Source organism: Narcine bancroftii, chromosome 2 (assembly GCF_036971445.1).
Source record: "Narcine bancroftii isolate sNarBan1 chromosome 2, sNarBan1.hap1, whole genome shotgun sequence".
NCBI classification, from domain to species: Eukaryota; Metazoa; Chordata; class Chondrichthyes; order Torpediniformes; family Narcinidae; genus Narcine; species Narcine bancroftii.
In genome coordinates, this window is record NC_091470.1 from 346147218 (window position 1) to 346219306 (window position 72089).

General features: G+C 41.3%; 1 protein-coding gene across 1 annotated transcript; it reads right to left on the reverse strand.

The window, feature by feature from the left end:
• Positions 1 to 2489: 2489 nt before the first annotated feature.
• LOC138753126 (collagen alpha-1(XXII) chain-like) lies at positions 2490 to 59713 on the reverse strand. Its single transcript, XM_069915704.1, has 9 exons — positions 59590 to 59713; positions 29031 to 29105; positions 25106 to 25205; positions 16459 to 16582; positions 14488 to 14763; positions 9067 to 9147; positions 7012 to 7128; positions 4096 to 4140; positions 2490 to 2528 (listed from the first exon to the last, which is right to left on the reverse strand). Exons 1-9 carry the CDS (start codon positions 59711 to 59713, stop codon positions 2490 to 2492), a joined length of 981 nt encoding a protein of 326 aa, XP_069771805.1.
• Between the last annotated feature and the right edge of the window lie 12376 nt (positions 59714 to 72089).

Below are 72089 nucleotides of genomic sequence, written 5' to 3' on the forward strand. Positions count from 1 at the left end.
AGGTTTGCAACCAAAAATGATTTCTTCAGTTTACTATTGATGAAAAAAATTTTCATCAGTAAATGGCAGGGTAACGATTCACTGGATGAGATTTATCCTGGGGTGAAAGGGAAAGCAGTATTCCTCATTTTTAGTTGGATTTCAGTTGGAAGAGTTACTGAAACAATGCTACCAAAGGAGTAGCCAGTTTCCATAAGAAGAGTTCACATAGCACTGTTATCAGGAATTTAAGAATACGGTGTTCCACATGGACCTTAAGCTTATCTTATTATTAATTAATGATAGAATTGTCATTTGCCCACAAGTTTTAGTTTCTTGCCTGACTGTTGACTCTCTTAGATTGCAAATTCTACCTCTCAGTTTTGAATATATGTAGTGCATACAAGATTTCTGCAGAAGAGATTTCACAAGATTTGCAAACACCTGAAGGAAGAATGCCCTGTTCATTGCAACCTCACTTGCCACTGGACAATCTCACTCACTGAAATATCCTACCAACTACATCAGGCACTTGTCTAAAAAACAGAGAATAAACCCAATCTGCTCAAAATTTAAAGAACCTTCCCTCCCATCTTAGGAATCTATCCACTGAACCATGCCTAGGATAAGTGACCCATTTTATCACAGTTTATGCTTTCAATTGGCACTAAAAGTTGTCATGGCCAAATGGTGGTAGTGGGGTGAGCTCCCACTGTTAAATAAATGCTTTTCATGGATTGTGTCTCAAGCAGCCTCTGACAATCAGCTTCTCATGTGTGGCATAGTTCTGATGCCCAGTGGAGCTGTTCTCACTGACAGAAGGGGAAAAGGGCCACTTATGCCTTGAAACCAGTTGCTCCTGTCAGATGGGGCTTGTTAACCACAGATTGTAACTCATATATGAGAGGGAATACTCCGATTTCAAACCTCCACTGCCTTGTGGCTATACCTGCTCAAGGAAAACCCAGAGGAAAAATCTAAAGTCTGAGTCCTGAAGATGTCTGACTGCTGCACTCAGCACAGGTATAGCCACTCCTGCAATGCTGCTGGAACCAAACTGTATTGACTTTTGTCATTCTTTTGGACCTGTCATTAGCATGGGGGGTTGGGGGGGGGGGGCTCCACTGCATGGGCAACAGATGGATCTCCATATCAACTCTGCCCTGGCTTGTGCCCTGGAGAGGCCATTCCAGCTTCGCTCCACCCATGGTCGACCACGACCACAAATGCTTTCAATTGTGTCCTGAGTTTTTATCTGTTTCCTTATTTCATCTGAATTGAACCCAAGTAACTGCATTGATATTCAGGATGTATGCGGATGTCATGAAAATTCCAATACTCTTGAGGAATTTTCATCGTTTGGCTTTAATTTTGATTAATCATGGGGAATTTTGAGCTCAATGACTGAAGAATATAAAATCCTCACAATGTCTGACAGCCTCTTCAGTTCAAGAATGAGCTATGGTTTCATAATAACTTCCTGCCTTCTAATAAAGAGTGTTGCTTAATCACTGAAGTTAATTAGAAGGATGCTCAACACACTTGTGAAATTCTGTTACCAAATGTATATAATTATATATGTTGCTTAGATTGGTCTTTTTCACTGCTATAGTTTGTTAAGAATGTACAGATGCCTGGAGCGTGGAACTGCTAATTTAAAGAATGTGTATTCTCAACAAGCTTTCAGGGTCTTCCACATCCCTGTATGAACTTAAACGTAACATGCTCCATTCATGGAGTCATACAGTGCATAACAGTCTTTCAGCTGATGTCATCTATGCTCACCGTTTCCATTCTGGGCTCATTCTATTTGATTCATATCCTTCTAAGCCATTTATATCCATATTTCTCTCAAAATGCCTTTTGACAGTCAAAATTTTACCTGTTTCTATCATTTCCTCTGGTAGCTCATTCCAGATATGGACTACCCTCTGAGTGAAAACGTTGTCCCTCTGTTCTCACTTAAATCTCTTCCCTCTCTCTCCCGTCAAATCTATGCCATCTAGTTGTAGATCCAGGACCACCAAAGATCTATTTGCACTATTGTACCATCACTATTTGTCAATATTTATCTATCAATTAAAAAAAATCTCTTGTATGGCAACTTAAGTATATAAATTGTTTGTTAATGTATATCATTGCATGCAACTGCAGCATGCAAGAATTTCAGTAATTGGAATTATGTACATGGCAATAAACTTTAATCAGTATCAATCTATGACTGGTTTGAAAATAGGAGTGTACTTGAATGTTTGAGAATTTGAGCCAAATTGAAACCATTCAGGTTTCAACTATGATTTCAACAGAAACAAAATATGAACATTTTGAGACTAGTCCAGTGGTTCTCAACCTTTTTCTTTCCACTCATGTACCACTTTAAGTAATCCCCATGCCATCGGTGCTCTGTGATTAGTAAGGGATTGCTTAAGGTGGTACGTGAGTGGAAAGAAAAAGGTTGAGAACCTTTGCTCTCGACCCAATTACAGAAATATTTTGCTTATGAAAAATTGTCATTGGCCCATTTCCTCTGGAGTTATCAAATCATATACCTAATGAGTCAATTAGGTACAATTAAAACAGTGGTTTTCAAAATTTTCTGACCCCTGAAACATCACATTCGAAGCCCATGATCTTAATCAACTGAAAGGACAAGGGGACAAAAGCATGGGAACACCTCGTCTTGGAATTTTTCTTCCAACTCACACTGTCTGGAGAAACAGTAGGTGCTTTTAATCTGCAGCACCCAAGTAGATCCTCCTGGGACCCATGTGTGATTAGTGGGGCAAATATGCCTCCAGCTGAGGAGATTACCCCAGTAAATCACCAACCGGGTGATTTAAAGGGGATCCCACCCCTGCAATGGTGTGGTAAGTGATGAGTCACACAAACTAATCTCCCCCCGTCCCCCCCACCAGCTGTCAGTCTCCCACCCACAGTCAATCGCCCTTCCCCCCAACCCACAGCAGCTGACCACTCTGCCCCCATGGCAGCCGACCCCTCTCCCCCATGGCAGCCGACCCCTCTTCCCTCTCCCTCATGGGAGCTGACCCCTCTCCTCTCTCCCCTGCGGCAGTGATCGCTCTTTCCCCCCCATCACCGCAGACACTTCAGCTGGGGTTTCCCTGTGACAACCAGCATGTAAGCACTGACGTCACAGGAGTAATCGGGTTGGCCATTTTGTTGTTCAAGCCACCGGTCAATGTATCCTGGATAAGTTTAATTGGCTTCTCTGAATACCTCCGAGGTAGAGTAGGCAAATTGCCTGGTTAACCCCATTTTACAAGGCAGTGTGAAAGCACCTAGTAATATGTCTGGTTGTGTATATATATATATATATATATATATATACATTCACACCCACAAAATATTTTGGAGAAGATACACCAGCAATAGAGTGACTCATGTTAGGAATAACCTGGTTCAATTTCTGATGGGCTGAATTGCTGTAGAAGAAATGTTTTTGTTTCATGAAATTTGGATCAGATTCTTACTGTTAAGATGGTCATTGACTGTTGATTCTTATCTGTCCTTTAGAAGATGGACTGCTGCAGTCCTGTGAAGATACTCCCACAGTGTTATTTGGGATGTAGTTTGGTATTTTGACTGAATATCAATAATTACTGATTATATTTCTCTTTCACACACAAACACACACACACACACACACACACAGGATAGTAGTCTATTTGGTGGGGAACCTGTAAATGGCAGAAATGGGCATAAAAAATTTAAAAATATTTTAAAATGACTTTGTTTTACAGGATTCATGTTGTTTCAAATCCAATTTCTTTAAGTTCAGTAGGACCAATGAGCAATCACAAAAATAACACATTCATTATTACTATTGGTTCATAAATTATGTTATTTAATTTGTTAAAAAATGAATAATTTACATAAAGCATGCATTCTCTGCATCAGATTTTTAATCAGTGATTATTGTCAACATTTGTAATTAGTCAAACTCATTTCATGTGGGATTTGGATCAGCCCATGTAATATTGCAACATGGGAAATAGAAATGAAATGATTGTGGCTATCTTGAGGGGGAAAAAAACCTTTAAAGAAACATATTTGAGAAGGAATTATATTTCTGTATCCAACGAAAGCCAAACAAACCTTTGGGCCTCTGGGTCCTTGAAAACCAGGGATGCCATGATCACCCTGTTGAAATTATGATAGAAAAATCAGAAAAGCCACTCTTTCAGAGTAATTTACAACCATAGAACATTACAGCACCAAACAGACCCTTCAGCCCTTCTAGTTTGTACCAAACAATTATTCTGCCTCATCCCACTGGCCTACACCCAGTCCATAGTGCCCCCCATATACCTCCTATCCATATACCTGTCCAAATTCTACTTAAATGTTAAAATTGAGCCCGCATTCACCACTACAGATGGCAGCTGGTTCCACACTCCCACCACTCTCTGTGTGAAGACGTTTTCTCCTAAGCTTTTCACTCTTAACCCATGTCCTCTGGTTTGTATTTCACCTACCCTCAGAGGAAAAATCCTACCTACATTTACTCTTTGTGAACCCCCCATTAATTTGAAAAACCTCTATCAAATATCACCTAATTCTTTTATGCTCTGGGAAATAAAGTCCTAGCCTCTTTAACCTTTCCCTTAATCTCAGTTTATGAAAGTCCCAGCAACATCCCATTAAATCTTCTTTGGACACTTTCGATGTTAGGTGACCAAGACTGCACACAATAGTCCAAATTTGGCCTCATCAATGTCTTATATAACTTTAGCATAACATCCCAACTCCTATACTCAATATTTTGATTTATGAAGGCCAACATGCCAAAAGCCCTCTTTACAATCCTGTGATGCCACTTTCAGGGAATTATGCAACTGTATTCCTAGATCCCTCTGTTCCCCCGCACTCCTCAGTGCCCTACCATTTACAGTAAAATCCCCATTATCCAGCACCTACGGGGATCGCGGATGCCGAAAATGCAAATTTTCTGGTTGAGTAAGACGCACTCTTCCAATGCCTAACTAGTACACCTGCATTAAGAGTACAACATTTAAAATACAAAAGACAGAGCAAAATTTAAAGTTTTTTTTAAAAATTCTGTATTGTAGGCTTTAATCATGTCAGGTTTACTTTGATCAAGTAATTCCCATAACTTTAAATTCAAACCATTGGTCACAGGGTCTGTAACAGCGTTGCTCTAGCCACTACACTAACCATGCCACTGTCATAATTAACCTCCCTCCTCCAGGTTTACAGATAATGCCTTACTGTTATACTTAATACTAATAAAAATAAAGACACTCATCAGGTAAGGATATGGATAGGGAGACACTTTGGGTGAGTCACCCTAGCGGCAATGGCTGACTCTTCATCTTGGGCATCGCCATTTCATTCCAATGCAACTTTATTGAAACTTTATTCGCACAGCTGCTGCAGGCAAGGTTCTGATAGCTCTGCTGGCTGAATACTTGCTCCGATCTTCACCAAGGCAATTCAATTCACCTCCACACAAGTGTCCCGGACATTCCCTCGCTCTGACAACCTGAGCCCCCTCCAAATGTCCCGGTCAGGCTCTCTGCATACCTTGCTCATGCTGACAACCCACTCACCTCCATGCAAGTATCCTGGTCATTCCCTCGGTGCACCTTCCTCAAGCTGACAACCGGACTCACCTCCTTGCAAATGGCGACAGCGAAAAGAATGATTGCCCATTGAGGGGAGTTGCTAGTTCAGCACGGCAAACCTGCACGTGTCCGACGAAATCTCAGCATCTATTCACCCCAGTCTTAATAATTTGTATTTATTTATTTCATTCCTTTTTTTTTGCCAGTTGCTTGAGTTTCTGCTTGCTTGATTGAGGATTTTACTGTAGTGCGCATTTCTTTTCTTGGTTTGTTCTTCTAAAATGCAACACCTCACACTTGTCTGCATTGAATTTCCAGCTGGTCTAGATCCCTTTGCAAACTTTGAAAACTTTCCTCACTGTCTACAACACCTCCGATCTTTGTGCCATCTGCAAACTTTTTGATCCAATTTACCACATTATCATTCAGATTTTTGATGTAAATGACAAACAGCACTGATCCCTGAGGCACACCATTGGACATAAGCATCCATTTTGAGAAGCAATCATCCACCACTATTCTCTGGCTTCTCTTATCCAGCCATTGTCTAATCCAGTTCATTACTTCAGCATGACTACCTAGCACCTGAACCTTCCTAACTAACCTCCCATGTGGGACTTTGTCAAACACCTTACTAAAATCCATGTAGGTAACATCCACAGCCTTTCCTGGTAACCTCCTCATAAAATTCTATAAGATCACATAAACATGACCAGACATTCACAAAGCCTTGTTGACTATCCCTAATCAGTCCCTGGCTTTCCAAATAATTGTACATCTAATGGGACACCTTCCAATAATTTAACTACTACTGACATCAGGCTCACCACTCTATAATTTCCTGGGTTAAATTTTGGAGTCTTTTGTAAACAACAAAACAACATGAGCTACCCTCCAATCCTCTGGCACCACAGCTGTGGCTAAGGACATTTTAAATATTTTTGTCTGAGCCCCTGTAATTTCTTCATGGCCTGAGAGAATATATTGACAGGTCCTGGGGATTTATCCACCCTCATTTGCTTTAAGTCAGCAAGCACTTCTTTAATCTGTATATGATGCATGACTTCACTGCTTGTTTTCCTTACTTACCAAGACTCCGGTGGTTTCTGGACTAAATACTGGTGCAAAAAAAAAACAAGATCTCTCCCATCTCGTCTGGCTCCATACATAGCCAACTACTCTGATCCTCATGGGGACCAATTTTGTCCCTTACTATCCATTTGCTCTTAATAGATCTGTAGAAACTTGATAATTACCAGTCTATGGTTCATTGTGTTTTTATTGCAGGAAAAAAAAACCCACACATGAAGCAAAAGACTGCCTAATCTCAATAGTTTGTGGACATAGACTTAAGTTCAGCCCCATTCTACTCCTGTCTCTTGGTCAGCAGTGATTGCACACGCATTCAGTCAAATTATTCGAGTACCTTCTCTCCTTTATGACAGGAACAGTTGACAGTCTTTGCACTGTCCACCTCAGCAGGTGGTTGTGGTGTTGTTGAAATCTCCAATAAAGGATGTTGGGTGGCAAGTGTAATCTGACACTGAAACATGAGGAAAATAAATGGATATTATGAAATAGAGTGAGAGTTCAAACACTTAGATTTCAATATGTTTCTGAAACATATTTAGCAAACTACAGGGGTTGCTATCAAATAAATCACAAAGAAATAGAAATTTATGTTGCACAAAACATGTTACCCATTGAACACTGCTTGTTCAGACAAATTTTTGGGTGTGAACGACTACTCTACAGACTCAGCAATTTTTAAATGTTATTTTATTTTATTCCTATAATACTGCAGCCTTACCATTACACAGACAAAGAAGTTTGATATGACCTACAACTTGGTCGCATTGTATCAGAGATGTTCTCTTTGTTCAACACACATTTTGCTCCCCAACAACTCACTTATTTTTTTCCTTCTTTTCCCCCAAATTCAGATTAAATGTCTAGTTAATTCTGCTCCTCTTTCCACAGAGGCTGCATGGTCTGCTGAGTGTTTTAGCGTTTTATAGCATTTGCATTTTTTATTTTCATCTATGTGCTCTCTGCTTATTCAGTGCCATGATGTTAAATCCTAACTCACTTTATCTACTTATTCCATCCATGATTTAGCAAGTAAAAATTCAGAGAAAATAAACAGCATTACACTCCCCAATCTCCACTGGCCCTGAAACCTCGATCCACCATAAACTGTTTAACCTGCCTTCATTGCCCATTTATTTGGTTGTCATCTCAGACTGCCTCCAATGTTTTACCTCTTTGGCAATCTACTTGTGTTCAACCTTAACTTATAGAACATAGAACTGTCCAGCACAGGGACAGACCCTTCACAAGTGCCTAATGAAACTAAATCTCTTCTGCTTGTGGTTGATCCCTATCCTTCATTTCCTGCATATTTATCTCTCTATCTAGAAGCCTCTTGGAACATAGAACATTACAGCACAATACAGACTCTTCAGCCCACGATGTTATGCTGACCTGTGTAAACCAACTCCACCACAATCTTATTTGTTCCCAACTCACACCCATTTTTCTTCCATGTTGTGCCTATTATCTTTTAGATATACAGCACTGTAACAGGCCCTTTCAACCAAAGAGCCCGTGCCACCCAATTGACCTACAATTTCCACCCCCCCCCCCACTTAGGATTTGAACAGAGGGAGGATACTGGAATACCCAGAGGATTTCCAGGCCAAAATGGAGAGAATGCATAAACACCTTACAGTCGGCTCAGGATTCAAAATCCAGTCCCGGTTGCTGGCACAGTAACAGCGTGGTGCTAAGGCGACAATAACCTTGCTGCCCTATCTCAGAGCCTTTTGAACATCTTATGGTACCAGCCTCCAACATAGCCCCGGGCAATACATTCAACTCTCTTGAGTGAAATGCCTTTCTCTGACATCTCCATTAAACATTCCTCCATTCGCCTTAAACAGTTGTTCTCTGGTATTTGCTGATATTAAACTATACTTTTGTATCTGCTTGCACCAATATCTCTGGCAGCCTGTTCCAGCCACCTACCACACTCTGTCTAAGAGACTTCTCTCCCTCATGTGTCGTGGCCTCCATACTCTGATGACTTGGTTTCTCTCAACCTCAACTCTTCTGCTGCCCATCTCTACGTCTGTCACCTCCTGATTCCAACAGGTCAATGCTGTCTTGGCTGCCCAGAACCCTCCATAAACCAGCTCATCCTTACCTCTGCCAGCCCTTATCCAACCAAGGTCTCACTCACCTATCATCCTCCTGTCTCTTAAATTACTACAGAGTTAAAGATGGAAAGATGGTTTGGTGGGGAAAAAAAGGTGCTCTGGGGGACTTGGAATAAGGCAAAAAAACTTAGACATGGGGCAAAGCTGGGGCAATTAGCAAATTTTATTTTAAAAAGTGTTTGCTCAATGCATGCACAACTATAAAAGCTAGCTCCAAAACACTTCAATTGCTTGTCTCCTTGCACACTTCCCTTCTTACTCACTGGGTTGCTGGGAAGATCACAGCAGTTCTCCAGCTCCGCATCCTTACCATCACAATAAATCACGATCCGCTGAAGGTCAAACTAGAATAAGAAAAGGACACTCTCGATTATTTGAGAAGATGGTGAATGAGTATGTTACATTTATTTTGAATTCCATTTCTTTTCCAGTTTTCTCTCCTTCAGATTGTGAAAGAATAAGTTCAATGAACAAAGGCTGAATGAATTAGGTGAGGAAATGGTTGTCTTGTAACATGGTGGGAATGTAATTGCCTTCTAACGTGATCTTCTCTGTGCTGTAGTGAGACAGTACCTAACACCATAAAGAATGTAGTAAAAGTAAATAAACCAAGAGTAAGGAGACACTGTCATTTCCCAGCTATCTGTAGACACACACAAGGGAACATGTTATTGTATAAACAAGAATTACCAGTTGTGTGAAACTTGCTTGAAACGTGCAGGGTCTCACGCAGACCCCTGCGCAAAGGTGTATGAAAGTGGGGTGAACATTCTGCATGCTTTGAGTTAGGGCTCAATGTAGAGAATGAGTTACTGAACTCTTTCTTTGCACCCTCACTCCCGTTAGCATTATCAAGGTTGATTTTTTTTTTAAACTGTTGTATGCTTAATTGGTTCTGCTGTTTGTTTTATTACAGTGTGACTGACTTTCACAAAATTATCCATCAGCTCTGATATTCCTGGTCTGGGTTTGCAGGACAATTTGGCCATTTCCATACATATTAATCCAAGTCATTATAAGGCAATGGTATGATTCCATGCAGTAGATAAATAATAACACCCAACACTCATCTATTAGAAGAAAAAAATCTAATTTCATACATTTTTTTTTTATTGATTGTTCCCCAAGCAAGGCTCATTCACAAAGTAAGTAAGCATGAAATTGATTTGCCCAGAGATGGCATAGATGATTCTTATTCTGCATGGAGGTCAGTGACCAGTGAGGTACCAACCCAGAAATACTGGAGGAACTCAGCATGTCTTCACAGCATCCATAGGAGGTAAAGATATTTAACCAATGTTTGAAGCCTTGAAGAAGGGCTCAGGCCTGAAACATCAGTTATATATCTTTGCCTCCTATGGATGCTGTGAGACCTGATGAGTTTCTCCAGCGTCTCTGTGTTTTTACGACACCACAGCATCTGCAGATTTTTGTGTTGCGTACCAGTGGGGTACTGTCATGATCTGTTCTGGAATTCATTGTCTTGGTTATTTTTATAAATGACCTGGATGAGGAAGTGGAAAGGTGGTGAGTAAGTTTGTGGATGATACAAAGTGGATAGTCTGGAAGGTTGCCAGAGGTTGATGAGGGACATTGATAGGATGAAGAAGTGGCAGATGAAGTTTAGTCCAGAAAAGTGTAAAGGGCTTCATTTGGATTGTTCAAATTTGAAACCGGAATACAGTGTTGTTAAGAAGACCAATGGTGCACAGGCCTTCATTAACCGTGGGATCCAGCTCCAGGGTCATGAAGTAATGTTGCAGCTAATAAGGACCTTGGTTAGAACCCACTTAGATTATTGTTTTTGGTTCTGGCCACTTCATAAGAGGATATATATGAATGCTACAGAGAGGGTGCAGAAGAGCGGCATGGTTACTACAACACTATTACAGAGTCAGTGATTTGGGTTTGAATCCGATGCTGCCTGTAATGAGTTTGTACATTCTCCTCATGTCTACGTGGGTTTTCCCTGAGTGATCTGGTTTCCTTCCACTGCTCCCTCCAAAATGTACAGGGTTAAAGGTTAATTTGGGTGAAGCAGGAGTAATTAGAATCAGCTTCTATCATGTTGTGAATAGAATTTTTAAAATTTACGAATTTAACATTTAAAATTTAAATTTAAGATATTTTCAAGGACGTTTCCTGGATTGGAGAGCATGCCTTATGAGAACGCATTAAGTGAAGATGGTCTTTTTTCCTGGGAGCGACCGTCGATGAGAGCTGACCTGATGGAGGGATATGATATTAAGAGGTATTGATTGTGTGGATGGCTCGTAGCTTTTTCCCAGGGCTATCATAAGGGGGCATAGATTTAAGGTACTTGAGAGTCAGTACAGATGGGATGCAAGAGGTAAGTTTTTCCACACAGAGAATGGTGGGTGCATGGAATACACTGCCAGCAATGGTGGTAGGCAAGTACAATAGGATAATTTAAGAGACCAATAGGTAGGAACATGGAGCTGAGAAAAATGGAGGTTAATGCAGTACAGAAATTTTAGGCCGTTTTTAAGAATAGAGTATTAGGATGGCACGATCCTGTTTTTAGATTTCTATGTTCTGTATTACTTGTTCTTTAACAAGTAATGTCACTTTCCCTCTGAATTGTTTGGACAGAAATAAGAAAATGGACATTTCAAAGTCACTTTTCATGCAAGTTCCAAATGCGTCATTAATGATCCAGAGATCAGAGTACTTTACCATAATTTTAATTCTTCTTTCATTGACACTTGTACATTTTTGGGCAAATGGAACAAGAAGGAGGGGGATCTTCCATTGATGATTTTTGACAACCCAGGTGATCTAAGTAGATTTATGACCTTTTTAAATTATTTATTTTAGACGTACAGCATGGTAACAGGCCATTTTGGCCCTTGAGTTGTGCCGCCCAATTGCACCCAATTGACCTACACCCCTGGTATGTTGCAAATGGTGGGGGGAAACCGGAGCCCCTGGGGGAAACCTGCACAGACACGGTGAGAGCGTACCTTATAGACAGCATGGGATTCGAACCCCGGTCACAATCACTGGCGTTGTAAAGTGTTGCGCTAACTGCTACACCAGCCATGCCATGTCAGGGATCATAGGTGGAATCTTATTTTTAACCAGTGTTAGTGTGGTACTTACGCCATCAGTTCCACGTGAAGATCTCATCCGGCGGTTAATAGCAACCTTGAAATGGAGATATCGGAGACAACGGAGGCTGGAATCTGAAGCTAAACAACCCAATGGAGGAACTCAATGGTTCAAACAGCGTCAGCAAGAGAGAAAAAAATAGTGGATGTTCCGAGTCAAAACCTAGATGAAGGATTTTAGCTCAAACGTTCACCATTCGTTTTCTCACATTTGTGCTGCTTGACCCATTGATTGACTTTAGCAGCCTTGAAGTAACCTGGTCTGATCTTTGAATGCTGCGAAGGAAATGTTTTGCCTGATCTGAAAACAATACCTCAGTTAAAATTCCAAATTAGACTTTATCCTTATACTTTCACCTTTGTGATTCATCCCCAGGTCTTGTATGCGAAGTTGAAATTAGGGTGAGAATGGTGAGTAATGCCAACAGTGATCATCGTCGCTCTATGGCTCAATATCAGTAGTGAGGGATCCCCCACTGTCGACTCGGCATTGCCGCGATGGCTGCTGATCGGGTCGTTGGCGACTCACCCAGCTTCAAGAGGCCCGTGGAGGTGCTGCAGCTGTCCAGGAACGGGTCCACAGCTTTGCAGGCTACCTTCCCTCGGGGGGCTTCGTGCTTTCTGGAGCCGCCACTGCCACTCACTTCCCCCGGTGAGAAGCCCAACCAGGGTGGCCCCCACCAGCAGCACAAAGAGGTACAGAAGGAAGCCGTTTGCCAACACCCCCAAGCCCTGGGGCTGGGCGGCCTCCTGAGGAGAAGCCGCAGAGGTAAGAGAGAGAGAACTGAATTAAAAGCATTCTGCTTACATGTAAATGCGCAAAAAATAAATCTTAAAATTCCCTGCTGAAATGGTGGGTCTTATATGCCCGAGGGTCTTATTGCTGTCAAATATGGAACTTGTTGTTTCAGAAGTGGTAATTCCTGCTTCCTAAAGATACTACATGACATGATGAGTTTCCCCAGCACTTTAATGCATTGCAGTAAAATCACAGATTTTCCTATTTAATTCCTTGGCCCTGTTGCCTTTTCCATATTTGTTGGATGGCAGAACAAACTATAAGAATTAATGTTGCCTTTGCTCTATACTGGCTGATCTCTCTCTGGAACCCTGTACTTTTTTTTAACCTCTGTACTGGGCTTCATTTGTCCGATGTACAAGTTTCCGGGTCTACTTGCAGAGCAATGTCCAGTATCTCAGTACATGTGAGAATCTGAAACTTAGAAAACTTAAAAGACTCTTTCAGCACCGACATGCTGGCAATTTTTTGTTTCACATCATTAAAATGTACTTGGAGTTAATCGTATTTGTTGACTCAGAAATGAACATCGTAAAATTTGGGAGGAAGGCTGGCTGACAGGCCACCTTATTATTTTCACATTAAAGCAAGAAAGATACCCTCTTCCTTTCCTTGGACTAATTTTGGCAGCTTTGCACTCTATCTCACTGCTTCCTTATGAATGCATTGGCTCACTGGCCTGCTCGCAAAACAAACTTTCTCACTGTACCTTGGTGCTTGTGGCAATAAATGATGGAACATTGGACACATCAGTCCAATGCTGCATCTTTCAGGATCATTGTGTGGCTCTATCTCGGCCAGCAAACAGACCATAAAAGCATTGAGCTTCATTTGTATATCACCAGGGGACTGTGGATGCCAGTCTTAATCTCAGAGATTGCTGACCAGTCACAGCAGGAAGTAAGAACAGCTGACAGGAAGTTGGCTGTGGGGTGCATGTATGCTGGGTGACATAAGGAAATTAGGTGACTCCAAATAATGAAGGAATGCAAAAAAATAAATTGCAGATGCTGGAATCTTCAGTGAACAAAGAAAAGGTGAAAGGACTGAATGGACCGAAGTGGACAGTCAGCATTTTTAGGTCAGGACCTTTTTCTGTCCAATAACCTATTGGAAAGACAAGTAGAGGAAGACACCACTTGGAGTGAAGAGGGAAATGGGTTAGAGAAAACAGGGAGGAGAAGGTAAATAAGAGATGAAAACATGGAGCAGTGAGATTTACCTAAAATTGGAAAATTCAATGTTCAATTAATGACTGATATAAGCTCAGTTTTAAAGCCACATTTGGAAAATCGTTCCCTTTCTTTCTGACTTCTCAGATTCTTTCCAGGTGGCAGATTCTATTTACCTATTGAAAGTTCAGAAGGTCCAACACACAAAATGCTGAAAGAACTCAATGGGTCACCTAGCATTAAAGGAAAATACAAACACCATCAAGTATCAGGATCTAACCATGTTCATGCCCATTGCCTTCCATGGATGCGGTCTGATCTGCTGAATCTCTCTAGCACTTTGTGTGAGGCTTCAGTTTTCCAGTATCTACAACCTCTCTTGTTATCTTTTGATCCTTGCTTTGGCCTGGGTTTGTGATAGAGGCCTTATCTGCTCAAGTGTGTTGTACATTTTTGAAATGGGCAAGCTGAGAAGAGTGAAAATGAACACCATCCAATTAAATAGGCCAATGTCTATAATAAATGAGATCAGTCATGTTTATCATTGTTCTATTCTTGGAGGCTATATAAGGAAATACTCACATCAATTGGAACACTGTCATACAGGCGTTTGCCAATAACAGTTTTCCCCTGGATATTGATATTCTCCCGTTCTTCCAACGGCAGTGTTTCAATCAGTTTGCAATCAATGTAGAGGGAGACCCTGTCAGACTGAATGCTCAGTGCCATCTTATGCCAGTTGCGGTCAAATAGGCCATTGACTTCCCTGTTTTTGAATACAGCCCTCACAGCGTCCTTCCTCAGTCCCACTGCATTGTATTCCACAGCTTTGTTCTCACCATCTAAACGAATGGAGACCTGGAGAAATGGAATAGTGATCATTCACCTTGCATACCAACGTTAAAAATATCTTCCCCATCTTCATGCTATGAGGCACTGATGCTTTGATTCATTCAATTTCTGTGTCCTTTTCTGATGGCTAGTACATTGTTTCAGGGGTATCAATTGCTAACTCAAAATTTAAGTAAGGAGATCACCAGCAAACCTTGTTTCTTTGCCATTAACGGAAAGTAAAATTAGATGGTGTGTGGGATGGGCCACTGAAACAATCGAGACAGATACTCTCGGGGCAGATTGATTCAAAAGTATCCAAATAAGTTAGTGTCCAACTTTCAAGCTATAAAGGGGCAGTTGTACTGGAGGGTCAAAAGATTTGTAGGCTTCTGCAAATTTGTGGTGGGTGAACAGATCTGCTATTTTTTTCCCTTGTTGCTAGGGTGCTATATAAGTGACTGCCCTGTACTTGCTACATGGTTATAAAAGTCTTTAATTTATGTGCTTACAATTAATATTATGAAGGAATTGCATTATTAATCTTTGGGTATATAATGCAGACAAGTGTGAGGAGTTGCACTTTGGAAGGACAAACCAAGGTAGGACATACAAGGCAAACTGTAGGCCACTGAGGAGTGTGGGAAGAATAGAGTAATTGAGGAATACAGGTACATAATTCCCTGAAAGTAGATTCATAGGTAGACAACGTCGTAAAGAGATCTTTTGGAACATTTGCCTTCATAAAACAAAGTTCTGATTACAGGAATTGGGATGTTATGGTACAGTTATCTAAGACTTGGTGAGGCCAAATTTGGAATATTGTGTGCAGGTCAGATAGCAATAATGTTGAAAAAGTGCAGAGAAGATTTACAGGGATCTTGTAAAGACTTGAGCAACTGTTATGGGGAAAGGCGAAACAGGTTAAGACTTAATTCCCTGGAGTGTCAAAGCGGTATACAAAATTGTGATGGGTATAGATAGAGTAAATGCAAGTAGGCTTTGTTTTTAACTGAGGTTAGGTGAGATACAAACCAGAGGACATGGGTTTAGAGTGAAAGGTGAGAAGTTTTGGGGGGGAACATTGGGGTGAATTTCTTCAATCAGGGATTGGCATGAGTATGGAACAAGCTGCCATCTGAAGTGGTGAATGCAGGGTCAATTTTATTATTTAAGAAAATAATTGTGCAGGTAAAAGGATGGGAGGGATATGAACTAGGTTCAAGTCCATGGGACTAGATAGACTAGGTTCAGTGCAGACTATAAGGCCTGTTTTCTGTGCTGCAAAGATCAACAGTTTTAATGTTCTCTGGTTTAGAGGGGATCTAAGAGAAAACAAAATTACCCAGTATTTGTTTGGAATCTGCACAGTCTGCCTGAGAGGGTGGCAGAGACAGATATATTTAAGAAGAATCTTGAGGAGAACATGAATTACCAAGACATAGAAGACAACTAATCAAATGCTGATAAATGGGATTAGTATGGTGGATACTTGACGTCATCAGAATGGATATGTTGGAGGATATGTGTTCAATAAAGAAGAAAATACTGGAAAAACTTGCTAGGTCAGGGAACAACCACGGAGAGAAGCCAACATTTCTGGTTGATAAACTAACACCATTCATTGACCTGAACGTTATATCTGTTTCTATCTCAAGTAATCCTGCTTGGCCGCTATATTCTTCAGGAACTATTTTGTGTTTGAATTGCAACTCTATATACCTGCGGAATTCCATACTTGTCGATAATTTGCCAAATGTACCAGTCTTCTCTTCTCGAGGATTTTCGGAACTTGAATGTAGCAACAAAGGCATATTCATCAGGCAGACCTTGAGGAAACACATCTCTGAGAGAAAGGAAACAATAAAATCATCTTGAAAGTTCAGCAAGTTTAAGAAGTTCACGTTTATTATTACCATACAATTGTAAAGTACAACTGGACAAATCGACGTTCTTTGGTTCTCAGTGTATGCTATGTATAGGACACATATTTACAAGCGATTTATATGCAGTACATATAAGAATAATAAATATTGTTAAATAATACATTTTAGGAAGGATTGCATGAGCAGTTCATCAGTAATTCAGCATTCTCACTGCCCATGGGAAGAAACTGTTTCTCAGCCTGGTGGTTCTGGCTCTGATACTCGTGAATCTCTTTCCTGATGGAGGTAGCTACAAGATGCTGTGTACAGGGGTGGTGGTGGTCCTTAATGATTCTTCGAGCATTTTAATTTAACGATTAAGCTGACAATGTCATATCTGGAAGGTCTGGAAATATTTCCAGTGACTAGTCCTGGTTCACCCACATTGATGCAATGGCCAAGAAAGCACACCAGCACCCCTAATTCCTCAGAATCCTGAGAACATTTGGCATGCCACCACCATCCCTTATTTCTACCCACGACCCATTGAAAGCATCACTGTGCAGAATAGAAACTGCTCTACCCAGGAACTCAAGAAAGCACAGAGGGTTGTGAACGTGGCTCAAATTATCATACATGCCCTGCTCTTCTCCACTGACTTCATCCGCATCTCCTGCTGCTTTCGAAAAGCAAGTAACATTTTTAAAAAAAACATCCCAATCCCAGTACACTCTTCATACCACCCTTGAAGAAGAAGTCACAAACATGAGATCATGCAACATTAATTTCAAAGATGGCTTCTTATTCTCAGATTCCGGAAATAATCGCAAAATAGTAAAATTATGTTGTCTTTGCTCTGTAGTAGCTGATCTTCTCTGTAAATCTGTACTGTGCCTTACTAATACTATGTACTAGTCTACTGGCCCACTTGCAGAGCAATGTCTCACATCTTGGTACTGTTAAAAGCCCAGAGAACCCCAAAACCCAGCAGCAACAGATATTCACCATGATAGTTACTTAAAAAAGTTGCTGTCAATTATCTTTAAACATGAAAATAGAATCAAACTTTAACTTATCTCTACTGACTTACTTAACCTAATTTAACCCCCTTCTAATTCTATGTAATGTGTGTATAAGTTCAGAAAAGTTCTTTGGTTCACAGTCCAATCACACTTCTTATTCCTCCAAGTTCACTGGTTGCAGACAATTCTTATATTGTGCACAGAATGTAACATTTATAAATTTCACCAGGCTTTGGTGCTTGAAAGGTAAATGGTTACCACTCAGGAAGGTTCTTGTCAGTTTTCAGAGAAAGATTTGTTGTTCCTATGTAATCAGCCACTTCAATGTCTTGCCGAAGAAACTTGTCCCCCTCAGGGTTCTCCAGATGATAACCTCTATCTTTCGGGTCACCACAGAGTTCCTTTTTGTTTCTCTTATTCCAAGTTAAACATTAGACAGCCCATCCTCTCCTCTTGCATGAACCACAAGGGCTTTGACCAGGCCGCCTTCCAAAATCGGGCTTTGCAAAAGTTTGCCAGCTTGTCCTGTTCCAGTCCTGGCTACTGTCTGCTGGCTGTAGCACTGTACAAGTGATTTCTCTCTCTGGATGTGGGTGTGGGTGTAGGTGTGGGTGTGGGTGTGGGTGTGGGTGTGGGTGTGGGTGTGGGTGTGGGCGTGGGTCTCTCTCTGAGAGAAAAGCCTGTTTGACTCTCTCTGTTTTTCAAAACCACATGACCCTTTCTCTTCTAGACAGCAGCAGCTCCAGCCTGCTTTTTCATCTGTTGCCTTTTGCAAACATCAATCCATTAGTGAGGTCTCTTGAGCACTCTTCAAAAGCTCCTGCAAAAGCTCTGGAGCCAATACGTCTACCATGGGGCAAAGCTCCAGTATTTTAAGTAAGATCTGCTTGAAAATGTTGAAATGTGAACTACTCTAACAAACCTTTCCCAATTTAACTCTCAAAAACATATCTGTATATATTTATATACTCTGTCACAGTACACATGAAAAGAAACTTGAATTTGATACTTGAAATTTATAAAACTTGAAAGATTTTTTGAACACCTATATGTTTACAGATTTTTGTTTCACATCATTAAAATGGACTGGGAGTTAAATAATTCTATATTTGATGACTCAGGGGCGAGCAGCAGAACATAGTAAAATTTGAGAGCAAGCTAGTATACAGAGACCACCTTAATATTTTCACATGTGAACAAGAAAGATACAATATGGTTTTTTTTCTTTTTGCAAGTTGTGAACAGTGACTGGAATTAAGATTGGATCAGATATGACCACTTTGATGAAACCATATGTCAAAATAAGTGTCAGTCCTGAATCATATTGGTTTGTTGGGGAAGAAATTTGAATTTAATTTAGACATACAGCATTTCAAATAATGTACTTTATCACTTCATCAAATAAATAAATAAGTAGATGCAGTCGACTAACATTAGCTTCCTATGGATGCAGCTTGACCACCGAGTTTCCGCAGGAGTTTTGTGCACTGCGCGCAAGACCCAGCATCCACAAATTTTCTTGCTTACAAACTTTTTCTTATACAAAGCAGTCTGCTCTGATATCTCTTTATTGTGATCAGCTAATGCCACTTATTGCTGGAATTTAAATCATTGTTCCTGCTCTAATATTCACCTTAAAAGTATTTCACTAACCTAACTCGGTTCAGCAACAAATGTTAAAGTAACATTCTAAATAAACTAACTTTATTGTGGTGGCCTCAAATAATTCCTGGCTAGGATGAATATTGCCTCATTTTCCAAATGGGTTTCAAGCAGGTATTAGGCATACCTTTTCCAGATGCATAGGATCATGTACAGTTGATGAAAACTTTGTAAAATGGACCAATTAGATATTTTGATGAATAGCGAAGGCTTTTTTAAAAAAAATACAGCAGGGTAGAAGCCGATTCCAGCCATTTAAACCCACGCTGTCGATAACACTCAAATTGATCTACAACCCTATTTATTTTTGGAGGGTGGGAGGAAACCAGAGCACCAGGGGAAACCCATGCAGCTAAGGGGATAACATACAAACTTCTTGCAAATGGCACCGGATTCAAACTCAGGTTGCTGAAGCTGTAATAGTGTTGTGTTAATAGCTACGCCAACTGTGCCCCCCTTGAGTTCAAATCCCATCATGGTAGGGTGAGCACTTACATAACCTGTCAACAGTCAGTCTGCCCTTTCCTGATGTGGGTGTCACAATTAGTATGGGGCGGCAAGTCACTCTGTTCTACCGGCAGTAGGAGTTCTGCTGAGAGGCAATAAATATCAGCTATCCCAGAGACCCCCAACATGAGAATTAATATTCAAAACATGCAGTGGAAACTTTTTATGCTGTAAATGAGCTAGTAAATATATCTGTGAATTTTAAATGGATGTCCAGTGCAGAATGTTTTATGCTCCTGTCCTGAAGATCTTGCTAATCAGGTCAAGCACAAGTCTGTCAACCAGAAATCCTGACAAGGCTGGCAACTGGTTTCTGCTTGTGTTTTCACACTTAAAGCCACAATTAAACATCTGAGCATCTGACTGACAACCGAGTGCACAAGAGAGTTACAATTATCCATCATTCAACGAACTGCTATTTTTATTTGTGAGTAAGGGGTCTAGCCAGAAGAAGTTGAATGATTCACATTTATTTCAGGATGACATTGCCTGACCTGTGGTCTCTAGGGAATCGCCAGATCCAGTAACATCCTTGATGTGAGGATAGGCGCAATTCTACAATCTGACAGCACACTATTTAAGTGGTGATCTTCAGAAACAAAAAGCACAGGCTCACAGTGGCAACATTCCAAGGCAATGCTTATGAGATTTTGACATCTATTGTTGGAGATAAGTGAGAGGTATCCGCACAGGTTTCTCTCAGAAGGTGAGACCATTTGGTTTTAAACTGTCACCTCCTCCAATTACTTAACAGCATAAGAGAGAGAGGAGAATGGGAAGGTCATATGGCCAAATATATGCCTGGTTTGATCTTGGTTTCATCTTCATTTTCTTGCCTCCCAATATCCAGTCCAAGATGTTGACACCCAGTAATTTGAAGATCTTAACCTTTTCCACTGCTGACCACTCAATGAAGACTGGTTCCGGTTCTCCTGGCCTCCCACTCCTGAAGTGCACAATCAATTCCTTAGTTTTGCAACTTGAGTGCAAGGTTGTTGCTTTAACACCACTCAACTAGCTTATCGATCTCACCCCTGTATGTTTCCTCATTGCCTTTTGCCATTCTGCCAAATGCCGGGATGGCATCCACAAATTTGTGGAATGGCATTTGAATTGTGCCACACAGTCATGATGTAGACTGAATAGAACAGTGGGCTTAGCACACATCTTTGAGGGGTGTGTGTGTGTTGATTGTTAGTGAGCAATCGTGGTCTTCCAATGAGGAAGTCAAGTATCCAGTTACAAAGAGGGGTGCAGAGTCCCAGGTTTTGGAGCTTGTTGACCTGCACTGAGGGTATGATGGTGTTCAAAGCTGAGCTGTAGTAGATGAAAAGTGGTTTGATGTATGTGTTGCTGTTGTCCAGGGCTGAGTGCAGAGCCAGTGATGTGACATCACGATTTTGGCAGTAGGTCCAGATCAATCATAAACATTTCCCCCCCAACAGTTTTAGATCTCTCCATGAGGAAGAATATTCTTTTAATATGTCAATCTTCAGAATCTAGTTGGAAAAAGATTGCATCTCATTCTTCGAAGCTCCAAGCAACAGTTTTAACCTGATTAACCTTTTGCCTTATAAAGCCACTCTTTCAACTCAGGGATTACTTTATTGGCCTATTCCTTGAAAAAAATTATAAATTCAACTATCCTTTCACAAACTGTATGCAGTCCTTCAGGTATAATCTTGCCAAAATCTGGCTTCAATGTAGCAAGTCATTCCTCCTGTTCCCTTTACAATAAAGACCAACATTCCATTTGCCTTGCCAACTACTTAAGTTGTATTGGAATACTAACTTTTTCCTTTACATGTATGAGAACAACTAACTTCCTCTGTAGCTCAATCTATACTATAATCATTTTCACTTATGGTAAATTCTGCTCTGGACTGGTTGGGTATATTCCTGGAAATGCTATCTCCCACCACTGAAGGATCCTGCTTGGCAATCTTGCCATTGCTTCACAACCCAGATACCATACCACCACAAGAAAGTGGAATGAGAACACCATCTTTGACACTGCTGAACAGTGCAAAACAGGCAATGGGCACTGGGCTGGTTGCAGAGAGATATTATAAGATTATAGTCAAATCTTACACAGAAGGGAACCCTCAGCACACCAGGCAGCAGGAACAATTCTGGTTCAAGGTATATTTGAGTTATGGCCAAGATAATAACTCAAGTCAGTTTTCAGTTCCAGAGAAGGTATGTTCATGGAAATGGGTAGAACAAGAGAATACCTCGGATAGGGTGGGACCAAAGAAGTCAATATTAAAATTAGATTATATTTCTTTGCCTGTGTTATTGCTAATAGCAAGGCAATGGAACATATCGAGTAGGATCTGGACCTGAACTGGAATACATAGGTCAGCTCAACATCGAAGGCTGAAGGGCCTGTACTGTGCTGTGGTGTTCTATGTTCTAAAATAGCAGTAAAAATTTCTATTCCACAGCAAAATGCGTACTATATACTGCTGACTCGCATCCCAGTGTTAAGCATTGCCAGTGAGTTTGCAAAAGTCGTAAGGTTGAAGTCTAACCACCTGTAAAGGCTTTCACTGTAAACACATTTTATCCAATTGTTCTTAAAATGAGTTGATGAATAAAATATTATTTGATTATTTCAGGATCAATTAGCTATTTCTACTTCCTTTTCCTCATGCTTCACCTCAGATTTTGCTCAGATTTTTAAAATCTGTGCATTTTCTCACTTCACAAGTAAGACAGTCAAGTGAAGAGAATGTAATAGGAGTAAAACATTAAGTCGGCAGATACTGTGACTGAAGTAAAAACACAGTTCTGGAGAAACTGCTGAGTTCTCCAGCACTGTGTTTTTAATATAACAGCTTTGGTTCTTTAACCCACAGTAAAAAGTTTTTTTTTAAATTAAGGTTTATGTTTATAGTTCTGATCACTATGTTAAATGTCTGAAATAGGTTTGCAAAGGGATGAGTTCATTTTATACACAGCTTTAAGACAAACACTCCTGATAAGACTCATAACTGTAAAAACCTGAAAAAGCTTTGTTATTAATTTGCTAAATTATTCACTTAATACTGTGTAGATCGATCAGCAGCTGTTTAAGGAAACAATAGTAATATTTTGAATCAACGACTTGCCATTGGAACTTGGAAAAAAAAAGATTCAAGGATGGTTTCATTCCTGCTGTAATCAGAATCCTGATGATCCTCTCATTAGGCCACTTCACGTCAGGCCTCCGCCTGGAAGTTGGCGACAAGAGTGGATCAAAAACTTAAAACTTACCTTTCAGTCAGCAGCCCTAAAAGACGGCTGCAGCATCCCATTCATATTGAGAGGCACCTTGTAGCGTCCTCCGGATCCAATGGAGGCAAGCGTGACAGGTGCCATAGCGCCACCCATCATAAATACGTGGCAGAGCAATGGCTGTCTTCTCTACCCATAATCCCCCATGCAGCTGGAACTTCTCTGTGGTCCCCAGAACAGTTCCAGTTGCATGGGGGATTATGGGTAGGGAAGATGGCCATTGATCTGCCGTGTTTTGAGCTGCAGAGAGTGGCCCAGAAGGCTGAGGTGGCCCAATGAGGCTGTCACAGACTGAACCTGCCCCCATCCTCATCCCACATCCCTTGGTCTGCACCCCACCCACCCCCAGTGGAAAAAAACCCATTCACATCTACTCTCTCCATCCCCCTCACAATTTCAAATACCTCTATCAAATCTCCCTTACTCCTCCACGCCCCAGTGAACAAAGTCCCTACCCATCCAACCCCCTCCTCATAACTCAGCTCCTTAAGTGTGGACAACACCACAGAACATCTTCTCTGCACTCTTCCCATCCCATCAACAGGTTTCTTGTAGCTAGGTGACCAAAACCAAACACAACACTCCAAATCTGGCCCCACCAATATTCTATACAACCCCATCACAACATCCCAGCTCCCACTCTCAGTACTCATGAAGGCCAACATGCCAAAAGCTCTCTCCACATCCCCACACTCAGGGAACCATGCGCCTACACTCCTAAGTCCTTCTGCTTCACTGTAGCTGATGGAACTTTTGGATGGCTTAGATTTCAATGGCTGGGATTAGCTTCTACCATGTTGTAAATATAGAAAATAACATTTAAAAATTGATATGAAATGAGGCCAATTAGCCAATGGGGCCAATGCTGCCTTTTAGGGCACTCCCATCAATCTCATTCCCCCATATTTCCCTGTAACCAATTCTCTCTGAGGTAAACCTCAACTTCATCCTTCCTCTCTGCCAATTTTCCTGCCACCCACCAACACCAAGGGCCCTTAACCTATGAAGACCTTTGTGCAATGTGGATGGAATCTGGAGCACCTGGAGAAAACTCATAGAGTCACAGGGAAACACACAAACTCCACAAAGACAGCACCTAAGTTCACAATCAAAACCCAGCTACTGGAACTGTGTGGTAATGACACTAAGGGCTGCACCACTCTGTTGCCTGGAATCAAAGGAGTAAGATATTACAATTACTTGGCATGTTGATGTATATTAATGTATTGCAGTTCATGATAGAATCTATATATAGCATTGGAGTCCAATTGTCTCCTAGGCAGTTATTGCATACAATACAACAGAATGGTGAGTAGTGGAAGGAAAATATGTTTATTCAGATAAATCCAGAAGAAAGCCTGCTTCTGTTATTCAGTGGAATGGATTAGTGCATTCTGGAGTAGAAGAGTCAAGTCCAACTGGCGTGGAGTGGATTGGTTGACCTACTCCTGTCTTAGTCTTCTTTCTAACATTCCTTCTCACTCTCCCAATGGTCTCTCCTGCTACCTGTCTTCCATCTCTCTCACCTTCTCTGCAATACCCTATCACCACTTAGCCCCTTCCCAACTTTTAACCATCCATCCTCTCTTTATTGTTCCCCCTTTGGGAGACCTAGATAGCGTAGTGCTTGTTAGCACAATGCTGTTACAGTGCCAGCAACTGGGGTTCGAATCTGGCTCTGTTTGTAAGGAGTTTGTATGTTCTGAGTGTGTCTGCAAGAGTTTCCTCTGGGTGCTCCAGTTTCCTTCCACCATTCAAAATGTAGGTCATTTGGGTGTATTGGGTGGCACCGGTTCATGGGCCAGAAGGCCCTGTAACCATGATGTATGTCTAAATTAAATACATTTTTATATACTTGATATCAACCCTTCATATTTTGGTCTGAATGACTGGAAACATTGACTGACTATTTATACCCCTGGAAAACTGTCTGACCTGATGAGTTCCCCTAGCAGTTCATTATTTGTTCAAGATTCCAGCATCTGCAATTTTTGTATTTCTCAAATGTAGCCATCAGTTCTTTCAGTCACTTACTTTGTCATTTGAACTATGGGCATCAGTCCAAGGCGAACAAATCCACCATCCTTCATTTCAATAATGCTTCTCACATGGAACAGCTCCATTAGGTCAAAACCTGCAGTAAATACCAACATTAAGATGGATGCAATGAAGGTTTACAAATATGAATTAAAAACACACAGGAATTGCAGTATGTTCGTATATGATTGGCTTGAGGTACAAGGGAGCCGCCATTGCACTTTTTGCTCTCCTATTTGCCAAAGGGGATTGGATGATATGGGGGTGGGGGGAGGGTCAGGTGATCAGGCTGAGCAGGTCTGTGGAGGATGTTTGGGCCTGTTCTAGAGATGGCCTGTTCTGACAGAAGGTAAGTACAGGCCCTACTTCAGTAGAGATGTCATCTTCAAATAACCTATGAAAACTGACTAGTCCTGCAAATGGTCAATGATGATTGGGCTCCAGACATGATAGGTTAATTTCCCTGACGATATCCCAGTGATTATTGGGGGATTTGAGGTGGAGAGGGTTAGCAAATTTAAATTCCTGGGAGTCACTATTTTGGAGGACCTTTCCCTGATCCAACACACTAATGCCATTGTGAAGAAAGCCCATCAGTGCCTCTTACTTTCTCGAGAGTTTGTGGAAGTTAGGCATGATATTGGAAACCTTGGCAAATTTCTACAGATATGTAGTGGAAAGTGTGCTGACCGGCTGCATCATGGCCTGCTCTGGGGGTGCCAATACCCCTGAATGAAAAATGTTGCAAAAGGTAGTGAACATTACAGGCAATGAATATTACAAGCAACACTCTCCCCAATATCGAGAACATCTACATGAAACGCTGCCGTCGGAGAGCAGCAACAATCATCAAGGATCCACACCACCCAGCACATCCTCTGTTCTCGCTGCTACCATCTGGAAAGAGGTACAGTTGCCATAAGATTTGTTTCACCAGGTTCAAGAACGATATTAGGAATAGCTGCTACCCCTCCACCATCAGACTCCTCAACAACAAACTCAATCAGAGATTCATTTAAGGATTTTACTTTGCACATTATTTATGACTGAATATTATTTTCTGTATTGCACAGTTTGTTTGCCCTTCTTCCTTCATTTATATTTCTCTCTAATATATACATGTCTTTTCTTGAGTACAGATTTTTTTCACTGCAGTTTTTTTTCCTCCCGCTTGGCTTGTTGGAAAAAGAATATCAGGGTTGTACTGTATGTGATGTCATCCTTGTTCTCTGACAATAAATCTGAACTTTGAACTTTAAAATGTGCTTTTGTGTAGTGAATGAATTCATTTGAAACATCGACATCATGCCAGACTCTCAAATGCCACTGACTTGAAATTGGAAGTGGTCGTTTATAATGCATTTTTACTCCAGAAAAACTTGCATTTTCATTTATCTTTCATGGAAATAAACAATTCCAAACATAAGGGTATTTTATCAATACTTTATCATTCAAAGCAGATATTTAGCTCCTGAACCCTGTGCCTGACATTATAGGCTTCTGGATGAACCATTCCTTCATTGGCCATAAAGTAACATCCGACTCCGTTACAGAACACATATTGTCAGTTGAGAGAATTTCCCTGTGAATTAAGAACAGAAACCCAAGGGTCGGAGGAAAATTTGGGTGCTTAAAATTCTAATTTCACCAAAATGTGTCCCCTTTTCACTTCTTTCAAGCCATTGCACCAATGGGCTGGCAGGTGTTTGATGGACATGTGTGCAGATTTGCTGAAACGGAATGCCATTTTATCCAGTAGCTCAGCCCCTCACCCAAGTCTTTATCAGCCTTGGCATGGAAACTAATTATGTTTAATTTTTCCAAATCTGTTAATATTATTTTCCTAATGATGTCAGGATCCAAAATGCAGCAGTCCTAAGAAAATATTACATCTTGAGTAAAGGTGTCTCCTCGCCTAGGTTCTCACAAGATGACTGAAAAGGACATTGACATCTGGCCAGCCTGAATCTCCATGTTTTTAAAATCATTAAAAATCATTAAATTATTAAAACAATTTCAGCAAACTTATTAACCTGGCCCCCTTTCAACTGTTACTACCTATGGAAACAAATGAGTTCTATGTGGAGACCCTCCAGAAAAATCATAAAATCCATGCATTGTGAGGAGGCCAGTGTCAGAGCAGAACTGAGAGATCAGTCGTGGTTCTTGCCCATCCCTATTTGATAGTAGGCTGTTGAAAGTCCAATGGCAATAGTTCAGTATGAAACTGCCTTTACTCCCAGCAAATTCCAGTCCTTAATGATCTCTTAATTCGACTCATAAACATGTTCATAAAATATATTGTGGATGGTGACCAAACACTTGAATAGTAACCTCACCGGCAATTTACAGTGCAATTTGACCACAATTTCGATCGTGCCTCATGACCCTCATGTGATACCATGAGCTGACAAAATCTTGATGGACCTTGCCTGTAATGTGGTTTATTTCATAATTTTATCTATTGCCTTCTATTTTCACATTTGCACAAAGAATCGGATATTATCCTATTGAAAATCAAAACAGGCTTCAGGTGCCATCTGGCCTATTCTTTCTTTTTTTTTAAATTTAGACATGCAGCATAGTAATGGGTAACGTGGATTTTTAACCATATAACCACTTACAGCACAGAACAGGCCAGTTCGGCCCTATTAGTCCATGCCGTAACAAATTCCCACCCTCCTAGTCCCACTGACCAGCACCCGGTCCATACCCCTCCAGTCCTCTCCTCTCCATGTAACTATCCAGTCTATCCTTAAGTGTAACCAATGATCCCGCCTCAACTACGTCTGCCGGAAGCTTATTCCACATCCCTACCACCCTTTGCGTAAAGAAATTTACCCTCATGTTCCCCTTATAATTTTCCCCCTTCAATCTTAAACCATGCCCTCTAGTTTAAATCTCCCCCACTCTTAATTGAAAAAGCCTATCCACATTTACTCTGTCTGTCCCTTTTAAAATCTTAAACACCTCTATCAAGTCCCCCCTCAATCTTCTACGCTCCAGAGAAAAAAGCCCTAGTCTGCACAACCTTTCCCTGTAACTCAAACCTTGAAATCCTGTCAACATTCTTGTGAACCTTCTCTGTATTCTCTCTATTTTGTTTATATCTTTCCTATAATTTGGTGACCAAAACTATACACAGTACTCCAAATTTGGCCTCACCAATGCCTTGTACAATTTCATCATAACCTCCCTACTCTTGAAACATAGAAACATAGAAGATAGGAGCAGGAGTAGGTCATTCAACCCTTCGAGCCTGCTCCATCATTCAACGAGATCATGGCTGATCTTAAAGTTCAGTACCCCGTCCCCGCCCGATTTAAGAAGGCCAACATTCCAAATGCCTTCTTCACCACACCATCTACCTGAGTATCAGCCTTGAGGGTACTATTTATCATCACTCCTAAATCCCTTTGTTGCTCTCCATATCTCAATAGCCTACCATTTAATGCATATGACCTAAAATGTAACATCTCACACTTATCTGTATTAAATTCCATCAGCCATTTCTCAGCCCACACTTCCAGCCTTCCTAAATCACCTTTTAATCTACGGTAATCTTCCTCACTGTCCACAACACCACCAATCTTTGTATCATCCGCAAACTTGCTTATCCAATTTTCCACCCCTACTTCCAGATTGTTAATATATATAACAAACAATAGTGGACCCAGGGCCGATCCCTGAGGAACTCCACTAGTCACCGGCCTCCAATTGGACAAACAATTTTCTTCCACTACTCTCTGACACCTCCCATCCAACCATTGCTGAATTCATTTCACTACCTCCTTATTTATACCTAATGCCTCCACCTTTTTTCCTAACCTCCTGTTTCAGAAAATTCCCTGACGTGGTTTTCCAGGAACACAGCTCATCCATTACGCAGAGGTTGTCCTGCCCTGTAAACAGATTCACTTACCTGGGATGTTACTGGAAGCTTTCTTTGGTATGTTGTATTGACTCCCCTCCAATCTAACATTAGGACACAGGACATCTGTTAAAGCAAAAAAGACAAATGTTATTCAAAGAATAATTACAGATAAAAAAATTCCAAATGGTGACAAGAAATATCAGAAATACTTAACAGGTCAGGTAGCATCTGGGAGGATAAACAGTTAACATTCTCAGACACTGACTCCTCATCTGAACTCTTTTTTGATTGCTTACACCCCCCCCCCTCCCCACAATGGAATGAACAGTACTTTTCATCCCAAAAATAATGGAGTGTGAATATGTTTACTGCTCATTTCGCTGAAGAGATCCTGCCTGACCCATTGAATTTCTCCAGCAGCTTGTTTTTGCTCCAGATTCCAGCATCTCAAGTCTCTTGTATGTCCAATATGGAGTGTACTTTGCTTTACAAAGTTTCACAGGGATCTAATGTTTTATTTGCAAATTGGACAGCAACATCCACACATGCAGATATTTCTTGGACTCAGCTTTTATGTGTTGCAACAGGAAGTCTGAAAGGCACTCACTCAAGCACTAGTACTTTGTACTCTATAGTGTAAAAGATGAACACCATTTCTCTTAGCACCCTTACTGAATGACAGCATTGCAGTCAGAATTTATGCCCAGTCGTGCTAATTTTAAATAACATTCTAAATACTTGTGAAGCACCACACTAAACAGATGGAGAGTCCAAAGTGTCAGCAGAAATGATAGCCTCCTAGACCGTGTTTAAAATGTGAGGATAGGGAGGGTCCAGAGGTGAGACAATGGTACTGCAGAGCACTATAGATGCACCGCACATTGAGAAATGGCGCACACCTGCTGACTGTCCTTTGGAAATTCTCGGCAAGTGTGGTGAATTATAAAAAGAATGCAGCTGTCATTCTTAAATAGTGGACTGACTCAGTACACCATATGAAGTATTGGATTTAACTCGCTGTCCTGTAAATAATCTGTTAAATATAAATCCACCATTTAGTAGATACTTTATCACCAACTTGGCTGTCAGCCGACAATTTGTGATTGTAAGTTATCAATTTATCAGCACTGAGATCTTTTAACAGCTGCTACTCCTAGCATAAACTTGATTAAAGGAATGGCAAGAATCAGTCAAATTGCAGGGAATTAGGCCCTTCGGCCTATCTTGTCCATGTTGCTTAGCTGAGCTAATCCCATCTGCCTGCGCTTGGCCTAAATTCCTAAACTTATCTACCCTTGTGCTTGCCTAGTTGTCTTCTAAATGTTGCAGTTCTACCCACTTCTACCACTTTGTCTGGCACTAATTCCACATGCACACAGCCCTGTGTGTGAAAAAAAATTGTCTCTCAGATTCCCTTTAGATCTTCCTCTCTCACCTTAAATCAATGTATGACGCCTACTTTGAGATTCTTTTAAAGAAATGAAAGACTGTGTCCATTCAGTTTATCTATGCCCTTCATAATTTTATTTACTGAGGTGGCATGGTTAGGGAACAACACTATTTCAGTGCTACTGATCGAGAACTGGGTTTGAATCCCATGATGTCTGTAAGGAGTTTGCACATTCTACTCCTGTCTGTGTGGGTTTTCCCCAGGAGCTCCGGTCTCCTCCCATCATTCAAAACATACCAGGGTCATCTATGTGCGGAGCCTCATGAAATGGGGGGAGATCTTAAACAGTTGTTTTGCATCAGTATTTACTCAGGAACCTGGCAGAGTGCATGTGGATGGAAGGGAAACAAATAGATGTGTCATGAAGCAAATGGAGATTAGGAGGAGGAGGTGATTTCTGCCTTACAGCAAGTAAAAGTAGGCAAATTCCCTCAGCCGGATATGATATTCCCTTGGACCTTGAGGGAGACAAGTGTTGAAATTGCAGGGGCTCTTAGCCACAGGAGAGGATTGGAGAGTTGCTCATGTTGTCACGCTGTTTAAGAAAGGCTCCAAGAGTAAACTAGGTAACTATAGGCTGGTGAGCCTAATGTCAGTAGTAGGCAAATTATTGGAAGAAGTTCTGAAAGGTAGGATATATAAGTATTTGGACGGCCATGGGCTGATTGAAGATAGTTTGCATGGCTTTGTGTGTGGTAGGTCGTGTTTAACAAATCTTGTAGAGTTTTGAAAGGAAGTTATCAAGAAGCTAGATGAAGGAAAGGCTGTGGATGTTGTCTACATGGACTTTGACAAGATCCAACATGGGAGGTTAGTTTAGATTAAGGCTCTAGGTATGCATAGAGGGGTTGTAAACCAGATTCAAAATTGGCTGTGTGGGAGAAAACAGAGAGTGGTAATGGATGATTGATTCTCAGACTGGATGCCGGTGACGAGTGGACCATTGTTGTTTGTTGTCCATTTCAATGATCTGGATGATGACGTGGTAAAATGGATCAGGAAGTTTGCTGATGTCACAAAGATAGGAGGCGTTGTTGGCAGTAAGGAAGATTTTCAAAGCTTGCAGAGGGATCTGGACTAACTGGGAGAATGGGACAGTAAATGGATGATGGAGTTTAATGCAGACAAGTGTGAGATATGGCATTTTGGAAGAGCAAATCAAGAAAAGACATACACTGTAAACTGAAGAGTGCGGAGGTGCAAAGAGCCCTGGGGATGCAGATACATTGTTCTCAAAGGTGACAGGGTTGTAAAGAAAACTTTTGGGACCTTGGCCTCTATAAATCAAATTATTGACTATAGGAGATGGAATGTTATGTTGAAATTATATAAAACATTGTTGAGGCCAAATTTGGAGTATTGTGTGCAGCTCTGGTCACCTAGCTACAGGAAGAATATTAATAAGATTGAAAGAGTGCAGAGATTTACTAGGATTTTTCCAGGTCTTCAGGAGTTGAATACAGGGAAAAATTAAAAGGTTTAGGACTTCATTCTTGGAACAAAGAATAAGGGAAGATTGAATAGAGGTTTACAGAATTATGAGGGGTATAGACAGAGTTAATTTGAGTAGGCTCTTTCCACTGAGATTAGCGATAAATACAAAAGGACGTGGTTTTATGGGTGAAATGGAAAAATTTTAGGGGGAACCTCTTTACTCAAAGTAGCGGGAGTGTGGAATGGGTTGCCATCTGATCTGATGGGTGCGGACTTGATCTTGAGTTTTAACAATAAATTGGATAGATACATGGATGGAAGAGGTCTGGAGGGTTATTGAATGGCAGCAGGTTATTGGGACTAACTGAACAGTGAACTAGAAGGGCCAAATGGCCTGTTTTCTGTGCTGTAGGGTTCTATGGGTTGTAAGTCAATTGGGTGTATTTGGACTGCATGGGCTCAAAATTTAGAAGGCTATGGGTGACACAGGGGTCCAGGGGTAAAAAGGTTCAGCCTATCCAATTTCTCCTTAAGTTAAAACTCTGGCTTTTCTGTCTGAGTATTATTCTTGTGAATGTTTCCTGTATTCTTTCCAGCTTAATGACTTCAACCAGAACTGGACAACACTCCAAGTGTTGTCTCATCAACGTCTGCTGGAAGAGCTCAGCAAAGGTCGAGCAGCATCAGAGGGAGAAAAAAAACGTTCAATGTTTCAAGATAGATCCCTTAAACAAGGCATAAACCTTTCTTGCTCCTGCTAGTTACATTTCATAAACTTGATTGCTTTATCTGCAGATTTTCTTGTTTACCTGTTATAGCTTCTATATTTGCCTTATCTCCCTCAGCAGCCACATTACTGCTATGGGTACCATCTCCGGGTTTAACGTCTCTGAAGCAGCACTCAAACTTTCACCAACTCGTACACACAGCACAGTAACAGGCCCTTTCGGCCCATGAGCCTGTGTCAACCAATTACACCCAATTGACCTACAACCCTGGTACATTTTTGAATGGTGAGAGAAAACTGGAGCACCAGAGGAAAGCCACTCAGACATGGGGGAAAGTGTACAAACTCCGTCTAGTGTCAGATTTGAATCCCAGTCACTGATGCTGTAACTGTATTACACACTAACTGTATTACACTGGTGCTGTAACTGTATTACACACTAACTGTATTACACTGGTGCTGTAACTGTATTACACACTAACTGTATTACACTGGTGCTGTAACTGTATTACACACTAACTGTATTACACTGGTGCTGTAACTGTATTACACACTAACTGTATTACACTGGTGCTGTAACTGTATTATATTAATTGTATTACACTGGTGCTGTAACTGTATTACACTAACTGTATTACACTGGTGCTGTAACTGTATTACACACTAACTGTATTACACTGGTGCTGTAACTGTATTACACACTAACTGTATTACACTGGTGCTGTAACTGTATTACACGCTAACTGTATTACACTGGTGCTGTAACTGTATTACACACTAACTGTATTACACTGGTGCTGTAACTGTATTACACTAACTGTATTACACTGGTGCTATAACTATTACACTAACTGTATTACACTGGTGCTGTAACTGTATTACATTAACTGTATTACACTGGTGCTGTAACTGTATTACACTAACTGCTATAGTATTTAGAGCTGTGATGCCACTCATGATGGAAAAATTGAAATAACATAGTTATTAATGGAATTAAAGAAATTGGTCTCTGAAATAACAAGATATACTGATACCACTGAAAGAATCAGATATAAAGGCCACAATCGGTGAAGAATGGTAAGAAAACCTCCTCCACAATCTCCGCAGATGTGTGGTGGAGAGTGTGCTGACCGGCTGCATCAAAGTTTGGTATGGGAACCTAGGTTGCTGTGCCGCCCCTTGTTTTCTGTTTAAAATAATGCATCAATCACTGTATACTGGCATACAGCACGATGATTTCTGCTTTGGATTTGCTGATAAATAGAATTTGGATAGGCTTGACAGAACTCTGTGGAATTGTTCTGATAATAATGTATTGGTATGAACAGGAAAGAATATTTTAAATTCAACCTCATGCAATTCTCCAGGTAGATACCGATCTAACATTTACAGTAAGACTATCTGATAGTTATTGGCCAATGAAGTACTGGGTAATTTTGGACATTGGTGTGACATTTTTAGACATTCAGACAGAGTTTCTGTTTGATTTATTTATTATCTTCTCACTATGGAAGTTAAGCTGGATGTACAAACAGAATGGTTATTTTGATCTAATTATGCCAATATGTACCAAATGAATCTGCGATACCATCAAGCTCAGATATAATGGTATCTCTGTGGCTAGAAATGAATATTCTTTTTGAATGAGGGCCCGTTGGTTCAACTAAACTGAGATACAGAGTAAAAGGTAGCTAATCTGGGAAAAATGGAAGTCGGAGCTGGATCTATTTCTACTGAGATGCAGATCACAGTAATTTGGAGATCATGAAGAACAATTTGACTTTATTTCAAGGCCTATCACCATTGATATATAAGACATACAGATCACACAAGTATGCGGGTAGGAATATACTTGGCTCTAGATCAATTAGGGATATCAAGTGTGGCTTATGTTGTTACGTGTTGTCCTAAAATTGGTTTCCAAACATTTTGAGATAATTTTAGCTCATCTAACAGCAGGAATATAACGTGCTTCAGCCACTAAGCAAAAAAGACTCATAGAATTCTACAGCAGTCTTGTCCACGCCGCCCAAGCTAGTCCCATTGGTCTGTGTTCAGCCCACACCCACCAAACCTTTTCCATTCATGTATTTCAGATGTTACACTTTTCCCCCTTTCAACCACTACCTTTGGCAGCTCATTCCAAATACCCACAACCAGCTGTGAAGAACGTGCACCCAAGTTTCCTTTTAAAGTTTTTAAACCTCTCACTTTAAATCTATGTCCTCTTATATTCAATTTCTCTATTTGGGAAAAGGATTATGACTATTTACCTTATCTCTGCCCCTCTTTATAGTCACCCCTTACCCTCTTATGCTTCAGGAAGAAAGGTTCCAGGTCATCCAGCCTTTCCTCATAATTTGCACCCAAATTTCCCAGTAACATTCTCATGAATCTTTTCTGCTCTCATTCACCTACCTCTGTGTGGGAAAAGCTGCCTCCCTGTTCCCTTTCAAATTTTATCCCTCTCACCTTAAACATATACCCTTAAATTTTAGACTCTTCCCCCCCGCCCCCCAAAGATTGGAAAAAGAGTTCTTGTTCACCTCATTCATATTACCCTTGACTTGATGCAACTCCACAATGTCACCCCTCAGTCCCAGTCCATCTTATAATTGAACCCATTCGGTACTGGAAACATCCTCATGAATTTTTTCTGTAAGTTTTCTTTCTTAATGACATTCTTTCGCTAGCAGGGTGACCAAAACTACACACAATATTTCACATGTGGCCTTACCAACATCCACTACAGCTGAAACATGACATCCCAATTAACCTACAGATGAAGGCAAGCATACCTAATGCTAGTTTCACCACTTTGTCATCATGTAGTAGCTTTTGCTTAAAGTTTCACATTTTAATCTGTTTAATCCTGATTCCTAGGCAACTTCATAGAAAACATTCAGATATTGTCACATTACATATAATGTAATGGCAGTGAATGGCTTTGTTGGCAGAAGGCATAGATCAATAGTTACAAATGGAAAAGATCAATTAGAACTAAAAACTATGGAGAAAATTACTGGAGAATGCAATAAAGTGGAGAAGTTAATATAGGTCTTCCTGAGAAGATCTGCAACATGATGAGTATAAATATGCATGGCATTGCTTATGGTATTTGTGTTCATTTGCCAAGCATTTTGCATTTATATACAGGGTAAAAGGATAACCTTGTATATACCAGAGACCTATCAGAAATAATTGTTTCCCATAGATTGCTCTACACACTTTGGATACTTCATTGGGAACCCACATGTGACAAGGAAGGATTGAAAGAGAACTGCAACTTCTTGATACATTTAGGAGCCATGTACTTGTAATGACAGGATGTTGCACAGTAACTGCAAGATGCAGTCTGGGAGCAACAGAACTCAACGTTAGATTTAAGCATGGGAGACCAGAGGGCTGAATTGCATCTCTTAATACAGTTTTGGATAAAAAAGGTCATATGGGGAAAAGCTACTATGGCTTCAAAAAAAAAATCACCCAATGTATCATTCTCATCAATCACCCAATGCCAGGTTAAAGAAGTGAAATGTCTTAACAATAAAAGGCAAATGGCATAAGTGTAAAGGTCGAACCAATACGAGAAGCCAGACACTCTCAGCGCCAGAGAAACACAGATAACCAAAAGTCACAAAAGAAAAGCTTGCTTAACAATGAAGCTGACAAAAATCCAGAACAGTGAATTTTTAACCTGCATATGTAGCACAAATGTTTAAAATGGAAATGTGGCAATTTTAAAATTGAAGAGACTTGAAGAGACTTGAGTTATCAGTAAGTATAGTAACATAGCATCAGCACAGCTGACATTTGACAATTATGGGCTGATGGTTGCACAAGGTTTAGCACCATTTATGACTCCTCAAATAATGGAGCAATCCACATTCAAATACAGCAAGATCTGAACAATATTCAGACATGGTAGGTGGCAAGTAACATTCGCACAGCACAATTGTTGTTCTTCCTTTGGCTTGGCTTCGCGGACGAAGATTTATAGAGGGGTATGTCCACATCTGCTTCAGGCTCGTTGGTGGCTGACAAGTCCGATGCGGGACAGGCAGTCATGGTTGCAGCGGTTGCAGGGGAAAATTGGTGGGTTGGGGTTGGGTTTTTCCTCCTTTGTCTTTTGTCAGTGAGGCGGGCTCTGCGGTCTTCTTCAAAGGAGGTTGCAGCCCGCCGAACTGTGAGGCGCCAAGATGCACAGATGGAGGCGAGATCAGCCCACTGGCGGTGGTCAATGGGGCAGGCACCAAGAGATTTCTTTAGGCAGTCCTTGTACCTCTTCTTTGGTGCACTTCTGTCTCGGTGGCCAGTGGAGAGCTCGCCATAGAACACGATCTTGGGAAGGCGATGGTCCTCCATTCTGGAGACGTGTAATTGTTGTACAATTATGATATCCAACAACAAAACATCATTCATCGCTCCCTGGCACTCAAAGGTATTACCATCATTAAATCCTCCACTGTCAACACACTAAAGGTTACCACTGACCAGAAATGAAACTGGAGAAGGTCAGAGGCTAGAAATCCTGAACACCTGAACACCTTTCATCCTCAAAGCTCAAGCCAGCAATGGAAATCTCTCCACCTGCCTAATTGTGTGCAGCTTCAAGGACACTCAAGAGATGCATCAGACAAGGCATAATAATCCATTCAATAAGATATCCATCCACAAACACAGAGAATTTGAAACCCAGATGATCAATTAAACTTGTAAATTTGTAAATATTGTTTCACTGGTTTTACTTCTCTTTTAAATAGGAAACAATTAAATTGACAAAGACAATATTTATCTCTGCCTTGTTGTGCACATTTCTATGCTTTAAGGAAGAACATTGAATAAATTGGACACCTTTCAGAACTCTGTCCATCTCCTGTAGATTACCCTGAACACTATAAATATTATTTCATCAATAAACAAGAGTACATTTACCACAATGAGAATGCTGGACAATAAGTGATCTCCAGGCACACATGATGCTCAAAACTGCACCATCCTGCTTCTAAAAGCAGTATTCACGCATTGTGTATAAAGTCACATGACAATTTATATTACCACAACCAACCATTCTGACAGGACCTGAATGAATTTGGTGGCAAATTAAGATTAACTTCCACATTAGTTTGTACTCCAAGGATTATCCAAAAACAGGATTCACAATCCTTTTCTTTCACTCAATCAGCAAATAGATACAGCTTTATTCTACAGTGTTAGGCCAATTCATCTCCAGGTGGGAAAAAAAGCAATACATTGACAAACCACATTAACTCATTTTTATGGACACACTGCAAATTAATCCAAATTGATTAAAAACAGATGTGACAGCAAATGAGATCAGTCAAGGCACAACTAGACACCATGAATGAGGTCAGTAAGCTATAAATGATGAGGCATTTTCAGCAAGATATTAGGAGAATTTCCTGCTGCTTTTGAAATAGTGAAAATAGATTGTTCTTTCTTTTTTCAATGTTTTTATTGAAATTGAAGTTCCACATTGAAAAATACAGAGTATATAAGAATATAAAAGTTAAAAAAAATACATTACACTTAGATCATACCAGTTCATCCACAACAGCCTGCATTCTCAATTAAACAAATTATATTGCAGTAATATTTTATTATTTTGTTATAAAAAATCTAAATCCACTACCAAAATGAAGCTTTTTGGCCAGGAGAGAGAGAAAAAAATCCTAATCAAACTAATAAACTATCTTATTAGTCAACACTTCTGCATTCATATCAAATCAGAGATTTGAAAATAATTTTTAAAAAAATCCCCAGAGTGTTTGAAAATTTAAATTCAAATTGGATATTGAACATCTAATCTTCTCTAAATTTAAACATGACATGACATCACGTAACCATTGAGCATGAATAGGCAGAGCAACATCCTTCCATCTGACTGACACTTCTTGCCTAGCCATAAGAGAAATAAAACCCGATACATTCATATCAGATTCTATTAGAGTTATGACACTCCCTCTAACAACATCAAACAAGACAGTTAAAGGATTTGGGTTAAAATTAACTTTAAATAGTTTGAACTAATTCATTCCAATCATCGTGGCTATCCCTTGAATCCGAGGATAGGGGCCTTCATGCCATTGATCCACAGAGTGAAGACGCACCCCAAGAATCAAATCAAACAACTAATTCCAATGGCCTGAAAACCGTGACGATTGGAGTTGATGGATTGATGGATCTGTTTCAGCCTTCATCCGCCTTCACAGCCATTGAGTTCGGAGTAAATTTGTCCACTTGTTCCACCATTGATGACTTGGTTGGATTGTTCTTTGACAGGGATCTCACCCTCAACCTTATCACAATGGGTGACTTGAGCAGGAGCATAGCTTCATACGGCATCACTCTTGGGATCACAGACCACACAAGATTCTCCACCATAACAAGGTGACAATCCATGGAGAAGTCATTCCTGTAGTTCTCAAGGCCCTGGCATGTCCATAACATATGAATTAATTAACCATCTCCATTGTTGCATCTATTACAATGAGGAAATACACCCACATAAAAATGAGATAATTTAACTTTGGACATGTGAGCTCTATATAACAGTTTAAATTGTCGGAGGGAGTGGCGAGCAGATAAAAATGAAGTATTAACTAATTTGAAAATTCCATTCCAAGTTTCTTCAGAGATTAAAAGCTGTAGGTCTTGTTCCCAGGCTTTTTAAAATTTCATCTAAAGGAGCCTCTCTTATTCCCAACAACATGGCACAAATGTTAGATATTGAACTGTTATAAAAATGTTGTAAATTAAAAATTACATCTATTAAATTCTTATCAATGCTCATAGGGAATATATGTAATTGAGATCGCAAAAAAATTCTAATCTGTAAATAACTAAAAAACTGAATATTTAGATATGTAGTGGCAATTGTTCAAAAGAAGCAAGACTTTCTTCGATAAATAAATCTTTAAAACATTTAATGCCTAATCCAAACATTCTTTACAAGCAATGTCAATCATGAAAGTTAAATTTAAAGAAATAATTAGAGATAAAATAGGACTTTAAAGAAAAATCTCAATAAACCAAAATGTATCCTAAATTATATCCAAGACTTCAAAGTATGTTTAACCACTGGGTTATCACCTAATTTATTTAAAGATATAGGAAGTAATGATCTGAGAAGGGAAATAATAGAAAATTTAGTAACAGGATTAGATTCACAAGAAACCCATATTGGACAGTCATCACGGTTAATATAGAACTTAAAGTTTGGTAAGGCTAAACCTCCATTCTTTTTAAGTTTTTGTAAATGGACTTTGTTTAGCCGAAGATGTTTATTCTTCCATATATAAGATAAGATTCAGTCAAACAAATCAAAAAGGACTGAGGAATAAAAACAGACAAAGCCTGAAAAAGGTATATAAATTTATGTAAAGCACTATGTTCATTTTAATAGAGTTATTCTACAAACCAATGATAAAGAAAGGGGTGATCATTTGATAATGTCCTTCTCACATGTTTGATTAAAGTGTGAAAAATTTATTTGAATGTTTTTATAATTTTTAGTGATTATTACATGAAAAGAGGTAAATTGATTTCTCATAATTTTAAAGGGAAGGTTAGTATTTATTGGTGCCAAATTATTCAAAGGAAAAAGTTCACTCTTATGTAGATTTAACTAGCAACCTGAAAATTGACTAAAATGGGAAATTAAAGAAAGCATAGAAGGCAATTAAGTCTCAAGATTAGAAATAAATAGCAATAACTCATCAGTACAAAGCAAAACTTTGTGGGAAGTACTCTTCCTTAAAATACCAGCAATATCATTAGATTCTTTAAAAGCAATAGCTATGGGTTCTAAAGCCAGATCAAAAAGCAATGGGCTTAAAGGACATCCTTGTCTGTTTCCACGCTTAACTTTAAATGGTTTAGAATTCTGAAAATCAGTAGGAACACAGGCAGATGGGATAAAAATAATAACTTAAGCCAATGAATAAAGTCAGCCTCAAAATTAATTTTTTCTAAACAATTCTATTCTACCCGGTCAAAGGCTTTCTCTGCATCTAGAGATATCACACATTACAAAACCTCCTGAAAAAGAGTATATAATATTTAATAAATGGCATATATTGAAATTGGAATAGCAATTTTTAATAAATCTAGTCTGATCATCAGATATAATAAATGGCAAAATATTTTTATGTCTATGAGCCAAAACTTTGGTTATAATTTTAATATAATTATTGAGTAGAGAAATTGGCCTGTATGAAGAACAGTCAACTGGATTTTTATTCTTTTTTAAGAATTAGTGAGATGGTAGCCTCGTAAAAAGACTGGCAATTTACACAATTTAAAAGAATCAGAAAAAAACAGAACATAGGGAGGTGTAAGTATTGATTGTACTTATTGTTAATATCTACTTCAAACTGACCTGGTGGGGATGGAGTTGCAATTCCGGACTGCAGCAAACCCTGAAGATTACATTGTAGTATCATATTAGATGAGGATTTAGGACTTAATGGGAATGTAGACCTCTTATCCACGTGAAATAAAGATCAGATGAAATATTGCAGCAATCAATCTGATCATGTAAGCCAGACTGATTATTTTGAAACAAAGCCAGCTGGTAATATAAATCATGAAAACAATCAATACACTACTTCATCAAAAAAACAAAATACGGTAGATGCTGGAAATATGAAATAAAAAGGAGAACCTGGCCTACTGAATATTTCCAGCACCCTCTGCATGTATTTTAATGATACCAATAGATCACTGAGTAACTCTTGAACAATTTTATTCAAATTCATTAACAGGAAACTGATGGGAGTGAAGCATTGGCTCATAGAAACATAGAAACATAGAAGATGGGAGCAGGAGTAGGTCATTCGACCCTTCGAGCCTGCTCTGCCATTCAACGAGATCATGGCTGATCTTAAAGTTCAGTACCCCGTCCCCGCCTTCTCTCCGTAACCTTTAATACCCTTATACTGAAGAAATAGATCTAATTCCCTCTTAAATATATTTAATGAACCTGCCTCTACAGAATGAATTCCACAGATTCACCACCCTCTGGGTAAAGAAATTCCTCCTCATCTCGGTCCTAAATGGTTTGCCTATTATCCTCAAACCATGGCCCCGGGTTCTGGATTTTCCCATCATTGGAAACATCCCATCTGCATCCATTCTGTCCAGTCCTGCCAGAATTTTATAGGTCTCTATGAGATCCCCTCTCAATCTTCTAAACTCCAGCGAGTACAATCCCAATTTGCACAATCTTTCCTCATAAGTCATTCCTGCCATTCCAGGTATCAGCCTGGTGAATCGCCTCTGCACTCCCTCCATTGCAAGAACATCCTTCCTTAGATAAGGTGACCAAAACTGCACACAATACTCCAGGTGGGGTCTCACCAAGGCCCTGTACAGCTGCAGTAAGGTATCCTTGTTCCTATAGTCAAACCCACTTGATATGAAGGCCAACATACCATTTGCCTTTTTAACCGCCTGCTATACCTGCATGCTCGCCTTCAGAGACTGGTGTACAAATACCCCTAGGTCTCTCTGCACTTTCCCATCTCTTAATCTATTGCCATTCGAATAGCAATCTGCCCTCTGGTTTGTATTACCAAAGTGGATAACCTCACATTTATCCACATTGTAGTGCATTTGCCATGTATCAACCCAGTCCCTTAATTTATCCAAATCACACTGGAGCTTCCTGACCCCCTCTTCCGTGCACACAACCCCTCCAATACCAGGCTCAATATTACTCTTCATACCATTCAATATGTAATAAAATTGGTCAGGGCGTAAGTACAGAAAAGCACCTGAACTCATCAGTTCCATTACCATTGGGTTAAGTCAGAATGCTTGTTCCCAACTTTAATGATTGTAATGTTAATGAGAATGTGTGTAAGTTATTTGACTTAGCTAGAATGTTTTCAACATGCTCTGAATTTTATTTCAAGTGGAGTAACATTTAACGTAAAAATTTAGAAGGGAGTGAACCCACAGAGCATTCCAACATTCTCTATTTCTGTCTCATAGAGCAAGAAGTCTTCAATTTTTTTAACTTATGTTTCCAACTGTATTGCCAAAGGAGAACCGAATTACAGTCATTCAAGTATGCTATTGCAAAGGATTCCAAGTTAATACAAGCCATACCTCGCCACATGAAAACACAGGTCAGATACTGCATAGGACTCAGGATTAGCCTTTGGATTAGCCTTTGCTCCGTTCACCAGTTTATCTAACTCCTCCCACCCTTCTCACTATAAATATCTTCTCTATCCTCTGATTGCGTGCTTTCCCCATGGTTTGATCCTCACCCTTTACTCTCTAAATGATATAATCCTTCCGGTCTATTGTGAAAAAGTGCAAACACTGAAAATAAAAACAAATGGAGAATCCAGGAAACATTCAGCAGTTGAGGCAGTATTTGCTTCTGTCTGCAAAGTTGACAGGTTCTTGATTAGCCAGGACAACAAAGGTTGTGGGGAGAAAGCTGGGCAGTGGGGTTGAGTTGGAAAATGGATCAGCTAAATAATAAATGGTGTGGCAGATTTGATGGGCTATATAGCCTATTTCTGACCCAATTTCTTCTAGTTTTAATGAATCTTTGGCCTGGATGTGTATTATGGAGTCCACAGGCACTTGATGGAGAGAATAAAAGAGATTAGTGTTAATTTGTGCTTCATGGTCAACATGGACTCAATGGGCTGAAGGGTCTGCTTCCATGCTATATGATTCCATGAGTCATGAGCTAACAGATTGAAATCTTCATGGCATGGTGCCAAGATAACAATATCTCTCAACATCAATAAGGAGAAGATGATCACTGACTTCAGGAGAGGGGGAAGAGGCCACACCCCTGTCCACATCAACAGTGATGAAGGAAAGATAGCTCCATAACAAACATTTCCAATGTCCTGACCTGGGGCAAGCACATTGACATGATGATCAGGAAAGTGGACTAATGCCTTTTCTTTGTTAAAAGACTGAGGAAGTTTATCATGTTCCCCTTAGAACATAGAACATAACATTACATACAGGTCCTTCAACCCTCGATGTTGTGCCGAACTATATACTCCTACAAAAAATATATACTAAACCCTTCCTACCTCATAACCCTCTATTTTCCTTTTGTCCATTTGCCTGAGAGTCTCATAAATGGCCCTAATGTTTTAGCCCCCACCACCACCATCTCTGGTAAGGCATTCCAGGGACCCACAACTCTCTATGTGTCAAAATAAATAGCGTGATGACTCCCCTAAATCTTCCTCCCTTCCCTTGTCCCTCAACAACTTTCATAAAGTGCACCATCAAAATTATACTTGCTGGATGTATCACAGCTCTAATCAAGATTGCAAGAAGTTCCAAGAGGTAGTGAATTTAACTCTAAACCTAACGCAAACATTTCTCCACTTCATGGACTCCATACTACTTCCCATCCTGGATGCTCTCTTCACCCTCCTCTCATCGGAGTGAAGTCATAAGAGTATGAAAGCAGTCTTAAAGTCAGTTTCTTTCCTGCAGTAATCAGGTTCCTGAATGAACCTGACCACAGGCTGTCCTTGCTTGGTACCAGTTGGTTATTCAACTCTATACTGGGCAAACTGTGCTCATTACTTGGCTACCTGAATGTTAAACCTCTGGCAGAAGATCACTTTTCATTGTTCAAGGTATAATGTGACAAATGAACTTAATGGCTTGAAATGCTACTTCAGGGGCTGGCATGGATCTGACAGGGTAATAAGCCACCTTCTGCATCCATACATGGCAAGTGACTCAGAACAAATGATCATCCTCAATACTCCAAGAATTGCACCACTGAACATCAGTGTGCCTTGCCACCAGATACCTTCCTCCCTCAAATAAATGTCAGCCCAGAATGAACGGCTGTAAGAAGGATCTCCAGTAGCATAGCTGGAGTATCAGATGAGATTTTGTATTAACCCAGCAGTTTGTAGTGCAGATTAAACCCACAACCCACTGACTTTAGAAATTATCTCCTTTTAAATGATAAGGGATGAACTGAACATTAAACAATGTGTGTCTTTAAATAGCCATGGTTTTGCCTGCAGCTGTAACTTGGATTGACGAGTGTAACGCCTCTGTAAACATCACTTACAGTATATACTGCTTGAGAGATGCTTTTGTGTCTTTTGGTGGCAACCATGATAATGACCATATTTAACTTCCAGCATTAATTTCCTCAAGCAGTCACATTGAACTTGCCATTTATATCTCTTGCCTTTTCTAAAATCCATGCTTTGTAAATAATATCCACTCCCACGCAAAACAAAGCCTGGAAACAGATGATTCCATTTTTAAGTTGCTGGCCGAGAAATTCGATTGTGATTTGGGCCAGGCAACAGAACTCCATTGTGATCTTGTGGTACATAATGCACAGTTTGTTGAAGTCAGCCATTTCCTTTCCAGACCCACTAAGTTAATGAAGCAAGATGTTCCGCAGACTTGTGCAATGTGCAGTGGAAGTCTAGAGAGTATTTCTGCAAAATGTTGGCAGTGCAGTGGACAGTGAGGAAGGCTTTCAAATCTTGCAGTGCGATTGTACCAGCTGGAAATAATAGGCTGCAAAATGTCAGGTGGAATTTAATGCTAGCAAGTGTGAGATGTTGTACTTTCAGTGGATAAACTAGGGTAGGACATACACATTAAACAATCAGGAACTATGGAGTTGGTAGGCCAAAGGGATTTGGGAATAAAAATATGCAATTCCTTGAAAATGGATAGGTAGAGAGGGACATAAAGAGAGCTTTGCCACTTTGGCCTTCATAAATGAAAGTACTGAGCACAGAAATTAAAACGTAATGTTGAAACTGTATCAGACATTGGTGAGTCCAAATTTGGAGCATTGGTAGGTAGGTTTTAGTCACCTACCTACAGAAAATATATCAATAAAATTGAAAGAGTATAGGGAAAGTTTGTAAGGATGTTGCCAGGACTTGAAGAGCTGAGTTATAGAGTAGGTTGAATAAGATAGGACTTTACTCTCTATTATATATGTGACAGGTAGACAAAGTCATGAGGAGAGTAGATGTGGTAAATTCAAACAGGGGTTGGGTGACACAAATAATTGGACAATATTGGGGGGAACTTCTTTAGTCAGAGAATGGTGAGAGTGTTGAATGAGCTGCCAATGGAGGTAGTGGATCCTGGTTCAATTTTGACATTTAAGACATGCTTTGATCAGTTTGTAGATTGGAAGGAAATGAATGGTCCAGGTGCTAGTCATAGTCCATATTTGTCAAGGGACTTGTTTCTGTAGTTCTGAAGTATTCCTGTGGTGTTCTATGGTTCTAAATGAAGATTGGTTCTCATGGACTCAGATGGCAATCTGAAACTGTTCAATAATGATTTCACAAGAAGTGATGCCTCTGTGAAAATGAAGAAGAATTTAATTTAATGAAATATAGTCTCACTAGGCACGCACCAGGAACTCTCCAAGAGCTTATCAGCACCACTCCCATAATACTTTTCAGGCCCTCCCAATGGGATCATTGGGGTGTCAGCCCAGTGTGACCCAGTTTGCTTGTGGATCGGTGCATCTTGCTACATGACCCCCCCCCCCCCCACCTGAACCAGTGTTTAGAGCTGCCATGTCCACAGTTCGTAAATAGTTCATACGTTTGGGAAGCCGACCTCTCCATCGTGCTATGGAGCTTTATGGAGACCAAACTGGCCGGCTGCATCACAGTGTGGTACGGTTTCTGCAAGGAAATGGATTCAAAGTCAATCCACAGGAACACAAGAGTGGCAGAGAGGATCACTGGAGTCTCTCTCCCCTCTCATCGATGTGTTCTAGCAGGATTGTTGTCTGAAGAGGGTGCAGAAAATCATCGTCGACCGCTTCAATCCTGAACACAGCATCCTTTAGCTGCTCCCATCAGGAAAAAGATACAGGAGTATCAGGTTGAGAAACAGCTTCTTCCCACAGGCAGTGAGAATGAAGAACTACCAAAGGAACTGCTCACATTAACCATACAAGACTCTTATATTTACTAAACACTTTGCATTTCTCTTTTAAACTTTACCTCTCTTGCCTTAAACATTTTCCCTCCAGTATTTGACATTTTAGCCCAGGGGAAAAACACTCTGACAATGAATACTTGTCCTGCATATGTACTGTTTGCCTGTATGTGTGTTATATCTGGTTATATGTCTGAATGTTTTTGCACTGAGGACTGGAGAAGACTGTTTTGTCATGTTGTACTTGTACAATCAGATGACAATAAACTTGACTTGCAGTATAACAACTCGAACTAGACATAATCCTCACGATGTGACTCATGAAATACTCCAAATGCATCCAAAAACTGATATTTGAAGTGATTCATGTTTGCATATAAGTATGGGGTACATCTGTGGGGGCTCTGTAACCACAGAGAGGGGATTAACCACCTCAACCCTTCCTCATATCCTCGGCATTAGCTGTTGCCGAACCAGTGTGCTGGTAAATCCAGTGGAAAAGAAAGTCACAAGCTTCCAGCTGAAGGTAGGACACTCCGATACCCAGCGGTGAATTGTGTCCCAGTTCAGGGTGGCCCAGTGGAAATGGCACAGGGGGCATCCTATCCTGGGCCACTGCACAGTCAATTAACCGAGATGTGAGTGGGAAAGGGGCGATTGAATGAATGAGGTTATAAACACAGTACAGCAAGCTAACGGATCCTTCAGCACATGTTTTAATACCTCATAATGGTCATGTTCATCTCCACGTCAATGTTATGCTCCAAAAGCAGCTGGTAATGCTCACTGCCAAATGAACATATCTGTAGTTTCATCCATCTTACATTTCTGAAGCATCTTATTAAACTGTCAAGATATCCCAAAAGCTTTACAATCAATTAACGGCACTTGGCATTAATGTCAGACACTCGAATCTGCTATCCAGTACCCTCTATGAACATTTAGTGAGTGAGAGACTGGGTTTAATTGAGACACCAGAATCTGCTATCCAGTACCCTCTATGAACATTTAGTGAGTGAGAGACTGGGTTTAACTGAGACACCGGAATCTGCTATCCAGTACCCTCTATGAACATTTAGTGAGTGAGAGACTGGGTTTAACTGAGACACCGGAATCTGCTATCCAGTACCCTCTATGAACATTTAGTGAGTGAGAGACTGGGTTTAATTGAGACACCGGAATCTGCTATCCAGTACCCTCTATGAACATTTAGTGAGTGCGAGACTGGGTTTAACTGAGACACCGGAATCTGCTATCCAGTACCCTCTATGAACATTTAGTGAGTGAGAGACTGGGTTTAACTGAGACACCGGAATCTGCTATCCAGTACCCTCTATAAACATTTAGTGAGTGCGAGACTGGGTTTAACTGAGACACCGGAATCTGCTATCCAGTACTCTCTATAAACATTTAGTGAGTGCGAGACTGAGTTTAACTGAGACACCGGAATCTGCTATCCAGTACCCTCTATGAACATTTAGTGAGTGCGAGACTGGGTGGAAGTGAGAGATACCAGATAACAGAGCAGACAATTTATGTGTAGCAATGTCCCACAAACAACAAACATGCTGACAAGTCAGCCCACCAATCTTCCCTGTTAAATAACTGAGAAATGGTGAAATGTTCCCATTTCTGCAATAACGAATGCACTGTGGTTTCAGTACAAGGTTACAGTATGGAAATCCCACTTTAATCCTTTTGCAGTATTTTTCAGGACTTTAATAATGGTATCCATTAAGCATCTATTCCACTTGTTTAATTATGGTAAATATTAGGACGATTACTCAGTGAAATGAAAGAATTACAGCAAGTGTATAAAGGGTGAAACAATTTGGGGTTAAACAACAGTCTGCAGATGCTGTGTTTAAGTGGAATACACAAATATGCTGGACAGACTCAAAGGGTCAGGCAGTATCCAGAGCAGTATTTTTCAACCTTTTTCTTTCCACTCACATACCACCTTAAGTAATCCCTATGCCATAGGTGTGCTGTGATTAGTAAGGGATTGCTTAAGGTACTATGTGAATGGGAAGGGAAGGTTAAGAATTACTACTTTAGACCCAATTGTTACTGAAATATTTTGCTTGAGATAAATTGTCATTGGCCCATTTCCTTTGGAGTTATGAAACCATGCACATAACGAGTCCATTAGGTACGATTAAAACAGTGGTTTACAAACTTTTTTCTTTCTACTCACATACCACCTTAAAGAATCCCTTACTAATCACAGAGCCCCGATGGCATAGGGTTTACTTAAGGTGGCATATGAGGGGAAAGAATAAGTTTGAAAAATACTTTTCTAGTTGAAATAAAAGCCACGCAATGTTTCGGACCTGAGTTCTTTGCCATCTAAAAGCAAAAACATGCAGGTGCCTGAATAAAAATGTGGGGCAGAAGGGAGGAGGAAAGGAGAAAAGGGAAGAAGGGGCAAGGGGAGGAACACAGGGCAGAACACAGGGCAGCAGGTAAGAGGTCATAGGTCAAGGTTAGATGAGGAAAAAAGTGCTGAGAAATGACGAGGAAGGTATAGCTCTTTCATTGGGGAGAGAAGGGGAAAAGCAGGAAAGGAGACAGGGAATGGGAAAGAGAGAGTCTCAAGGGAGAGGGTTTAATGGAGTTAGACAAGAAAGTCTTCAGATCTTATGATTGCAGTCTACACAAAAATGCTGGAGAAGATCAGCAAGTATCTTTGTGGAGCAAAGATGAATATACATGTTTCAGGCCTGAGCCTTTCTCCAGTTATGAGCTAAAAGTAGGCAGTTGCTTGAATAAAATGGCAGGGGAGGAACAATGCAAGGAGAACAGGCCCAGAGGGAAGTGGTTACAGGTAGATATGGGTGGGAGGGCACAAGCTGAGAATTTGAAGTAGTCAATGTTTATGCCGTCTTGTTGGAGAGTGCCCAGACAGAATATAAAGTCTTGGTCCTCCATTTGGGGATAAATGAGATATACTTGGCATTTACAAATAGGTCAAATACAAGGAAAAAGAGACTTATCATAATGCTTTACATTCTATCAACTTTTAATTCACCAGAAATTGTACATTCCAACTCACATGATATCCATGTACGCATTTTACATTGGACAACTACTATTTTAACATTTACTTGCTTCTCTGGGTGGAGAGGAAATTTTCTCTTGTTTGCTCTTTGATTGAACATTATAGGTATCCTTTCCCATTATTTGTGATTTTGTGCTAGATTCCTAAGCCAAGACTTCCCAAGATACTTGAAACTTTTTTGAAGCCTGAACTACAGACTTGAACCTGGATCTTGAAACCCAAATCTGCACCTGAACAAATGTGATTCCAAGTCCTTTGAACACAGGCCCATGAAACTCTTTTACAAAACTATGGAACAAATTGCTAAGATACTTTGAAGGTGACACAAATTATTTTCTTCATTTTTTTGTGGCCAACTCAAGCATGAGCTATCAGTTTCAATTGTTTCCACATCTAATTAGCGTAGTTTGTCCTTTTTAAGTACGAAGCGTGAGCTATGTCAAAGTGCTCCACCATTTTACTTCCCAATTAGCCAGCGATAGGATTAAAAGGTCATCAATAACTTAGGGAAAGAAATTTCTAATTGTTGAAAAGTCAGGGACAAGGTAAATAATTTAAGAGCATTGTTGCTGTGTCCTTGACGTGTACTTAGAAAAGAGCTTGTTTTTGTATTTTCTCTTGCTTCCTTCCAATGTTTTTCCTCTTCGTGGAAAGGAAGTAACTTATGTTGGCTTATAAATGCAGGTTCCACCCAAACTAAATGGACATTATTATAACAGTTGTCCAAAACTTAAGGTTGAAATAAGGGTATAAGAATATAAAAGATTGCAGCAGGAAGAGGTGTCAGGTATGGAGGTATCAATGCACAGGGCATGAATAGGCTACAGAGCACTGTCAACTTGGCCAGTGCCATCATGAGCACCAGTCCTTCACTCCACTTGTTACATCTTCAGGAGGTGGTGCCTCAAGGAAGCCTGCTCCTAACATTCTAAGCACCAGGTAATGGAGTTTTCTCATTGCTACCATCAGGAAGGTGGTGCAAGAGCCTGAATACACTCATTGTTATAAAAAATAGCTGCTTCACCTCTGCCGTTAGATTTCTGAATGGACAATGAATCTATGAACACTACCTTGCTGTTTTTCTCTTTTTGCACTAGTTATTTATTTTTGTAAATAAATAAGATGATCAATTGTAATTTATAATATTTTTTCCACCTGGTTCTGCACTATACTGCTGCCACAAAACAACAAACTTCATGACACATGCTCATTGTAAGACTATTTTTATCTTCATAGTTGACCCATATTCCTCTGCATGGACGTTCTTCCCTCCTCCCTCCATCTTTTTTTTATTCATGCACTTGCCTGTCCATACTTTGACAAAGGGCTCAGGCAAGAAAGTTCGGTTATCCAACTTTTCCTCCTATGGACACGACAGGGCTTGCTGAGTTCCTCCTGAAATTTTGTCTATTTATGGCTTTTGTCTCATATACTTTGGCTTATTAGAGATTAATTGCGACTGTGGCATATGTATCCGAGCACTTCTAGCCTGGAAGTACTAAATATTAACATTTTTAAAAAAAACAGTAGGTGGTGAGGCAGCATCTATGGAGGAAAAAGGCGGTTGACATTTTGAGTTGAGAGCTTGCATTGGCGCATAAAGGGGAGATCACAGGTAATAAAGAGGTGGAATAACTGTGGCAAAGAGATGGGTAGATCCCATTGAAGAGGGGTTGATGTGTAGATGGAGTGAAGTTGGGGGGGGAGGGGGAGTGGAGACAGCATCATAGGCTGGGAGGTGACTGCTAGTTATGGAATCGAAGAAAAAAGGGTGGTGGGTGAAACCAGGTAAGAGAGGGTGGGGATAGGGGACCCAGTGAGTTGAGGATGTGAGTGATGGGTAGGTTGGACCTGAGCTACAGGATCTGTAGGTTTGTTGGGAAAAATGTCTATGAGAGGTCATGGGAAGATCATAAGACACAGGAACTGAGAGTTGGTTACCTGAAATTGAAACGTTTAGTGTTCATGCCATTGGGTTGTAGACTAGCAGAGGGGACATAATGTGCAATTTCTTTAGTTTGCAATTGGTCTCACTGTGACAGTAGAGGAGGTTGAGAACAGACAGGTCAATGGGCAGGAGAATTAAAATAGCTTGCAACTGGGAGCTTACGATGGCCATTGTAGAGTGAGTGGAGGTGCTCACCAAAACCTTTGCTTAGTTTGCATTTGGTTTCACTGATGTAGAGGAGGCCACATCAAGAGCACCAAATGCAATGAAAGAGTTTGAAGGAGTTGCATGTGAATCTCTGTATCATCTGGAAGGACGCTCTAGGTCCCTGGATGGTGGAGAGGGAGGAGGATGTGTCGGGATATTTAGTGCACCTTCTATAGTTTCAGGGGAAGGGGAAGGAGGAGCGAGAAAGGAAGAGTGCCTCAGGGAGTCACAGAGAGAGCGGTCCTTCTGAAAAGCAGAAATAGGTGGACCACTATGACTTTCCCAAAGAACAAGCATGGAAAGACTTCATTCATGTTCTGATAGAGGTTTCCCTAGCAACCTGCTGCAGATGTAGCCTAGGGTGAATCTGTGGCCATCTTTTTTTGACAAACCTCCTGCAGGGATTATTCTTCATCAGCCTGTTTAAACCTATCTGAACTTTTGAGAGTGATCCCCCACCTCATTGTGGGGCTTCTTCATTTGGCAGCAACATTCCCTAGAATCTGGTAATGTGTGGTTTATCTTGTTTCTTGAGGAGCTGCCTGCATTGTTAATACCGGTTGTGCTCTATGCATAGAGTATGGAAACTTATAACACATCAGAAGCAAATGCTGCATTGAGACCAAAATTGTCTGTTTCGGTCAAATGTTAATTCCCTTCTGGTCTGCAACTTTACATCTGAAGTTCCCCCTCTTTATGTCACATTGCCAAAATATATTAGGGTAGCTCTCAATCTGATTTTAACACCATTCAAACAGCAGGGAGAAATGTCAGGGCATGGATTTTTTAAAAAGAGGCTTCTAAATTTAGTCATGTTCAGCAAAAAAAATGGAGAAAATAGCCAAAAGGGCAAAATTATCTTCCTTTTAGTGGAAGACCATAAAACATAGGAACAATAATAGACTATTCAGCCCATCGAGTCTGTCTTGCCATTCAATCATGAGCTGATCCATTTTTCCACACAGCACCGCTGCCCTGCCTTCTCCCCATAACGTTTGATGCCCTGGCTAAACAAGAACCTATCAATCTCTGTCTTAAATATACCCCATGAACTAATGTCCACAACCATCTCTGTCAAAATAATTCCATCATTTTATAACCGATGCCCTTCAATCCTGAAGTTGTGCCCTCTTGTCCTGGACTCTCCCAGCAAGGGAAAAAAAAACTTTCAAATCTACTCTGTCCATGCTCTTCATTATTCAAAATATTTCAGTGAGATCCCTTCTCATTCTAAATTCCAATGAATACAAGCCAAGAGCTATCAAACACCCCTTGTAAAGATAAACCTTTCTTAACAAAAATACAAGCATCAGAGAATACAGAACCAGATGTCCAGTTGGATAAGTTTACTTCAGTGAGGTACAATGGAATTGTTAACTAATTTGAAAGGTAGTAATGAGGATCTTGAATTAATTTCATGAAATTAAAATAGGAAGAAATCTTGGAGAGTCCAGATTAATAAGGAGCATTAAAAAAATATGCTTTTTGAAGTCAGTGAAATCGTTAAAAAAGAAATCTAGTGGAGGAAGGTAAGGCACAGATGGAATGATGTTCGTAGAAATGTGTAACCTTGGCAATGACAGAATCTTAGGAAAAAGTCTGACAAGAGTTGAAGAAAGAGTTACCGTATGGCTTATGATCGTCTCTGCGGGAACAGAGCAAGTGGCTGATGGAACCAGGGTCAAGGCTGTGTGGGGATCAAAGCTGATACTTGCAGCTAAGTACTTTGGTGCTGTTGTAACAAAAAATAGATTTTACTTTAAATAACAGACAACTCAATGACCAAAACTTACAACCTCCTCTTTGGAAGTCAAATTGTATCTGCTTGATGTGTTAGTTATCTTGTTTTAACTTCTGTAACACTTCAGATATGGCTGACCTTTAGTTCTATTCAAATTGCTTCTGTCTCCTTACAGAGGAACTCTAGCTGTTAAAAGGAAACCATTCCACACATATCAGTGTGACATCAAATGGTTTCCATTGAGGAGTTAACATCTTCCATGAATGTGATTGATTGAGTTGACCCTCAGGGGTGTCCAATGGCATTGTTACAGTTTCCAGTAGCCAGCAGAAAGGCTTCACCCATACATAATCATTTATGTATCTCTGTAACAGTTGCTTCCAAATCATAAATCTAGGGAATAATTTAAATGCGTTGATCGATTCAAGAATTTAAATGAACAGTGGTATGTAACAGACCAGCAGCAATAGAAATTCAACAAGACCATGGTATCTTCAAAACAATAATTTGTATTAATAACATAACACTTCTTACTTAATGTTAACTTAACCCCACTATGCACAAGAGTGTGTGTGAATGTGCGTGTGTGTGTGCATGCATGTGTGGCAAAACCCAGACCATTAAAATTTCAGCTAATTCTGAAAAGATAATTTTAATGTTCAGTCTCAAAGCTTTTGTGTTGAAACTCAAAGTCTTCACTGCTGTTCAAAAGCAATTATGGAGTAAGTGTGTGGCATCAGACTTCTCAAAATGCACAAATTTCTTGGAGAGTTGGTTTTAAAGAATTGTTTCTTCATTCGAATAATTTTCCACAAATCCCCTTCTTTTGCATGGAGGTTTTAGAATCTGTGTTTCACATGATGAATTAACAAACCCAGGCAAGGGTTTCATCAAGTGGCCATGAAGAACTGATCAAGATGAATCTGTCCACTTTTCGAACAGCTGAAGTGGCTAAATTCTTCCAAACCACTTTTTTGGAATTCCTCCTTTTCATCAGGAGAACACAGATGGGGTGGGGGGTTTGGTGCCTAGACAGAATGTGAGGTGTTGTTCCTCCAATTTACGATTAACCTTAGTTTGACAGACATGTCGGATTGAGAATGCAGTGTGCAATTAAAATGGGCACCTATTGGGAGGGACTGTCAGTGTCAGTCTTAGAATCAGAATCAGGATTTAATGTCAGGAACAAGTCACGAAATTTGGTGTTTGTGGCAGCGTTATAGTGCAAATATACATATTATAAACATCTTGAGACATTACTTTAAAAAATCAATAAAATAATAATACAGTAAATAGTGCACAAAAAAATAAAATAAAGGCAGTGTCTTTGGTTCATTGATTATTCAGGAATCTAATGGCAACAGGGAGGAAACAGTACTTGTGCCACTGAGTGCTCGTCTTTAGGCACCTGTGTCTTTTTCCTGATGGTAGCAGAGTGAAGAGGGCATGGCCTGGATGGTGGGGATCTTTGAGGGTAGAGGCTGCTTTTTTATGGCACCGTCTCATGTAGATGTCCTTGATGGAGTGAAGTCTGGTGCCTGTGATGTCGCAGGCAGAGTTAAAAACCCTCTGGAGTTTATTCTTGCCATGAGAGTTGGCACCTCCATACCAGGCAGTGATGCAACGAGCCAGAATGTTCTCCATGGTACACCTGTAGAAGTTTACGAGAGTTTTCAGTAACATGCCAAATCTTCTCAGACATCTCACAAAGTATAGCCACTGGTGAGCCTCCTTTGTGATTGCATCAATGAGGAGGCTCCAGGCCAGATGCTTGGAGATGTTGACATCCAGGAATTTGAAGTTCTTGACCGTCTCCACTATGGTCCTCGCTGACAACTGGGTCCTGTTCCCCTGACTTCCTCCTGAAGTCCACAATTATCTCCTTGGTTTTGCCGAAATCGAACACAAGGTTGTTGTCATTAAACCATTCAACGAGATGATCCATCTCTCTCCTGGACGCTTCCTCTTTGCTGTTTGTGATTCTACCGATGACTGTGGTGTCATCAGAAAACCTGTAGATGGCGTTGGGATTGTGCCTGACCAAACAGTCGAGGGTGTGTAATGAGAAGAACAGTAGGCTAAGCACACATCCTTGGGGTGCATCTGTGTTGATGATCAGTGAGGTGCAGATGTTGTTTCCAATTCCTACTGACTGTGGTCTTCCAATGACAAAGTCAAGGACACAATTGCAGAGTTGAGTACAGCTCTGAGGGTATAATGGTATTGACAACTGAGCTGTAGTCTATGAAGAGCAGCCATATGTATGAATTGCTGTTTTTGAGGTGATCCAGAGCTGATTTGAAAGCCAGCGGTATTAGATCTGCTGCGGAGCGATTGTGACGACGGGTGAATTACAGTGGGTGTAGATCTTTACTTAGGTATGTCTTAATTCTGACCCTGACCAGCCTCTCAAAGTATTTCATCATGTTAGAAGATAGTGCTAATGGGTGGTAGTCGTTGAGGCAGCCCATTCTACTCTTCTTGGGTACCAGGATGATTCATGCCCTTTTGAAGCTGGTGGGAACCTCTGACTGCCATAAAGAGAGGTGTACACTCTGGCCATTTGGTTGGATGTCTTGCGAGTATTCACCTTCTTGAATGATGTTCTGACGTTGCCCTCAGAGATAGATATTACAAGTTCCTCACCCTTTTCAGGGATTCTAGTTGGTACTGTTTGGTTCTTCTCAAAGCGGGAAAAGGAGGTGTTTGGCTCATCGATTAGTAAAATATCGCAGCCATCTATAGTGTTCTCCCCCATTTTGTAGACTTCAATGGCCTACACTCCCTGCCATATCTAGTGTGTATCTGTCTCTGTCTCTAGCTTCCTCCAAAATGGCCACTTTGCTTCAGAAATGGCCTTCCACAGATCGTCACTGGACTTCTTGGAAAGATCTCGATACCCAGCCTTAAATGTCCTTGTTCTCGCCCTCAGCAGGTTGCGGATTCTCTGATTCATCCAGGGCTTCTGGTTGGTGAACACCCAGTATTTGTGTGTGGGCACACACTCATCCACACAAGTCTAGCTCAGCACAGACAATTGAGAAAATAGTGTATGTGAAGATTAAGATTTCAGACTTGGCACAAAACTGATGGTCTACTGGCAGCAGTAATCCCTTTTCTTCTATATATTTCTGAAATCTGGGCCACCCGTAGCTGGCATTTCAAAGCAAAACAGATGGTTGCTTTTCTCTGCTTCATAACATATTGCTGGAATTTTAATTTAACCTATTGCCACTGGTGTATCTTATGTACCTGCATGGCTGTAGCAAGTAAGAATTTTGGTGTATCTCTACCTTGCACTAATGCATGTGACAATAAACCCTCATGATCACGCTGCAAAGAGCACAGGATGATAGGCAGGAGATTGGAAAATCAGGTTGCAATTCAGGATTCAGGTCTATTCTCAAGAATATGTGTCAAGCCCAGCAGTGTGTTTTCCTCACCCGCAAGTCACCAACAGCCTGTGTGTGTCCTTCAGCTACAGACTCTTTGCTAGGCTTCCACCGTGGTCACCATTCTTATGGTCGTCTCCACTGCTACACCTTTTAATGGGGCTGTTCTCCCTGTTAATGGTGCCCTGCGCTGGTCTGCCACTCCCTCAGAGTCTGCAACCCCTTCAATGTTTGAGTTACAGGGAAAGGTTATGCAGACTAGGGCTTTTTTCTCTGGAGCGTAGAAGATTGAGGGGGGGCTTGATAGAGATGTTTAAGATTTTAAAAGGGACAGACAGAGTAAATGTGGATAGGCTTTTTCAATTAAGAGTGGAGGAGATTCAAACTAGAGGGCATGGTTTAAGATTGAAGGGGGGAAATTATAAGGGGAACATGAGGGGAAATTTCTTTACGCAAAGGGTGGTAGGGATGTGGAATGAGGTTCCGGAAGATGTGGTCGAGGCGGGATCATTGGTTACACTTAAGGATAGACTGGATCGTTACATGGAGAGGAGAGGACTGGAGGGGTATGGACCGGGTGCTAGTCAGTGGGACTAGGAGGGTGGGGATTTGTTACGGCATAGACTAGTAGGGCCGAACTGGCCTGTTCTGTGCTGTAAGTAGTTATATGGTTATATATTGTTATATGGTTAAGGTCACCGGCCAATGGAACCATTGGCAATCAGCTGCATGAGCGAGCGCTCGGTCTCTGCTCCCTGCTCTCTCTTCGGGTTCCACATCAGTGGTAGAACTGCTGTTGCAGCAGCTCTGGTGGAGCCTCCAATTAAAAAAAAATACATAAAATATTGGTGCCATATTCTGAACCCAATGTGTAGCCTGGAGAATCATTTGTAGGCTGGGAATCAAATACCTGTTTATGGAAAGAACAAGTTTTGTTTGTAGTAATAATGCTTCTTGAATTGTGTTTGATTTAGGTAAGATGTTGGAATTTAATGCAAACATAAAGCATACGTGGTTGAAGGTTACAAACATTTTTAATAAATGCAGCGATTCTGAGATTATTCCAACATTCCTATTAAAATTTTAATAGGGGCCAATTCTCACCTCCTGAGGAGGAAACCCTTCAGTTTCTAATGAATGTTCATTGACCTGAAAATGTGAACTCTGTTTTCAGTGTGCAATATTTACTGATTTCTAAAATTTTGCATTTCTGTCCATTTATTAAGTTTAGTCTGAAATGTGGCCAAATATTTGTTCAAAAGTATATCCCAAGTACAAATAAAAGCCAAGAGTCCATCTTTTTCATATGCAAAATAAAAGAATATGTGTCACGAAATTTGTTGTTTTGCAGCAGCATTACAGGTGAAAAATGCGATTAAAAAATGTAATGGCAGCGATGCCGCTGTTGCAGACCCAGGAGGTGCAGAGGTTGGAGACACAGTGCTCCCCTGCAGGTTTCTACTGCCAAGTTCTCCTGCCGATGGCTCTGTACAGCCTTTAAAAGGAGCCGAGAGTGCTTTAGTTTAAAATCCCGTGTCTGCAGGATCTGAGCACAACATGGTCTGGGTTCGACGGCTGTTTCAAGGAGTTCCAGACTCCAGGGGAGTAGTGACTGGCTCACGGCACCAGTGACAGGGAGAGCACCCCACCCCCTGTTGCGAAGGAGAAATGGAGGAGACAACCCAAAGGGCGGTGACCACAGTGGTGAACCAGCAAGGAGCCCTGCGGCTGAAGGACATACACATGCAGCTATTGGCTGGCGATTTGCAGGCAAGGAACCCAGTCCAGGCTGCGGCTGCTGGAGACTGGCTCATGAGAACCAGGTTTTGGAACTGGAATTCAACAGGATTCTGAGGGCAAGGAGGGTTCCCAAGAGGTCCTGATCATGCCAGATGTTTGAATCTGGACTTGGGTCACTGATGGTCTGAAATGAATTGGCTTCTGTGTGACTACAGAGGCTGTGGGAGTGCTAGAGGTGAATCCATGGACCATCAATTACTCTGAGGGAACTTGTTTTTACTTCTGACTGTAAGGGAAGCTGAGAAATGGGAATAGTGCACCTTATAGCAGACTAAAGCAATTTCATGTAATATTACATTCCTATTATATTACATGACAATAATTAATACTGATAAATTACAGTTCTGCAAATACAATATTCAAAAATAGATAATTATTGCAATAAAGGGAAAAAGTGAGGTAGTGTCTGGGGAAGAAGCTGTTTTTGTAACATTGATTGTTTGTCTTCAAGCTTCTATATCTCCTTTGTCATAATAGCCATGTGAAGACGGCATGGACTAGGTGATGAGGGTCCTTGAGATGCTTTCTTGAGACACTGCCTCTTACAGATCTCCTCAATGGATCGAGGACTCATACCCATGATGCGGCCTGAGTTTATAACCCTCGAGCCTTTTCCTGTCCTGTCCATACCAGACAATGGTGCAACAAGTCAGAACTTTCTCCACAGAGACGTGTAGAAATTTCCAAGAGTCTTTGTGACATACCAAATCTCCTGAAAGCCTAATAAAATATAACCACTGGCAAGTCTTCTTCATGATTGAATTGACATGATAGTCTCCGATGTTGACACCCAGGATTGGAATTTGAAGTTCTTTACTCTCTTGATGAGGACTGCTTTGTGCTCTCCTGGTTTCTCCTTCCTGATGTCCACAATCAATTGCTTACTTTTGCTACTGTAAAGTGCAAGATTGTAGTTGTGAAACCACTCAACTAACCGATCTGTCTCACTCCTGTACTCTTCCTTTTTACTGAAAACCATGGTGTCATCGTCAAATTTGTAGAATGGCATTTGTATTGTGCCTAGCCACACAGATATAAGTGAAGAGAGTGTAGAGCAGTGGGCTCAGCACACATCCTTGAGCTGTGCCTGTGTTGAACGTCAGTGAGGAAGAGATGCTGTTACCGATCTGCACTGACTGTGGTTTTGGATGAGGAAGTGAAGTATCTAGTTGCAGAGGGAGGTGCAGAGGTCCATGATTTGAAGCTTACTGACCAGTTGTAAGAGAAGGATGGTGCTGAAAGCTGAGCTATAATTGATGAAAAGCAGCCTGATGTAAGAATTGCTGTTGTCTAGATGATCCAGGGCTGAGTGGAGAGTCAATGTGGTTGCATTTGCTGTGTAACGGTTGTGGTGGAAGCAAATTCAAATGGATCCAGGTATCTTTTTTTAAAAAACGTTATTTAGTATTTTTTCAATAAGAATAAACAAACTTTTACAGAATAAGTAATCTAATAAAAAAAAACAGTAAAACAAACCCTTCCCCTCCCCCTCCCACAACAGATCCCTAAAGGGAAGCATTAAAAATAAACAAAAACATTCAGTAATTTATAATATTACTAAATTCATATTCTTCATATAAGGTGTCCACATGGTAACAAAAAAAACATAATTATTATGTAAATTATGTTATTTTCTCCATACAGATACATGACTTCAACTCATTATGCCATCGAAATTACATTTAACTCTGCTTCATCTTTCCAGGACATAGCAATACATTTACAAGCAACTGTCAATGTTAGATGGATAAATGCTGTCTGAAACTTATCCAATCCCACTAACGGAGTAAAATAACCTAACAAAAACATTTTTGGATCTAAAAGGAAATTGAATTTTAAACAAATTCTGAAGGTAATTCCTAATTTTAAACCAGAAAGATTAAACTTTATCGCAAAACCAAACAGAATGTTTAAATGTTCCAACACATAATCCACACCTCAAACACAGATCAGAATTACTAAATCCATATTTTTTTCAATTTTTCAGGGGTTAAATATAACTGATGCAAAGAAATTATAATTAACTGTGGGGGCTCACCATAAGGCAGGCAAATTAGCCCCACTTGTAAACCACGCGGTAGGGCAGCCAGCCAAAATGGCGCCGTCGGGGGTGTTCCCTTCCTCCCAGCACTGGGCTCAAAAACCCGTGCTGGGGGACCACGTGACGCCCGGGTGACATCAGCGCCCTCCGGCGCGGTTCTCAGCCAGTTTTGGGCTGGAAGTATAAGTGCAGCCCAGCAGTCTGAAATAAGGTAGTCTGCTCACTGAGCTCAACCCGTCTGGTTTGATGTGTTTTATTGCAGGAGGAGTGCACGACAATTGGTGACCCCGACTGGTTCAAACGACTTTGAACCCATCATGAGCGAGCCTGGGTTCAGCGCTATAGCCGTGAAACTGCCTGAATTCAGGGTTCAGGAGCCGGAGACCTGGTTCGGCCACGAGGAGGCTCAGTTTCACTCTGCCACATTTCGTCCGACACAATCAAATTCTACCATGTGGTTGCTGCCCTGGACCAGGCCATCCGCCAGATGCGTGCCTCACCTTGTTCAGTACCCACCCGCCAAAGACAAATGAAAGTCTCTGGTGGCTGGTGTCCCTGCAGAAACTATTGACGGCTCAATGAGGCAACCATTCCTGACCGTTACCCCATCCCTCACATTCAAGACTTTACGGCCAACCTGCACGGTGTGAGGGTTTTCTCCAAGGTTGGCCTGGTGCGCGGATATCACCAGATCCCAGTGCACCCTGAGGACAGACCTAAGACGATCATCATCACCCACTTTGGCTTGTTTGAATTCCTGAGCATGCTGTTCGGGCTCAAGAAAGCCGCTCAGACCTTCCAGCGCCTCATGGACTCTGTGGGCAGGGACTTCGATTTTGTGTTTATTTATTTGGAAGACATCTTCATCGCCAGCAAGGACCAGGTGCAACACAAGGCCCACCTACGTGCCCTTTTCTTCCGGTTGGCCGACTTCGGCCTTACCATCAACCCGGACAAGTTCCATTTTGGAAAAGAGTCCATGCAGTTCCTGGGCCATACCATCGTGGCCGAAGGAGCCATGCCCACTGCTGCGAAGGTCACCATTATCAAGGATTTCCCACGCTCAGACAGCCTCAAGGGGCTGCAGGAGTTCACAGGTATGGTCAACTTTTACAACCACTTCATCCCGGGAGCTGTGCTCATCATGCAGCTGCTATTCCCCCTCATTGCGACCAAACACAAGACGCTTGCTTGAAACCCAGAACCCTGTGCCTCATTCAAGGCCACCAAGGATGCCCTCGCGAAGGACACCATGTTCGCCCACCCACACACCGACCTGCATATGGCACACTCTGTCGATGCCTCTGCCACAGCTGTCAGTGCCGTCTTGGAGCAGCAGGTGAATGGACATTTGAAGCTGCTGGCAGTTTTCAGCCGCCTGCTCCACCCATCGGTACACAAGTATAGTGCCTTCGACTGCAAATTACTGGGCATGTACCTGGCGGAGCGGCATTTCCTCTATTTTTTGGAGGAGAGGACTTTTACCATCTTCACCGACCACAAGCCCCTCACCCAGGTGCTCACGATAGCAAAGGATCCCTAGTCGGCCCGCCAGCAGCATCACCTCTCCTTCGTATCGGAGCTTACCACTGACATTCAGCACAAGGCAGGGAAGGACAACGTGGTTGCCGATGCACTCACGCGACCGGCCATCTGTGCGCTGATGCCTGGCCTCTACTTCGACCAGCTCGCCTGGGGCCATGAATTTGATGAGGAGACGAGGGCCTTCAAGACCGCCATCACGGGTTTGCAGTTCCAAGACCTCCCGACTCCAAGTGGCGAAGGCGTTATCCTGTGCAATATCTCCTTGGGCACCCTGCGGCCAGTGGTTCCCCAGCAGTGGCACAGGCAGGTCTTCTGTCACATCCACGACCTTTCACATCCATCCATCAGGTCCACAGTCCGGATGGTGGCAGAACGTTTCAAATGGCATGGGCTGTGGAAGCAGATCGAGGGCTGGGCTAGAATATGCACCCATTGCCAGACGTCCAAGGTGCACAGGCACACCAGAGCACCCGTACAGGAGTTCGAGCATGTCTGGGAATGATTCAGCTACATTCACATGAACATCATTAGGCCCTTACCCATTTCCCAGGGCAACTGCTACCTGTTTACAGTGGTGGACCACACCACTCGCTGGCCCGAGGTGATCCTGATGCCAGATGCCTCCACCGACCCCTGTTCCCGAGCATTGTTGCATGGTTAGGTCACCCAGTTCGACGTCTCGGGTCACCTCACCAGCAATCGGGGCGTCCAGTTCACATCTACACGCTGGGCACAGCTTCCCAACAGGTTGGGGATCCAGCTACACCGCTCCACGGCCTACCACCCACAGGCCAATGGACTGGTGAAACGTCTGCACCGCCACCTTAAGTTGGCACTCATGGCCCGCCTCACTGGCCCCAAATGGGCAGACAAACTGCCTTGGGTGCTCCTGAGCATACGCTCCACTCCCAAGGAAGATCTGCAGGTGTCATCAGCTGAGCTGGTCTACGGTGCACCGCTGGCACTACCTGGTGAGTTTGTCAATGCATCTCACAATCCCAAGCGTATGTCACATGAACTACTTCCTCACCTCAGGGCACGCTTGGACTTGTTCGAACCGCCACCGCTGCCCAGGCATGGGACCTGGCCATCTTATATTCGCGCTGAACTGCTTTCCAAGGAGTACATTTTTGTTTGGCGGGGCCCGACCATGGAACCACTGCAGCAACCCTACAAGGGGCCGTACAGGGCTGTACAGCATTCCTGCCCGATGTTCACGCTGGACATTAGCAGCAGGCGGGAGCTGTTTACCATGGACAGGTGAAGCCATCGCACCTCGATCCCACCGAGCCCGTGGTCGTTTCCCAGCCCAAGAAGCAAGGCAGTCCATCAAAAGAGGACATTGGCGCCATTTCTGGTGGGGGGGAGGGCTGTGTGGCGGCTCACCACAAGACAGGCGAACTGGCTGTGCTTGTAATTACGTGGCAGGGCAGCCAGCCATAATAGTGCCATCGGGGGTTTCCCTTCCTTCCAGCACAGGGCTCAGAAACCCACGCTGGGGTAGCACATGATGCCCAGGTGATGTCAGCACCCTCCAGTGCGGTTCTCAACCAGGTCCAGGCTGGGAGTAAAAATGCAGCCCAGCAGCCTGCAATAAAGTAGTCTGCTCACTGAGCTCAACCCGTCTGGTTGGGTGTGTGTTATTGCAGGAGCAGGGTAGTGTTGGAATCTAGGGGTTAAAACATTATGGAAGAAATGATTAATTAATAAGTTTATATGTACTGCATGAGTCAGGGAAAAAGAGGAACGTGATTAAGTGGCAATCACAGCATGGAGCAAAGTTGGCTGAGCAAAATGGTCAGGGAGAGGAAATGCATAAAACGATTTAGGAGGAATGCTCAAACTGAAGGAGGTGGTGAGTAGCACAGGAGACACAGGCCAGACCAGAACAAAGAATGGCCTACAAGAAACAAAGTGAATGGAAAACCAGTCTAGGAGGAAGATTAAGGCAGGAGGAGGTGTTAAAGAGAACAGCAGAAATTGGCCAGACAGGAACAGAATGGTGATTAGAAATATCTGGGGATGAATTAATTTCTGATCAAAACAACAGGATAGTCTGGCCTGGAGGATTAAGATGGGAGTGCTACACTCCAGATATCTGCAAAACAGGAGATGACTTGTGATAACCATTATGCAAAAAGATCTAGCAAAGGAAGACAACTTTTGTTCTGTATGATAATGAAATCTAGCAAAGGAAGCCAACTTTTGTTCTGTATGATAAGGTTGATCTATATAAACTGAGCCAACTGGACAATAGGGGTCAGTCTTGGGGAATAGTTCACTGTGCAGGTGACCTATGAACTAATGACTGACCCAGAGCTCTGTTAAGTTTTATTCTTGTGCTGTGTAATAAACTGACTGTTGAACCGAATACCTTCTCCTATCACTTCATTCAAAGAACACGGTGGACTCAGACCACACATAGACTAAATTAAGAGTAAGGTAAAGCCAGAGTCCGACAGTAGACACCGCTACATAACCAAACTATATCTTACATTAACTAATTTAGTCAACCCATCATAACACATATTTTCCCAATTGACCTGACTAATCTCACAACTTAAATCATGCTCCCATTTAATCCTAGATGTATCTAAATTTTTTAACCATTGTATCTTGTAATAATGCATACATTTCTGATATAAAACCTTTATCTGAAAAATATGAATACATAGATTCAAATTTAGTTAACTTAGAAATTTTCACTTCTCTTCCAAAATTTTCTTTCACTAATGCCCTAATTTGATAATAAGCAAAGAATTCTTTAAAATCCCAAATTTCTCTTTAAGCTGATTAAATGATAAAAATTTACCTCCTTCAAAACAATCCTGCAATCTTTTTATTCTTTTAATCCACCAATCTTCTAAAACTCTATTATTCAATGAAAAAGGAATCAATTTATTTTGATATATTTGGGATTGAGCTGATAAACTACCTTTTGATCCTATTAATAAATTCATTTTAGTCCAAATTGCTAATAAATATTTCAAAATTGGTATATTATATTTCTGTAGTAAGATCTTCTTTGCTTGGCTTCGCGGACGAAGATTTATGGAGGGGGTAAAAGTCCACGTCAGCTGCAGGCTCGTTTGTGGCTGACAAGTCCGATGCAGGACAGGCAGACACGGTTGCAGCGGCTGCAGGGGAAAATTGGTTGGTTGGGGTTGGGTGTTGGGTTTTTCCTCCTTTGCCTTTTGTCAGTGAGGTGGGCTCTGCGGTCTTCTTCAAAGGAGGTTGCTGCCCGCCAAACTGTGAGGCGCCAAGATGCACGGTTTGAGGCAATATCAGCCCACTGGCGGTGGTCAATGTGGCAGGCACCAAGAGATTTCTTTAGGCAGTCCTTGTACATTTTCTTTGGTGCACCTCTGTCACGGTGGCCAGTGGAGAGCTCGCCATATAACACGATCTTGGGAAGGTGATGGTCCTCCATTCTGGAGACGTGACCCACCCAGCGCAGCTGGATCTTCAGCAGCGTGGACTCGATGCTGTCGACCTCTGCCATATCGAGTACTTCGACGTTAGGGATGAAAGCGCTCCAATGGATGTTGAGGATGGAGCGGAGACAACGCTGGTGGAAGCGTTCTAGGAGCCGTAGGTGATGCCGGTAGAGGACCCATGATTCGGAGCCGAACAGGAGTGTGGGTATGACAACGGCTATGTATACGCTTATCTTTGTGAGGTTTTTCCAGACTCTTTTGTGTTGTCTTCCAAAAGCGCTATTTGCCTTGGCGAGTCTGTTGTCTATCTCATTGTCGATCCTTGCATCTGATGAAATGGTGCAGCCGAGATAGGTAAACTGGTTGACCGTTTTGAGTTTTGTATGCCCGATGGAGATGTGGGGGGGTTGGTAGTCATGGTGGGGAGCTGGCTGATGGAGGACCTCAGTTTTCTTCAGGCTGACTTCCAGGCCAAACATTTCGGCAGTTTCCGCAAAGCAGGACGTCAAGCGCTGAAAAGCTGGCTCTGAATGGGCAACTAAAGCGGCATCGTCTGCAAAGAGTAGTTCACGGACAAGTTTCTCTTGTGTCTTGGTGTGAGCTTGCAGGCGCCTCAGATTGAAGAGACTGCCATCCGTGCGGTACCGGATGTAAACAGCGTCTTCATTGTTGGGGTCTTTCATGGTTTGGTTCAGCATCATGCTGGAGAAGATTGAAAAGAGGGTTGGTGCGAGAACACAGCCTTGCTTCACGCCATTGTTAATGGAGAAGGGTTCAGAGAGCTCATTGCTGTATCTGACCCACTTAAATACAAACTGATGGGTACAAGGTTCCATATCATAGCCATTCCACCCTAGCCCAACTAGGAGGGTTTGAAATATCTAACATACGATTAATAAATCTTAATTGAGCTGCTTCATAATAATTTTAAAAATTAGGTATTTGCAAACCTCCCAAAGCATACTGCCAGGTCAATTTATGCACCGCTACTCCTGCTAATTTTCCTTTCCATAAAAATACTTGAACTACTTTATTTAAATCTTGAAAAAAGGATTTTGGAAGAGAACAAGAAATTAATTGAAACAAATATTGAATTCGCAGAAAAATATTCATCTTTATACAATTTACTCGACCTATTAAAGTTAAAGGTCAATCTTTCGATTTAATCAAATCCACTTTAATCTTTCTCATTAATGGTACATAATTTAAATTATACAACAATTGGAAATTTACATCAATCATTATCCCTAAGTACTTAATTTTATCAGTCCATCAAAATTTACTAATTTGTCTAGATTGATTATAATTTCCTTCAGAACTTGGTGGTATTTCACTTTTATCTCAATTCACTTTATATCCAGATAATTCTAAACAATTTTGCAAATAAATTAAAGATTGATCTGGATTAGTTAAATATATCAAAACATCATCAGCAAATAAATTAATCTTATATCCATCCTGTCCAATCCTTATGGATCCAGGTCTCTTAGAACCATAGAAAACTATAGCACAGAAACAGACCCCTTTTGCCTATCTAGTCTGTGCCAAACTAATTTTTATTTGCCTGATCCCACTGACTTGCACCCAGAATATTGCCCTCCATATCGCTCCCATCCATGTACCTGTCGAAATTCATTTCAAATGTTAAAATTGAGCCTGCATTTACTGCCTTAGCTGGCAGCTTGTTCCACGCTCCTACCCTTCTTTGTGTCAAGAAGTTCCCCTTCCCCTTCCCCCTAAACCTTTCCCCTTTCACTCTTACTTACCCCATGTCCTCTGGTTTGTATTTCACCTAACCTCAGTGGAAAAAACCTGTTTACATTCACTCTGCTATCCACCTCATCATTTTAAATACCTCTATCAAATCTCCCCTCATTCTTCTATCCTCCAAGGAATAAACCCCTAATCTCTTTAACCTTTCCCTGTAACTCAGTTTGTGAAGTCCTGGCAATATCCTAATAAATCTTCTCTGCACTCTTTCTATCTTATTAATTATCTTTCCTGTAGTTAGGTGACCAAAACTATACAAAATACTCCAAATTTGGCCTCACTAATGTCTATACAACTTTACCATAACATCCCAACTCATACACTCAATACTTTGATTTACGAAGGCCAATATGCCAAAAGCTCTCTTTACCACACTACCACTTGTGATGCCACTTTCAGGTAATTATGTATCTGTATTCCCAGGTCTCTTTGTTCTACTGCACTCCTCAGTGCCCTACCCTTTGCCGAGCACATCCTTTCACAGTTTGTCCTTTCTAAATGCCACACCTCACACTTACCTGCTTTAAATTCCACCTGCCATTTTTTATCCTGTTTATCCATCTGGTCCAGATCCCTCTGCAAGCATTGAAAATCTTCTTTGTGTCTGCAATACCTCCAATCTTAGTGTCATCTGCAAACTTGCTGATTCAATTTACCACATTATCATTCAGATCATTGATATAGATGACAAACAACATTGCCCTGAGGCGGACTACTAGTCCCAGGCCTCCAGTCTGAGAAGCAAACATCCACCACTACTCTTTGGCTTCAGCTGTCCAGTCATTGTCAAATTCAGTTCACTACTTCATCATGAATACCTAGCATCTGAACCTTCCTGACTAACCCCTGATATGGGACCTTGTCAAAGAGGTTACAAATATCCATGTGGACAAAATCCATAGCCTTTTCTTCATCAACTTTCCTGGGAACCTCCTCAAAAACTCTATAAACATGACCTACCATGAACAAAGCCTGGCTATCCAAATAATTGTACATCCAATCTCTCAGAACACTTTTCAATAATTTATCTACTACTGATGTCAAGCTTACTGGCCTATAATTTCCAGGGTTAATTTTGGAGCCTTTTTTAAACAGCAGAACAACATGAGCTATCCTCCCATCCTCCAGCACCACACTCGTGGCTAAGGACATTTTAAATATTTCTGCAGAGCTCTGCAATTTTCACTAGCCTCCCTCAAGGTTAAAGGGTATATCTTGTCAGGGTCTGGGGATTTATCCACCCTTATTTGCTTTAAGACAACAAGAACTTCTTCCTCTTTAATTTGTATAGGTTCCATGACCTCACTACTTGTTTACCTTACATCCCACAACTCTGTGCCAGTTTCCTGAGTGAATACTAATTTAAAAAATCTAAGATCTCCTCCATCTTCCATCTCTTTTGGCTCCACACAAAGCTAGCAACTCTGATTTTCAAGGTGACCAATTTTGTCCCTTTCTCTCCTTTTGCTCTTAATATATCTGTAGAAACTCTTTGGATTTTCCTTCACATTGTCTACCAAAGCAACTTCAGGTCTTCTTTTTTGCTGTCCTGATTTCTTTCTTGAGGTCTTTCTTGCATTTTTATACTCCTCAAGTACATCATTTGTTTTCTGTATTCTATACCTTCTCTCTTCTTCTGAATGTAAATAGATCCCCAATATTCCTCAAAACCAAGGTTCTCTATGCCTGCTAACCTTGCCTTTAATTTAAAAACATACAAATTTAGGAACATACAAATTCTGTACCTTTGAAGATCCTCCACTTACCTCACACATCCATGCCTGAAAACAATATCCAAATCCACTCATTCTAGATCCTTCCTCATTTCTTCAAAATTAGCCTTTCTCCAATTTAGAATCTCAACCCAAGACCCAGGCTGATTCTTCTCCATAATTAACTTGAAACTAAAGGCATTTGATCACTGGACCCAAAATGTTCTCCTACATACACTTTTGTTACCTGTTCTGTCCCATTCCCTAAAAGATCTAATATTGCATTCTCTCCAGTTTGTACCTCTATATATTGATTTAGAAAATTTTTGTGAACACATTTGACAAACTCCAAGCCACCCAGTCCTTTTACAGTATGGGAGTCCCAGTCAATATGTGGAAATTAAAATCCCCTGTTATCGCGACCTTGTGTTTCCTGTACCTGTCTGCTATCTCTTTACTGATTTGCTCCTTCAATTTTCATTGACTATTGGGTGATCTTTAAAGCAATCCCATGAGTGTGGTCATACCTTTCCTATTCCTCACTTACACCCTCAGTAGATGAGCCCTCTGGTCTGTTCTGCCTGAACACATCTGTGATACTGCAGTGCCATTCCTACCCTTTTCATTTTCACCCCACCCTGTTCTATTGTGCTTGAATCAATGGAACTCCAGATCATTGAGCTGCCAGTCTTGCCCCTCTTGTAACCAAGGTTCACTAATGGCCAAAATGTAATAATTCCATGTGTTAATCCATGCTCTCAGCTTGTCTGCCTTTCCTTCAATATTCCTTGCATTGAAATAAATAGACTTCAGAAAATTTCCACCGCATACAACCTGTTGACTTCTAATGACGCATGGAATTTTCACCATCTTTTCCACTCCTCTGGCACTCTGGCTCCCTTCGCTCTGCAAATCTAATTTAAACCCACCAGAGCAGCAAACCTTCCCGCAAGGATATTAATCCCCCTCGAGTTCAGATGCAAACGATGCCGTCGGAACAGATCCCACCTTCCCTGGAAGAAAGACCAATGATCCAGAAACCTGAAGTCCTCCTTCCTGCGTTATGTCTTTAGCTACATGTTAAGCTGTATTATTTTCCTATTTCTATCCTCACTGGCATGTGGCACGGGTATCAATCCTGAGATCACAATTTTGGAGGTCCTATCCTTCAATTTAGTGCCTAAATCCCTGCACTCTCCTTGCAAGACCTCCTTACCTTTCCTACCCACATTATTGGTCCCTATATGGACTATGACATTTGGTTTCTCACCCTCCCACTTGAGAATGTTGTGAACTTAATTTGAGATATCACAGACCCTGGCACCAGGGAAGCAACATACCATCAGGGATACTCGATCTCTTCCACAGAACCTCTTATTTGTCCTCCTAACAATGGAATCCTCTATCACTACGTCACCTCTTCTCCTCCCTTCTCTTTTCAGCCACAGGACCAGACTCCATGTGTATTTATTTCAATGATTGCTGTGGTTTGTCCCTGGTAGGTTCCCCCCCAATAGTATCCAAGATGGTATACTTGTTAATGAGGGAAATGGCTATAGGGGTGCCCTGCACTGCCAGTCTGTTTCCTTTCCCTCTCCTGACTGTCACCTATCTACCCTCCTCCTGCCTTCAGGGTGTTAAAGTGTCCCTGCAACTTCTGTCTATCACTCCCTCTTCCTCCCAAATGATCCAGCATTCATCTAAATCCAGCTCCAATTCCTTAAATTGGCTTGTCAGGAGCTGAAGCTGGATGCACTTCTCACAGATGAAGTCATTAGGGCTGGCTTCCCTGATGACCCACATTCTTCAAGAGGAGCATTCCCCTTGGCAGCCATTCCCACTGTTTATGACGAGACGAACAAAATACATGATATCTAAAAAAACCTGCCCTTACCTGTTCCTACCTTCTGAATCCTTTTTGTTCCTCAAATAGGGTAGCCCTTTTCTTACTTCAACTCCTACTATCTCTCATCTCTTACCTGTTCTCGCCGAAGCCTGTTGAGCCAAAGTCTTACCACTTCAACGATGTCTGCTCCCTCTTAGATATGAGTTAATACTGGCCACAATCAACCTCTGAAAGCATTTTATTACAGTAGGTGTGAGTACTACTGGGCGATAATCATTGAGACAGCTCACTCTGCTCTCTTTGAGCAGATGGGATGCTCCAACTACAGCAGTGAGAGACTGAAAATTACCCTGAACACTCCAGCTACTTGGTTGGCACAGATGTTCAGTACTCTGCCAGGTCGCCATTAATGCCTGATGTCTTATGAGGGTTCACTCTCTTGAAAGCTGTTCTGAAGTTGGCCTCTGAGACAGATGTCAGAGAGTCACCAGCTTCTGCAGGAATTCTCATTGGGTACAATTGAATTCTCCTTTTCAAAGTGAGCATCAAAGGTGTTCAGCTCATCGAGGAGTGAAGCATCATCACCATTTATGAAGTTAGGATATAATGGCCTGCAAGCTCTGCCATTAGCTAGCGAGTATTTAATTCTGTTGCTAATTTCATTTGCTGTTATGATAACCTTCCGTAGGTCATACCTGGACTTCCTATATAGTTCTACATCACCAGTCTTAAACGCCATTGACTTAGCCGTCGTAATTGCAAATCCTTTGGTTCATCCATGGCTTTTGTTTGGGGTACTTACATTATGTGCATGTGGGCACACAATCAACCACACAGGTCCTGATGAAGTCAGTGACATCTGTGGCTATCTTTGGCTTGGCTTCGCGGACGAAGATTTATGGAGGGGGTAAAAAAGTCCACGTCAGCTGCAGGCTCGTTTGTGGCTGACCAGTCCGATGCGGGACAGGCAGACACGATTGCAGCGGTTGCAAGGGAAAATTGGTTGGTTGGGGTTGGGTGTTGGGTTTTTCCTC

Bases quoted from the DNA above. Each gene is read 5' to 3' on its own strand.
- LOC138753126 (XM_069915704.1), bottom strand. From the start codon at position 59,713: ATGCCATTCTACAAATTTGACGATGACACCATGGTTTTCAGTAAAAAG. The intron at 25,206-29,030 runs GTAAGTGAATCT...TATTTACTGCAG, and splicing joins AGCTTCCAGTAACATCCCAG to GTTTTGACCTAATGGAGCTG. The intron at 16,583-25,105 runs GTAAGTGACTGA...CCTTTCTCTCAG, and splicing joins CCCATAGTTCAAATGACAAA to AGATGTGTTTCCTCAAGGTC.